At 43.0% G+C, this 72089-nt stretch overlaps 1 long non-coding RNA gene across 1 annotated transcript; it reads left to right on the plus strand.

Moving 5' to 3' along the window:
* The first annotated feature begins 12674 nt into the window (after positions 1-12674).
* LOC130291307 (uncharacterized) lies at positions 12675-37041 on the plus strand. Its single transcript, XR_008847878.1, has 4 exons — positions 12675-12813; positions 19613-19781; positions 27607-27729; positions 36033-37041. It is a non-coding gene; the product is annotated as an uncharacterized LOC130291307 (long non-coding RNA).
* The last annotated feature ends 35048 nt before the right edge of the window (positions 37042-72089 follow it).

A 72089-nucleotide genomic window follows, 5' to 3' on the forward strand; every position in this document is an offset into this window, starting at 1 on the left:
TTCCGCTGCCAGCCGGGATGCGATTCGCGATGCGGGTAGCGCCCGCTCGCGATGCGCACCCCGGCTTCCCTACCTGACTCGCTCTCCGTCTGTTCTGTCCCGGCGTGCGCGGCCCCGCTCCCTAGGGCGCGCGCGCGCCGGGTCTCTGCGATTTAAAGGGCCACTGCGCCGCTGATTGGCGCAGTGGTCCCAATTAGTGTGTTCACCTGTGCACTTCCCTATATCACCTCACTTCCCCTGCACTCCCTTGCCGGATCTTGTTGCCTTAGTGCCAGTGAAAGCGTTCCTTGTGTGTTCCTTGCCTGTGTTTCCAGACCTTCTGCCGTTGCCCCTGACTACGATCCTTGCTGCCTGCCCCGACCTTCTGCTACGTCCGACCTTGCTTTTGCCTACTCCCTTGTACCGCGCCTATCTTCAGCAGCCAGAGAGGTGAGCCGTTGCTAGTGGATACGACCTGGTCACTACCGCCGCAGCAAGACCATCCCGCTTTGCGGCGGGCTCTGGTGAAAACCAGTAGTGGCTTAGAACCGGTCCACTAGCACGGTCCACGCCAATCCCTCTCTGGCACAGAGGATCCACTACCTGCCAGCCGGCATCGTGACATATATACAATAGGGGTTACACTGTAAGGGGGCCCTGGGGACATGGAGGGACTCTGTCTGACAGGGCAGGAGAAATGTACAGGGACACACCATCCCGTACTGGGCTACCACAAAAGCGACTCACATAAATATTTACGTAAATGTTCAAACATCCTATTACTTCCTTTCACAAACAATTGGCTATAACAATGATCTGCAAATAAGTACTGAAATGGCCATACACATATCGATATCAATGATCAGGCTAGAGAAGATGACCATTAATGGTACTCATTATATGTATGGAAAATGTAAGACAGTAGGGAACCAGAAATGATAGTGATATAGTAATTATATGGGAAATGATATATAACAGATTGCCCTTCAACTTTTTCCTGCACACCACAAAGCAAAGCTCAAAGAGCACCTAGTCTGTTTTGTGAGAAATCTAAGCAGCGAATCCACCAAGTTAGTTATGATTGAGAACACAACAGCATGGGATCTGTAAAAGAATACGTAAAGAAGTATGTTGTGAAGTTGTGTGATAACCTCTATGGAAGCTGGCTAAGCTTGTCCTATTGTTGTCAGTAGGCTTCCCTGAAGACCAAAAGCCAGCCAAACTCTGTTTAAAGGGGTATTCCAGGTAAATATACAGTGTATATTGTGACGATCCGTCTTGGGGATTAGCTCTGGGATCGTCCTGGACTACGCCACAGGATGCGTTTCTTCTCAATAAACCAGCAAACAAACGCTTATAATGCAAATCTGGCACCTTGCCAGTTTTATTAGACAGGTTGCAGGGTAAGAAATAAACAAAAAGCAGGAACAAAACAAAATCCTAGACCGTCTGGTCACTGACTAAACAGATCAGCTTGTCCTGACTAACAACCGCTGAGCTTCCCTCAGCCGGTTAAACTTATGTCCCCTGCAACCTTCTACTCACAATTCATGGCAGTCTCTTTGAGCCCCTCATAGCTCGGGCTGTGTACTCCTCAGCAGCCTCTGTCTCTTCCCTACAGCCCACATGCTGTCTCCTAGGAAGAGCCCCCATTAGACTGAGTCTCCATCTCATATACACCTCCCTTCCCTCCTGCCTCATTACTTAAGAAGCAGGTGAGAGCTTCTGCAGGGTGAGCCAAGGAAATACACCCTTTCCTTGCCACACTGCCACAATATATATATATATATATATATATCCAAAGTCCCCACATAACCTGGATATGTTCCCAGTAAATGATCCTGCCTGATAAGCATGGCTCCTTTGGCCCCTGTTGCCTTGTCTTGCTGCCTGATATTATTTGACATCCTTCCCTCCCCCATCAGCATGATACTACATTTCCCGAAAGTCATTGCAGATCTGCCCTAACTGCCAGCCAGCTCCCTCTCTGAGAGCAGCCCTCATCCTCCTGCTCTGTGAGATACAGTGTCTGATTGGCTGAGGCAGCACACACCTCCAAGCTCTCAGCACTAAGGGAGCATGACTCATCAGTGCAGGGCAGAAGCCATGTGGTCTCTCAGGAGGGTGGAAGCTGATTTTAGAGAGGAACTTGGACAGAGACAAGGTGGATGGCTGAATTACATATTTTCCTCACTCCCTTCATGTAATTGAAAACTGAAGGAGGGGTAACTGCTCTATATAGCAAATAAATGATATTTAGACAAATAACTAGGTTGGTGAAAGGGAAAGGATGGGCAATGGGTTTAGTTTCCCAGAGTACACCTTAAACAACTTGAAAAAACAAGAAAACCTAGGCGGCCATGCTAACTCCGGTTCCTTTTATAAATGTTTAGATGTATATATATAAACAGTTTGTGTCAGGGCCTGGTTTTCACTGAAGAGACCCAGTGGAGATTTGTAAGGCAATGCTTCATTGGTAAACAGAAAGTCTTACTAGCAAAACCAGAGGGAAGAGTAATTTGTAATTTGACTAGTATCAGTTAGTTTCTTATACATAAATAATTAAATAAAAATGTTATCAGAAATGTAAAACATGTCTCCTTGTATCATTTTGCTAAGGAAAGGAGCAAACTAAGCCTCATCCTGCAGTCATTGAAGCATTTTTTTTTACCTATATTCCCTATTTTTTCATTGTATGTAAGTAATTATGTTATTTGATGATATTAGTAGGTTTAGGCCAAGAATGTGCTATCTTACTACCCCTTACAAGAGGAAACTTGGCAGCGTTACAGTAAATGAGACTTCACTATAATCAAGTCATCAGTGCAAGGTCTTCTCTCATATTACATAGGGGAGAGCAGGAGGAAAACACTTCTATATTGTTCCTGTTAATTGTTCAATCAAGGACGCCTGCTGATAAAGACTGGGGAACGGTGGGGGAGGGGCATATTACACAAGGAAAGAATGCTGCTAGCTTTCATTAATGTGGAGAACAAAGTAATACTTTGGAATTCAAGCAAATCACTAGCAACGCTTATGAGCCAATATATGTCTTCATTATCATGGAATAATGGACAGAAGCCTGAAATCTATATCTACAGATAGCGTCTTGTCCTTCAGACCTATTACCAAGATACTGATCAACTAATACAGAAGCATCTTGTTAAATGCCCATTGAAGAGGATGATCTTATGATCACCTTGTAACTAAGGAGGCTGCAGGGATCTTATTCCTTCATTACTCCGATGACAGATACTGTCACTCATCAGCCACCAGTACAATGTATACGTGCGCAGAGGTAGACAGCACAGGATATCATATTTGTCCAAGTGTGGCAAGATTACAACACTGTTTATAAGATGTCACCGAGGAACGTAACAGGCTTACATACACTCATACAAATACAGAAACCTAATATATTATTGAGCATTAAAGTGTTTTTCCAGAAAAACATAGCTGCTTTCTTCCAGAAACAGCGTCACCCTAGTCCTCAGTTAGAGTATAGTATTGCAGCCCAGTTCCACTGAAGTGAATGGAGCCGAGGTGTTGTACACAATCAACCCGAAGACAGGAGTGGTGCTGTTTTTGGATTAAAGCAGCCACATTTTCCTAATCTTAGAGAACACCTTTAAGTATAAGAAATGCGGGGAAAAAAATGTACATTTTACATGTGTTCCAGAAGATTTTTGTCCTTAAAGACATAATGCACGTTTTATGGTTTTAATGCTTTACAATCTGGATGTTCATACCACAGTACAAAAATTTAGTGGTATACAGAGACAAAAATGCCGCATGTTGCGTGTGTATAGGCATAACCTGGGCCTGTTTGCGGAGTTGCACCTTAACCCTCCCTGAAGCTCACATTGACTTCATGCTTCATGGCGTAACTGTGCAGAAAAGAAGTGACAAGCCCCTTCTACCATTAAAGCCAATGGGGCAAGGTATACAAAGCTGTGGGATTTGTGGAACAAAAACCAGCACAGTTTTCATGCCAAAAACCGTGCAGATTATTCCGATGTGAACATGTCCTTAGATGTTGTATAACGAACAAAAGTTTAACCTTGAAAGCATTATTTTCTGTACTTTCTAAGAACGCTTGGTCTGTGATACTGAGCCTGACACAGAACTCTGCTAATAATAATGCCATTCTGTAGAGTGTCTATAAGTTCTACTGTAAGTCTATACTACAGTTGTAGTAGTGTACGCTCCTATGCAGACCTATATTTCCCCCTGGTAACAGACAACAAACCAACCTTATGTAATACTGATCCAGCAGCCATATTTCCCTTTGTCTCCTACTGTCATCTACTTTTTGCTAACTTATATTTATAGGTTAACAAGAATCCGGGAACCGTTTAAAAAGTTTAATATTGGAGGATCAGGACTACACAGGGTTTGTATGTTGTCTGTTACTATAGTGACACATAACTCTGCATAGCAGCTGTGGGGAAATACAGAGGTATGTCCTAATGTTTTCAATCCATGGGCTTCTATTAGACAAAACACAGCTACAGTACGATGGATGGACATATGATGTGCACTATGACATTAGTGTCCACATTAGCATACAGCATGCAATAAGATGTACAGCAGAAGAACTCTTGAATTAATTATATTACTATTTATTTCCCTCACCTGGTGGCTTCTGCCTATGTTGATATACACTGCTCAAAAAAATAAAGGGAACACTTAAACAACACAATGTAACTCCAAGTCAATCACACTTCTGTGAAATCACACTGTCCACTCAGGAAGCAACACTGATTGACAATCAAGTTCACATGCTGTTGTGCAAATGGAACAGACAACAGGTGAAAATTATAGGCAATTAGCATGACACCCCCAATAATGGACTGCTTCTGCAGGTAGTGAGCATAGACCACTTCTCAGTTCCTATGCTTCCTGGCTGATGTTTTGGTCACTTTTGAATGTAGGAGACCGTAGGAGGGCAACAGCCCAGCAGCAGGACTGCTGCCTCTACCTTTATGCAAGGAGGAGCAGAAGGAGCACTGCCAGAGCCCTGCAAAATGACCTCCAGCAGGCCACAAATGTGCATGTGTCCACTCAAACGGTCAGAAACAGACTCCATGAGGGTGGTATGAGGGCCCGACGTCCACAGGTGGGGGTTGTGCTTACAGCCCAACACCGTGCAGGACGTTTGGTATTTGCCAGAGAACACCAAGATTGGCAAATTCACCACTGGCAACCTGTGCTCTTCCCAGATGAAAGCAGGTTCACACTGAGTGTATGTGACAGACATGACAGAGTCTGGAGACACCGTGGAAAACGTTCTGCTGCCTGCAACATCCTCCAGCATGACCGGTTTGGCGGTGGGTCAGTAACGGTGTGGAGTGGCATTTCTTTGGGGGGCCGCACAGCCCACCATGTGCTTGCCAGAGGTAGCCTGACTGGGATTAGGTAGAGAGATGAGATCCTCAGACCCCTGTGAGACCATATGCTGGTGCGGTTGGCCCTGGGTTCCTCCTAATGCAACACAATGCTAGACCTCATGTGGCTGGAGTGTGTCAGCAGTTCCTGCAAGAGGAAGTAATTGATGCTATGTACTGGCCCGTCTGTTCCCCAGACCTGAATCCGATTGAGCACATCTGGGACATCATGTCTCGCTCCATCCACCAACGCCACGTTGCACCACAGACTGTCCAGGAGTTGGCGGATGATTTAGTCCAGGTCTGGGAGGACATCCCTCAGGAGACCATCCACCACCTCATCAGGAGCATGCCCAGGTGTTGTAGGGAGGTCATACGGGCACATGGAGGCCACACACACTACTGAGCCTCATTTTGACTTGTTTTAAGGACATTACATCAAAGTTGGATCAGCATGTAGTGTGGTTTTCCACTTTGATTTTGAGTGTGACTCCATATCCAGACCTCCATGGGTTGATAAATTTGATTTCCATTGATAATTTTCGTGTGATTTTGTTGTCAGCATATTCAACTATGTAAAGATGAAAGATACGAAGTTGAAATTGAAAAAAAAAATAAGTTCATTCTTTCAGATCTAGGATGTGTTATATTAGTGTTCCCTTTATTTTTATGAGCAGTGTAGTAATTTGGAACAGATAGGATATACATATGCCTTTGCACCTTTGCACCTTGATGGAAGAAACATTTTTGGATAATTTTTCACTGCTTTTGGAATGCTGCAGTTTACTTTTTGTTGATAAATAGAACCAGATGCTTATACCTGCTTCTATCCTTTTACCTGACCTCCACATTGAAAGAGCTGCTGCTTCTTTGTGTATTTATGGTAAAAAATAGATTCTGTATCCCATAACATTATGCTCCCTACCCTATAGTCAGGAACTTCGGGGGGATATTGGTGTACACACCCAAATACACCAGAGTACTCCCTACAGGTACAATACTGCCTAGAGCTGTAACAATGACAGATCATCCTGTAAGGTAGTAACTCACTAATCCCAAAAACATAAGAACAAAGGCAAAGGGGGAAAAAATACTCCAAAAAAAACAGCAAGCATAGCAAGCCATACACAACTAAAGATACACAGAGAAATGGGAAATCTGCCATCTGGCCTAAAACAATAATGTTTGTAGACTTTCAACAGCTTCTTAATTGAAAAATTATCAGTAACCGGAGATTTACCCAGTAACTTCATAAAAAAGGAAACTCTTGCCAATATTTTTACAAACACTACTGGAAGCAAGGCCCTTCTTAAACAAAGAAAAAATTAAGGCAGACTGCTCAGTACTGGCATAACTTGAGAAGACATTACTGCAACCATCTTTCCAGATACTGACAATATGACTCATGAGTATCGTGACGTCACGCCCTGCCCCCTCGTGGTGTCACGTCCCACCCCATCAATGCAAGTCTATGGGGGGGGGGCGTGGCAGCAGTCACTCCCCCTCCCATAGGCTTGCATTGAGGGGGCGTGGTGGGACATAACGAGGGGGCAGAGCTGTGACATCACGATACTCAGGCCCCGTGATCGTGAGTCATCAGACATGGAGCGATCTTCGCTCCATGAGGCTGATGATAGGGGGTGCTGCATGAGAGATTGCGGGGGTCCCAAGTGGCGGGACGCCCGCGATCATACATCTCATCCCCTATCCTTTGGATAGGGGATAAGATGTCTGGGGACGGAGAGCCCCTTTAAGCTCACCCTTACTGTAAGTCTTAAAGGCATTCTCCAATTCCTCCTATTGATGGTCTATTGTCAAAATATATGATCATTGGGGTGGGTATCCTAGGTAACCTTGCAAATCAACTGCACGGCAGAGCCGCAATAGCCAGATGTACGCGGTAAATTGGGATGGAAGCAGACAGTTCAGTTTACTGCATAGGTCTCATTCACTTTTATGACTGCAGTAACCCAGTACAACCACTACACAACAAACAGAGTAATCTACTTCCAGCCCCATTCGGTTCTGCAAAACAGCTAATTGAACCCTTTTAAATTTTCCATGTCAAGTCATGAAGAGACATGTCAAAGGTGTCACAGAGGTGTCACAAGAGAGCACTGTGGTCAGACAGAAAAGGAATTTAAAAAGAAAAGAATTTCCCGGGGAGCATACAGTAGCCAATAAGTACTGGAAGGATTAAGATTTTTAAATAGAAGTAATTTACTAATCTGTTTAACATTCTGGCACCAGTTGATTTAAAAATTTTTTTTTTTTCACTGGAGTACCCCTTTAAGTACAGAGGTGCCATATTGCAGAGGTGTATTAGTCTGACAGAACAAAAACTTTGTATTCCTTCATGTGAAACCAGAGGAATGGACTTGAATGCAGTATTACAGCTAACTATAGCTCTGATCTTGTATAGTGCCGTTATATGGCTCTGTGCATGATGTCTAATAAAATGTACTATTTTCTTCTTACCAATTGCCTTGCTTATATTACTACAATGAAGCGGCAGGATTTCTTGTGCTGTCCTCTAACACCTCCTGATACTTATAAATCTGTGCACCGCAGAGGGGTAGTATATCATGTTTTTAGAGTAGTTCAAATGAGCTTAAAAGCTACCAAGGAGATACATGAATTTTTCTATGTTCTCCGTATTGAATGCCTTTATACCACAAGAGCTTAAAGCATTTTATTGTATTTAAAAATACTGGACACTTCTGTATATAATATAGTCTCTGCATGCTCCCTCCAGATATATGGTGTTAATATAGAAATTTGTTAAAAAATCTAATGTGTGTGAATATACCCTTAGAATAAGTAAGACAATCTACAAAACACAACAACATGGGCAGCTAGAAGAGAAATAAAGAATCTACGAAGATATATAATATTGATTATTTGTGTATATGCGGTTACTGGAATGGAGTAAGAACCCATGCATGGGTAATACATCTGTGTTGTATAGAATGAGATGTGTGCTATGCCCATTCTGACCCTCTGTGTGCAATACATTTTATACTTCTTTTCCTTCCAATGGAGAATAGAGCCCTTACTGTCAGTGGCTAATTCAAACCAATAGGGTCTACATGTGCCTCTGTACAGGGTCTGTCAAATATAAAAAAAACATTCACAATTGGTGTAGCTTGTGATAATCTCCTGCTTTGCAAAGGTGTGGATACTAAAGACATGGCTGTTCTTTCTATATACAGTGGTCCCTCAACATACGATGGTAATCCGTTCCAAACGGACCATCGTTTGTTGAAACCATCGTGTGTTGAGGGATCTGTGCAATGTAAAGTATAGGACAGTGGTCTACAACCTGCGGACCTCCAGATGTTGCAAAACTACAACACCCAACACCCGGGCATGCTGGCATAGGAAGTTGTACTCCGGACCGTCACCGCTCGTCACCGCTGACCTGGATGTCACCTTCCATCACTGTCGCTGCGTCCCCGGGGTGTCCCCGATGCTCCGGCAAGGCCTCTGCTTCCCCGGCATCCGCGTGCTCCGTCGCCGCCATCACATTGTTACGCACGCCGCTCCTATTGGATGACGGGACGGCGTGTGCAGCGACGTGATGACGATGATGGAGAGCGCTGACGATGGAGGGGATCCCTAAGAGGACAGGCCGGAGCCCCGAGGGCAGGTAAGTGATCGTCAGCGGACCACACGGGGCACCGTAAGCGGCTATCCGGTGGCAGCTGAAGCAGTCTTCACTGCCGGATAGCCGTTTATGCGATGGCCCCGACATACAAAAGCATCGTATGTAGATGCTGCCTTCACCATGTGATGGCCTCTGAGAGGCCATCGCATGTTGAAATTATCGTATGTCGGGCCATCGTAGGTCGGGGGGGTCACTGTACAGTGAAACCTCTCCAAAAGATCTTTGAGCAGACCCCCTACATGTTCAGACAACCATACATTTTGCATAGTGCTTGTTTTCTCTCAGAAGACCACTTTTTGATGCAATTTTGGGTGGACCTTTTAACGAGGTTTCACTGTGGTAGATACAATCTCACTGGGCTAATAAGAAGTCATGTTAGAGGTCGGCAACACATTGGCATCAATACCACCTGCAGCACCTGTAATAAAACACCACACATATCCTGGGCAAAATAACATCATAAACATTTAGAAAGTCAAAACATGCAAGAATATTCACTGAGAAATCCCCCGGAGCAAGATGGAGATTTAAAGAGACAGGCAACTATTTATTAACAATCCTGCAATAGAGAATAGTTATTTTATCCTCCTTACTCAATATTTTGGGTACTCCAAGAAGAGCATACTGAGATTAAAGAGTTGTTTTGAGGGTAGTTTTGTGCTGTGATGTGAGTGCTACTAAGCCTTTTATAAATCTTCTTCTCTTTGTTTCTTGTCCCAACAGGGGTGAAATTCAAGAGATTTGGTGATACAGGGCTGTAGGGAAATGTCCCAGGTGTGCTTCAATGGATGGGATGGCTGATGTGTGGGAGGGAGAAAAGTTGACCTCTCACTTACAAACACTGGATCCTTGCACTTGTAGTTGGAGGGAGGGAACTCCAACAGGAAATAACCATTTCACAAAAAAGCAGACTCACAACACAGCCATTTAGCCCCAAGACCTATGCATGTCCATAACTGTCTGGCAGGTAAGTACTAAAATCACCTTATGATGGATATCCCCTTTAAATCTATTAAGAAGTTATTTTACTGAGTCATTCCTAAGACCTATGACCGAAGGTATCTACTATGTGTGAGTTAGAAAAGTATTTCCTCCTCGAAATACAATATTTTGCGCATAATGATTTCTGTCACATAGCTGTATGACTGACAAGCCTTTTGCGAGTCTGAGTCCAGAAAAAAAAAAGAAAGTTTTGACTGATTCTAAAACTGATTCTTAGACGATGATTTAAACTTATGTGAATTGTAACTCAGAAATGTAACTCAACAAGGTTTGTACAACAACTATGTAAGGCAAGGACTGGAAATATTTCAGTCAGGGTGTGACTTCTTTTAATCTGTAAAGATTTTATTTATAGGGGGTAAGAGTTAGCAGTTGCACTCGGATCTTCATGCCATAGGTCCCTTTGTTGTCTAAAACTTAACAGTATATGATGGGGGGAGAGCTTTGTTATAGTTTTTGCACTGATGTCCAGCAGTTTCAAGATACAACTCGATGTTAATGAGAGTATCAAGGATTTTAAAATTGATGGTTAGTCTTTAGTATAGTGAATGGGAGGTGAGCTGCAGTAACCCCGTGCCACCGCTATACAATGAATGGTGTAAGAGTTCCATCTGCCCTCACTGTGTAGTGACGGGTGCTGTGACTCTACCAAACAGCTGATCTGAGGTCAGCGAGTAATGCTCTATCCTGAGGAAAACCCATTTAAAGGGGTACTCCGTTGCTAGACATCTTATCCCGGAGGTCTGGCCGCTCTACATATGGGCACATGGCATTCTAAACATTATGATCAGAATGCTGGGTACAGGTGGCTGTGGTCATGACATCATAGACATAGACATGAAAGGTGGGGCCATGGTGTGACTTCATGACCACAGCCACCTGAACCCAGCATTCTGAGCATGATGGTCAGCAGTGCCAGCGGCAAGACCCCCGCGATTAAACATCTTATCCCCTATCCTTTGGATAGGGTATACGATGTCTAGCAACGGTGTACCCCTTTAAGGCTTCTGAAGACCCAAGTGCAACTGCTAACTCTTAACCCCCTATAACAATGCTCCTGTCTTTACAATAGAAAGTCACACCCTGACTGAAATACAATATTTCCGGTCCTTGCCTTACACAGTTGTTATCATTACACTTACCTCTATGTTCCACAAACCTTGCTGGGTTACATTTCTAAGTTGGAAAATTCACGTAAGTTTGATTCATCACATGAGAATCAGTTTCGGTATCAGTCAAAGCTTCCTTATATTTCTAAACTCAGACCCAGAAAAGGCTTGTCAGTCATACGGATCTGTGACAGAAATCATTATGTGCAAAATATTGTTTTTCAAGGAGGAAACGCTTTTCTAAATTTAGAATATTTCACAGATAGTAGATACATTCAGTCATATGTCTTACTGTACGATCAATGACTCAGTAAAAAAAAATAGAAATAGACCTAATCCAGTATCACCTAATGTATGGAGTTACACCCCTGTAGGGGCAAGGAACAAAGAAAAAACCCTCCACACAACTCTCTACTGCATGCAGTAATTTTTCCGCCACGATGTCCCGTCACTGTATAACCCCCGTAATGAATTACGGGCATATACGGGTGCAAACGGGCAGTTACAAAACCCCATAGGCTGCAATGCAATTTAGTCACGGCCGTCATGGGTTTTGTAACGGCCGGGTTTTGCAGCTGTAGTGACGGAACTTCTGACGGAACTTCTAAACGGAGAAATTCATAGTGTGAAAGCAGCCTTACTTTGAACAGAATATGTGTGCTGTTTTGTTTTATACCAAGTTCTGCAGGTAGTGGACCAAGTACCCAGGTTTGAGTGGTTGGCCACAGGAATGAATGATGGCCTCCTGGAGGCCTGGTGGGGCCTGGAACTGACAGAAATAAATGCATGCTGAGGGGGAGAAGCCTGTTAAAGTGAGGCAGAGCTCTTAGCCAACAAAGGGGAGCGTGAGAACACAGCTTGAAAGCTGTAGTGAAAGTGTAGCTGGCCTGGAGAAATGGAGAAGTAGGCCTAGGCTTGTCCTTCTGCAGGAGAGGCTGATAATGCACTGGACATTGTATTAGACAGGAGGACAGAAGACATGGGCAATAACATGTGGAGAAAGGCTTATACAGAGTGGATGGTGAGTAGTGATGAGCAGCAGGGGCCATATTCAAATTCACGACATTTCACAAATATATTGATGATTATGTATCCTATGCTCATGAAATTCGCATATTCGGCGTTACGAATATATAGTACTATATTCTAAATATTTGCGAAATCGCAAAGTCCCGATGTTCACTAAAGAAATTTGCATTACGAATATTTGTGCTCAACACTAATGGTGAGCTAGGGAATTGACCACTTTTTTTTATTCTTGGGCTACTTTTGCGAGTACTGGCCACAAATATAACATCTTGATATTGCAACCAGCAAGACTACTTATCCCCCCCAAAAAATGGGGGGGGGGGGGGGGGGAGATTTATCAAAACCTGTACAGAGGAAAAGTTGCTGAGTTGCCCATAGCAACCAATCAGTATGCTTCTTTCATTTTCAGAGGCCTTTTTTAAAAATGAAAGCAGCGATCTGATTGGTTGCTATGGGCAACTCAGCAATTTTTCCTGTGGACAGGTTTTGATAAATCTCCCCCCAAGTGTAGTGTGATACTAAATAAGCATAGCCTTGGTCGTGGGACCCGGGTATGTAGTAGGTCTGATTATGACAGTTCTTAAAGCACTGGAATGGCCTGTTAAACATTGGAAGATCATGTGTTAAAGGGGTTAACCAGGTATATAAAAAATCACAGACTATAGTTTTAACTTGCTATAGCTTAACAGAGTGTGTATCTTTTTGTTGCCTCCGTGTCCCTACTGCTCCTAAATGGATGTTCGGGTGCTTCTGCCGTGAAGCATGGAGCGTGCTTTCTTAATACTACAAATCCAGGCAGTCAGTGCGACTCATGTATGACTGCCCAGGACCTTTCATTGACGGTCTTTCCCAGCCCATTTGTGATGAGATGTGTTTAGCAAAACACTGAAACGCTGCAGCAAGCCAGGCCCAAAGCAAGCAGGCGCATCACGTTGGCTCTGTTTTGGGAGCATGGGGACTTTAGAAGGAGCAGGCACATTTGGAGAGGGAGAGAACAGAAAAAAAGGATTTTAGCCACTTCCTGGAGGTAAAAGCCCTCTGAAAGTGACCAAAGGGCAGAACAACTAATACATGAAGTTTAAGTGGGAAAGAAGTAAAGATATTTTTTTCCCCTTTTAAGTTGGGTCCCTGAGAGTGGGGTCCAAACATGCAAGACCATACCCTAGCTGTTGTCAGAATTAATTTAATGTTGAGTCTTAGTGGTGACCTAATGGCACCAGTAGTGAGAGATAGCCTAATGGGCACTAATATAGCAGGAAGCTACACTTGGGTCAGTGAGGATCTGACAGAGGGAAGCAGTTACACAGCAGTGACCAAAGTCATCTCATAAAAGAGACCGTCTACTGCTGAAACAAATGTGTGAGGTTCAGTGCCCATAAAAAGAAAACAACACTCCAATGCCCTCTATGGTTGTACACTGCTCTCTACTCTATTAGCAGAAAGTTATACAGTGGTCCCTCAACATACGATGGTAATTCATTCCAAACGAGCCATCGTTTGTCGAATTCATCGTATGTTGAGGGATTCGTGCAATGTAAAGTATAGGAAGCTGTACTCACCTGTCCCCGCCGCTCGAGATAGTGTCCCCGCCGCTTCCGATGGTGACCCCGGCCTCCGCTGGTCTCTCCGCTGTCTTCTCCGGTCCTCTGCTGTCTTCTCCGGTCCTCTTCTGTCTTCCACAAGGCCTTACTGGGCCTGCGTAGCGACGTCATTACGCCGCTGCGTACGCCATTCCTATTGGATGACGTGCGCAGCAGCATATTGATGTCATCGGAGAGGGCCGAGAAGACACCGCAAGACCAGCGCTGGACCCGGAGGGCACCCCGGAGCATCGTGGAGGGGTAAGTAATACTTACCGCACCACACAGGGAACATTAAGCTGCTATCCGGCAGCAGCTTAAGCATTTGGCGCTGCCGGATAGCACTTAATGCAATGGCCCCGACATAAAAAAAGCATCGTATGTCGATGCTGACATCGACATGCGATGACCTCTGAGAGGCCATCGTATGTCGATTTCATCATATGTCGGGGCCATCGTATGGCGGGGGGTCACTGTATTATGAGCCAACAGCACCTTAAATGTAGCTATTTCTTTCTTGACCGCCACAAACAGGAGAAGTCCATTGGCTGCAAATGAAATATTATTTCATTATATATGATTAACTAGTGTTGCTAGCGAATATTCGCAATGCAAATTTTATTCGCGAATATCGCATATTCGCGAATTTGCGAATATTCGCGAATATAGCACTATATATTCGTAATTACGAATATTCTTTTTTTTTTTTTCACAGTACACATCACAGTGATCATCCCTCTCTGCTTCCAGCTTGTGTGGTGTAAAGAGGGCTCTAATACTACTGTGTGAGACTGGCGCGCGAATTTTCGCATATGCGGAAATTTGCATATGCTAATTTGCACATATGTGAATTTTCGCTTATGCTAATTATCTCATATGCTAATTTTCACATACGTGAATTTTCGCATATGTGCAAAGAAAACGTGAATATTACGAATATGCGAATTTAGCGAATATACAACGAATATTCGTCCATATATTTGTGAAATATCGTGAATTCGAATATGGCCTATGCCGCTCAACACTATGATTAATGTTGAGACAGGAATAAGGTATACCAGAAGTGCTATGAACCTTTCATTCTCCTTGTGTCAGGAGCCTCAGAAAAGGGGGCCACAAACCATCTATGTCAGTGAGGGTGACTAAGACATGAACTAGACAAGGAATAAGGTGAGTAAACATTTTATTTTGTTAAAAAACTTAAAATAACTTTAAGATGAGTTTAGTGAGTGACAAGTTCCAGAGACAAGGGACCTTCAAAGAGAAGCAATAGCACAAATAAACAACCCTGGAAATATCATGAGGCAATCACATCACTATTGTACCGAGAACAAGGAATTCAGCTCTAGAGACCCAAGGGGGGGATTTGGCAGCCAGCATCCAGTTGTTTGTTTGCCTGCTTAAAAGCCTATTTATGTTTTTCAATGGCCGAACCCAATGGATGGATGTTTTTTTTCTGAGTTCACCTGACTTTGCAACTACAATTATCCCCTGATTACCAGAAAGATCTACAGTGTTCGGAGCTTTTGTAAGCCCCATGCAGAGATATGACCTGCTTCCCCTGACATTGCTAAACTGTTGTCATGAAAGCCAGATGAATTACAGTGCTATTTGATTACAATAAACATAAGGAACAAAGGAAAGCCTTCCTCTGCTATTGTCAGGTGAGCTTTAGATGTTGATTTAGGAAAACACCTTTTATTGACAGGGGATTTGAATGGATCAGTATGATACATAATGTGGTACTCCCAGCACAACCCTCGTATTAGAAGATAACTGCATACACTTAATCAGTCCATTCTTTGGAGATGTTTTCTTTCAGATCATGTCAAGCATACAGGAAAGTAAACTTGAAATGGGAAGCCTATATTTTATTGCTAGGCAATAAGCTCTTTCATTTTTCCGGTGACCCTTCCCATGCACGTACAGAAATGTTGTTATAGCAACATTAGTCCATAGGGGGTTGCTAATCTGTATAAACAAGGAAACAATTAACTGTCTTAAATAGAATCACATATGCAATAGTGTTTGTGGAAGATAACGCCCTGCTTAACAGTGGTATATCATTTATTTACTTAAATAAGATTTCTTACCACAGCAGCCCAGGTGGGAGTATAGGATGGCCAAGAGCAGTGGTTATACAGCCTTGTCACAGTTCTTACCACACTGGCACAAGAGCTTTCACAAGGTAGTCTCAAGCTCTGTTGGCTGGTGTAGGGGGGCAGCACAGTAGGTGTAAGTGGCTATGGTTCCCCCCCAGGGCACACCCAGGGTAGTGTCTGACCTGATGGTAAGTGGAGTGCCCACGATGGTGAGGTGCAGGTACAAGACAAATAAACCAGAATAGCCAATATTCCAATATTCTCTTAAAAGCAGTGGCGTGAGGCAGAAGGATTACTCATGAGCTGTAGTGTTTGTATCAGGTACCTGTAACATGTAGTCCTCTAGTCCTAGCTGGTTTGTCTTTGAAAAGTTGCCAGAATACAGTGAGTGGCTATGAGGCTGGGACACTCATCCATCCATTCAACTCTCCCCAAACTGCAGAGTGCGGCTTTTATATTTATATATATATATATATATATATATATATATATATATATATATATATATATATTGTGACATGGAGGCCCCTCTGCACTATTCCTGGCCTTAAGACCATAAAAATTCATGTATACTTCTATGAGGCCTTTGTACAACTTATCCTGAAAGCCTAATTCCTTACTTTCTTCACTCCTTCCTTCCTTTCTTTCTTTTCTCCTGCTTTCAGACTTCTCTGCAGAGAGGGTTGCCAATAGCACCAATGTGCAGGAAACTTGCCAAAAAAAACCCACTCTTTGCTCTTAAGTTGGCAGGAGCCCAGGATTTGGCTCTGCACTGACCATAATATTATAGACTATCCCAGCAATTTGCCACATCATTAGAAAAAGGGAATACCCATTTATGCTGGACATATACACTAGAAAAATATGTCAGTAGGTTTTAGTGACCATTTACACAGACCAATTGTTTGCAGCATGCTTGCTGGCACACTGTTAGTTCTGTTACACAGCGGTAATGATCAGAAATTAATCCAGTGTTGTTGGAGATGTTGTTGGAGTCATATTTGAAAGGTTTACTAACTTTAGATCACCATATCTTCTGCTGGCAGTGTGTGGAGATGACTGGAGGGAACTAGATGGTAGAGGCCCCTGGGACACTGCTCCTGTTATCCAATATTCATGATCCTTGTGCTCCCACACCCCCCCCCCCCCCCCCCCCCGCTCTCCTCTTCAATAAGTTGGGGCCAATGATGTATATTTCTGTACACACGGATGGCCATCAATCATTGGTGGGGGTGGAAATAGCTAAAGGAAGTACCAGCTTATGAATACACTCAAGTCATAACTATAGTGTTATGGAGCCATGTCAGAAGATACTCAAATGTGATTTTGTTCCTTATGTGATAGTAAAAATAGAATGTGAGTTGTGGAAAATATAAGTTTCGTGTTATTTATAGACCTATTTTTAGTAAAGCCAAGTGTGCTATTATTAAAGTCACCATTGTTATAATGTGGGTATCAGGTCACTCTAAATCGCTCAGTCAGGTTTTTCCGGAAGATTGCGGTAAAAACCAGCACGAAAATGTTGTCCAATATTCATGATCCTTGTGCTCCCACACCTCCTCCTGCCCTCCTCTTCAATAAGTTGGGGCCAATGATGTATATTTCTGTACACACGGATGGCCGTCAATCATTGATGGGGGTGGAAATAGCTAAAGCAAGTACCAGCTTATGAATACACTCAAGTCATAACTATAGTGTTATGGAGCCATGTCAGAAGATACTCAAAGGTGATTTTGTTCCTTATGTGATAGTAAAAATAGAATGTGAGTTGTGGAAAATGTAAGTTTCATGTTATTTATAGACCTATTTTTAGTAAATCCAAGTGTGCTATTATTAAAGTCACCATTGTTATAATGTGGGTATCAGGTCACTCTAAATCGCTCAGTAAGGTTTTTCAGGAAGATTGCGGTAAAAAACAGCACGAAAATGTTGACACTCTTCTTTGTAATTGCTATGTTTAGTAGACCACTTTACAGAGAACTTTCTGCTGTATCTCTTTTCTTTCTCTTTGTAAGCAATGTTATTATGACATTTGGCATCCATAGCCCTCAATTACATGGATACGCCAACCACTTCATAAAATAAAAATACATAAATAGATAGAAATAGAAAATTAATTCAGCAACTTATAATCAAGCTCATGGGCCAAACAGTAGCTTTTCCTAAATCTGGCATTTCCAGCTCCTTACCAAAATGATATGAGGCTTCAGCCTGTTAACTATGTGGTTTGAAAAGATCCGGAATTTACATTTTTGATTTGTGCAAATTCTAAAAACTCCTAAATATCAAACAAACCGTGAACAATGTTTACTTATCTTCTGTACAGAGCAAAATATGTAAAAACAGTTGCATTTGATAACATGTTCACCTTCTAGAACTACTTTACAGCCTTTAAAGGGGTACTCCGGTGGAAATTATTATTATTTTTTTTAAATCAACTGGTGCCAGAAAGTTAAACAGATTTCTAAATTACTTCTATTAAAAATCTTAATCCTTTCAGTTCTTAACAGCTGCTGTATGCGCCATAGGAAGTTCTTTTCTGTCTGACTACAGTGCTCTCTTCTGACACTTCTGTCCATGTCAAGAACTGTCCAGAGTAGCATAGGTTTGCTATGGGGATTTACTCCAGTTCCTGAAATGGACAGAGGTGTCAGCAGAGAGCACTGTGGTCAGACAGAAAAGAAATTCAAAAAGAAAAGAACTTCCCTTTAAAGATATGTAGTATATAAGTTTAGTAGATTTGTAAATGCATTTTTTTATATTTTAAAAATACAGCCTTTATTATTGGCCAATGTTGGATTAACTGTTCTGTTAGTTGTCAATGGAAACAGTCAACATGGTTGACAGACCCTTACATAAGCTTGTTCAAAAGGATAGCTAGCCTTATAAAATGAATGTCCTTTCCTCAGGATAGGCCAACAAAATTAGGTTCATGGGGGTCCCAATCCTTCCACCTCTGACTGTCAACCTTTCAAGGGGCCACAGTGCTCCTTCTATGTCTGTTTACTGTACAGTGCCCGATTTAAGGACTACACTTCCACCTCTGGGACCTTCACTCCGGAACAGGGAACCACCGTTTGTAGATTCCAGCTGGGAGTTACAGAAGGAGCTGAACACTGCTTATATTCCATAACATTTTCGGTAAAAACACCACTCTAAGTGTGAGTTCAGACATGGCAGAAATATCTGCAGCATGTCCTACTTGGGTTTCTAAAGACCCTATCGGCATATATGGAGCTGTAAATTGTCACAGATTTTCAGTGCAGACACTGTACCGAAATTATTGCAAAATCCATAGCAATGAAAAGAGACCTTACTCTAGAGAGATTTGGAATTTGCTGCAGTGTATTTTAAATGGTAGTTAACAAAATGGTCTTCAGTCGGAAACAATGTATTCACTTTCCTGCTTCTGTAACTCCAGAACGTCATACAAACTACTCTTTACCATGGAAAGCTGGTGACGAAGAATAAGTGATTGTTCAGGGTCAGTCTCCTAAATGCTACAGAGGCAGGGGGATACTAGGATGAAGACCAAGGGTATATAAACATTTATCATAAAGGTCTCTCCCCATACCTAAACACCGAGAGGTTTATCAATCAAGGCTAAAAGGTTTGGTTAAAGCGACCAGGGACCGCCCCATTGACTCGTGGTTCCGGCAAAGTGACAGTGATGACAAGTTACCTATAGCAAAAAGCAGGGGGCAGATAGCAGGGATTATAAGTAATAAGACTACTCAAGGTTTGTTTGTTACCACAGATTGACATTGATCTGCATAGAAGCTGCAAACACAAAATAGGCGAGGAGCAAAAACCGTCCATCGCCGCCAGCTTGAATACCCCCGCACATGTACCATCCCGCTCCCCTGTTTGTAATCCTGCCATGACGATGCCAATGAAACAAAAAAAGTCCCTGCTCCATGTACTGGGTGAGTGCTCCGCATCTTTTCTTGGTCATGAAATGTAATAATCTAGCATGCTGGATTGTTATAAACCATAGTGTTTTATAGTTAAATTATTTTTTAAAAGATCCATAGACATAACAGTCTTTAATATATGTGCTCAATTCTGGAAAATATCTGGGATCCTACAAAACTGACAATAAATATGAACGAAGCAAAACAGATCTGAAATATAAGAAGTGGCTCTACGGAGAGATAGCAATCATAATGATTTGACATATGGAGCACATTATCTATAGACTAAGGGGGAAAAAGTGCAATGGTTTCTTAACTGCTCTTAGGTTACCTTTAGAATGTGAAAGGTATAAATATTCCAGAAAAGGTAAAAAAAAAAAAAAATAAGATTTCATCTTGCCAGATAAAGGAAACAAAACACAAGGGCCCCACAGTTGTAAACCTGGAAAAATAATGCAGTTAATTCACCTATAAAAAAAACTTCTTTAAAATCTACAGGGAATACGGGGATGTTTTATTTATAGAGGAGCAGCTATACACTCACAAAGCACTTTGTACTGAAGGGGAGGAAGATCAAGGAAGCTTTCCAAGTGTCAGTCTCTCTGAAGCCAAGCGGGTGAGCTCAGGATTACACAGCTTCATTTAAATAGGCTACTTCAGGTTATTATGACTGGCTTTGCATAGCGTTGGAAAGCTGATCAACCGTCAGACATCTGTTCTGTGGTTGTCACTGGGCTCCTCTAATTGATCTTTTCTTGGTTACAACAGCTTGGCCTGTTAAGACAATTCATTTACAAATACCGTATTTTTCGCCCTATAGGATGCACCGGCATATAAGACGCACCCTATTTTAAAGCTCCAAAATCTAGAAAAAAAAGATTCTGAACCCAACAGTGATCTTCAACCTGCGGACCTCCAGATGTTGCAAAACTACAACTCCCAGCAAGCTGGGAGTTGTAGTTTTGCAACATCTGGAGGTCTGCAGGTTGAAGACTACTGGTATAGGAGGTAATACTCACGTGTCCCCGCTGCTCCGGACCCGTCACCGCTGCCCTGGATGTCGCTCCATCGCTGTCACCGCGTCCCCGTGGTGTCCCCGACGCTCTGGACGTCTTCTTCCCCGGGATCCACGTCATCACGACGCTACGCACGCCACTCCTATTGGATGATGGGACGGCATGCGCAAAGACGTGATGACGTCGAAGGAGAGCGCCGGCCATGCAGGGGATCCCGGCACGGAGCAGACACCGAGGAGGCAGGTAAGGTCCCTCCCGGTGTCCTGTACGCGGTTCGGGACGCCGCGATTTCACCGTGGCAGTCCCGAACAGCCCAACTGAGCAGCCGGGTTAGTGTTATTTTTGCTTCAGACGCTGCGGTCAGCTTTGATCGCCGCGTCTAAAGGGTTAATACAGGGCATCACTGCGATTGGTGATGTCCTGTACTAGTCGCGGGTCCCGGCCGTTGATGGCCGCAGGTATTCACCGTATAAGACGCACCAACTTTCCCCCCCCCCCCCCCCCAGTTTTGGGCAAGAAAAAGTGCATCTTATATGGCGAAAAATACGGTAGTCTGCGAAGAAAATAAAAGGAGAGGGACACAAACCTATCAAAGTCCAGTGATGTGTCAATCCTTTGGTAACTTTGCGCAATGTTTTTTCATTTTACTCAGTTTGCTTTATTTGTTAAATTTTCTAGCAGATTTTAAGGGGTTCTCCACTTTTGGCAATATCTTTTTTAGAAGGTACTCCCAGCGTTTAGCTGTACACTAAAGGGGTTTACACAGAAGGTACTATCCAGCTCACCACTCTCCACTGACGTCCACACAACATTGATGCACAGATTCTGTGTACCGGATCCTGGACATGAGTTAAAGGGGTACTCTGCTCCCAGACATCTTATCCCCTATTCAAAGGGGACCCCTGCGATCTCGGCGGCAGCACCCCAGACATCCGGTGCATGGAGCGAACTTTGCTCCGTGCCGTATGACTGACGATGCGGGGTGGAGGCTCGTGATGTCACGGCCACACCCTGTTCCTGACATCACGGCCATATCCCCCTCAATGCAAGTCTATGGGATGTGTGCGATGGCCATCACGCCCCCTCCCATAAACTGGCATTGAGGGGGCATGGCCGTAACGTCACGAGCGGGGTGCGGCTGTGACATCTCAAGAATCTGGCACTGCACCCGACACCTTAAGCGAACGTTGGGTGCAGCAGGGAGATCGTGGGGTCCCCAGCGGCAGGACCCCGGCGATCAGACATCTTATCCCATATCCTTTGGATAGGGGATAAGATGTCTAGGGGCAGAGTACCCCTTTAACACCAAAACATAGAAAAAGCCAATCCAGCAGATGTGGTAGTCTAAAACATTACTATGTTAATGACTTGAAATAAATTATGAAACTGTAAAGGTACCAAGTGTTTAATTCCCGTAGCTTTCATGGATCATAATTGTTTCTCCAGCACATTCCACATTCCACATTCCACAGGACTGAGATTTAAAGGGAACCTATCATTTCATCAAACTTCTGACCATTTACCAAACACCATTTGCTAGTATGAAGGGGCAGAATAGCACGACTGCTTGCGCTGTGCCAGTTCATCTCCATTCTGCACACTTCAGCTAGCTATAGCAAATGGCATAGAGAATTACAGTATAAGTCTATGGAACTTTCATATACTGCAGCCGCACGTTTGTGCTTCTTAATTTTAGAGGTCATGAGGGGCCTCAGCACCCAGAATCCCAAAGATACTAACTTTAAACATGACTATGACATGTCAGAAGTTTGTTGAAATGATATGTACACTTTAAAGGGGTACTCTGTCCCTAGTCATCTTTTGGATAGTGGATAAGATGTCTGATTGTGGAGGTATGGCTGCTGGGGACCCTGGCGATCTCGGCTGCAGCACCCCAGACATCAGGAACTTCGCTTCGTGCCGGATGACTGGTGATGTGGGGCGGAGGCTCGTGACGTCACGGCCATGCTCCCTTTATGCAGGTCCATGGGAGGGGGCATGATAGCTTTAACGCCCCTTCCCATAGACTTGAATAGAGGAGGCGTGGCTGTAACGTCACAAGCGGGGGCGTGGCCATGACATCATGAGCCTCCGGACCTGCATCCAACGATCTAAATGAACACCAGGTGCAGGAGGGAGATCGTGGGGGTCCCCAGTGGCAGGACCCCTGTGATCAGACATCTTATCCTCTATCCTTTGGATAGGGGATAAAATGTCTAGGGGCGGAGTACCCCTTTAATGAATTTGGAAGTCAATGTCTTGAAAATATTGTCATGTTCCTTAAACCATTCTTGAGTCACTGACTTACTTGTTTTTTTTCCAGCCCATTGGTGGTTTTCAATGTTATTACCAACCAGAGCAGCACAGTTTACAATTTTAAGTCTCTCTTCTGTACTTTTGGTTCAGTCTAATGAAGATTATACTTCAAGAACATTTAGTCGGACCGAGTAAGAAACCTTGAGCATCCAAAAAGTTTTGCTAATTATTAGTATTAAAAAAAAAAAAAAAGGAGTAAGAAAAACATGGGATGGGAAGAACATGAAAACCCTAAAGAAATACAGTCGTTATCAGAGTATATACAAATATTTCAAGCTTTTATCATAAAGCTAAAATTATATATATATATATATATATATATTTTTTTTTTATATATATATATATGTATATATTTATTTATATATATATATATATATATATATATATAAAGTCCAAATATGAACAGCATATGAGGATAAGTAAGTAATTTTGAACGGGGTGCAAGCATACTTGGAGCCTCGGTCGCCGGTTCCTTAATCCATAAAGTACAAATAGATGCAGCACACCACAGCTTGAAAATCACGGTGCAAGGTTTATTCCATAGTGTATTCCAATAGACAACATTTCACCAGCCTCACACTGGCTTTTTCAAGTGAAAAAGCCAGCGTGAGGCTGGTGAAACGTTGTCTATTGGAATACACTATGGAATAAACCTTGCACCGTGATTTTCAAGCTGTGGTGTGCTGCATCTATTTGTTTTTTATAGATAGATAGTTAGATAAATAGATAGATAGATAGATAAGTCCAGCATCTCAGGGAAAATAAAATCCAGAGCATTATTGGTCCAAGTAAAAACACATCATATACATGAGACATAGAACTGAGGGTTTTCTAATACATTACTAAGGGTGTTGTCATCCAGCTTCCACTTTTCAACACACCATTGCAGTAATTTTGTTCCCTTTAATTTTCAAGTCATTTTCCCAACTGAAGTAGCGCTATCATGTAAATACAGAAGCCGCCCTTTGATATATGTCCCATTGATGTCATGACTTTGTGATCAGAAAGACAAAGCGCAGTGAGCAGCACCTGAGCGGAGAGTCTTGCTCGCCTCCTTTGAAGACGCTGAGCTCACAGTTTTGACTTCGGTATTTAGTTCACAGGGGACTGTGAGCTTTATCACTTGGTTTAATTCCATAATAATCGGTTTCTTGGTTTATACAAAGATCCCTCAGACACAATAGCTGCACATCAAGAACACATCTGAGGGAGATTTGCTATCCTTCTGACAGGTGTCTCGGTTTGTACATAATCCAGAACACCAGCCCACGACACAGCCAGTCATCAGGTCTGGATTACATGACTGAGGCCCTCATTTATTAAAGTCTGCAAAGTGTTCGACTGGTATTAGGTCACCTAACCCAGCTATACGAACACGAGCACGCTGGGTGCGCTCTGCAATATGATAGCAGCATGGTCGCAGATGTGCGCGCTACTATCTCCTTGTGTCCTTAATCATTTGCACATGCTTATTCAATTTCCTCTCCCTTTATCTCCAGTCAAGATTTTATTTTCTCTGCCAAATTCATCACATTTTCCCCGAGCTCCAACTTCTAAGCAGCCAATCTTCTGATTAAGGCAATTTCTTGACTTTTAGACCTTGACATCTGGAAAAGAAATCTATTCCACAAAGTGGGATAGAGAAATGTCCTGATGTCAGTCTACCTACTTTGACTTAAATGGAGCTTGTTACATTTCATGTAACTGAAAATGGATGCATGCTAACCGCACGTTCGCGGAGACACATTAGGCCAGGCTATGGACATGGAACAGATCTTATGTAGTGCAAAATGTTTCCGCCACAAGTCCTCAGTCTGGCGCTGTCATCCGAAGGTCATCAGTAATAGGACAAACCCAAGGGGGGTTTTTATATATTTTTTCTTCTAGACAACCTGACCTCCATTCGCTCTCATTGTTAAACTAAGCATAACAGGCACAAACCATACTTTTCAATACAACTAATAAAAGGTATGCTAACATATACCACCCAATGTAAATCAAAAGGATGTTCTTTTACAGTATGATGATTATAGATAAGAAAGCTATATGTGATCAGTTTATCTCATAATTGTCATTGTTATTTTATCAAATTTAGATTTAATTTAAAGGAAGAGAGAAGAGAGCAGCCTTTACCTTACATCTGTTCCTGTGGACCTTTAGGGCTCGTTCACACTACGCTTGCAGCAGCCTTCCATTGATCTTAATGGAATCTTAGATCTAAAGTCTTGTGTGCGGGAGGCTGTACAGAGGCACATATAGTAGTTTGTTCCTACTTAGTATGGATCATATGCGCTACATGTGACCCTACCCTTAACCCCTTAAGGACCGGAGGTTTTTCCGTTTTTGCATTTTCGTTTTTTGCTCCTTGCCTTTAAAAAATCATAACTCTTTCAAATTTACACCTAAAAATCCATATGATGGCTTATTTTTTGCGCCACCAATTCTACTTTGTAATGACGTCAGTCATTTTGCCCAAAAATCTATGGTGAAGCGGGAAAAAAAATCATTGTGCGACAAAATTGAAAAAAAAAACGCTGTTTTGTAACTTTTGGGGGCTTCCGTTTCTACGTAGTACATTTTTCGGTAAAAATGACACCTGATATGTATTCTGTAGGTCCATACGATTAAAATGATACCCTACTTATATAGGTTTGATTTTGTCGGACTTCTGGAAAAAATCATAACTACATGCAGGAAAATTAATACGTTTAAAATTGTCATCTTCTGACCCCTATAACTTTTTTATTTTTCCGTGTATGGGGCGGTATGAGGGCTCATTTTTTGCGCCGTGATCTGAAGTTTTTAACGGTACCATTTTTGCATTGATAGGACTTATTGATCACTTTTTATTCATTTTTAAATGATATAAAAAGTGACCAAAAATGCACTATTTTGGACTTTGGAATTTTTTTGCGCGCACGCCATTGACCGAGCGATTTAATTAATGATATATTTTTATAATTCGGACATTTCCGCACGCGGTGATACCACATATGTTTATTTTTATTTTTATTTACACTGTGTTTTTTTTTTTATTGGAAAAGGGGGGTGATTCAAACTTTTAATAGGGGAGGAGTTAAATGATCTTTATTCACTTTTTTTTTTCACTTTTTTTTTGCAGTGTTATAGGTCCCATAGGGACCTATAACACTGCACACACTGATCTTCTATGTTGATCACTGGTTTCTCATAAGAAACCAGTGATCAACGATTCTGCCGGATGACTGCTCATGCCTGGATCTCAGGCACTGAGCAGTCATTCGGCGATCGGACAGCGAGGAGGCAGGTAGGGGCCCTCCCGCTGTCCTGTCAGCTGTTCGGGATGCCGCGATTTCACCGCGGCTATCCCGAACAGCCCACTGAGCTAGCCGGGATGCTTTCGGTTTCACTTTAGACGCGGCGTTCAACTTTGAACGCCGCGTCTAAAGGGTTAATAGCGCGCGGCACAGCGATCAATGCCGCGCGCTATTAGCCACGGGTCCCGGCCGTTGTTAGAGGCCGGGCCCGACCCGCTATGACGCGGGGCCACGCCGTGGCCCCGCGTTATAGATCGGGAGTGGACACATGACGTTCCAGTACGTCATGTGTCCTTAAGGGGTTAAGGCAGTGGTCTCGAACTGTGGCTCTCCAGATGTTACAAAACTTCAACTCCCAGCATGCCCGGACACTGCCTTAAGCGGTTATTCAGCTTAAAAAAAAAACATGTCCCCTATCCACAGAAGGAATGAGTGTCTGATCACATGGGTCCAACTGCTGAGAACCCCGAGCAATCTCTAGAACAGCCTGGATGGACTCTGACCCCCACCTTTCAAGATGAACTGATCTTGGAAGTGACACCCCACCCCAATCACTGGCTGAGGTGGGACACCGCTGCGGTCAGTGATTGGCCCATCACTGCCGAAATCGATAATTATCACAATATTTATGCTTGATATGTACAGTATACTGTATATATATATATATATATATATATATATATATATATATATATTCCAAACATTTTCAAAGGCAGCATGACGCGGTGGCCGACACGCCCCCTTATATAGCCCTATGGGAGAGTCGGGGATGCCACGCTCATGCATCCCCATCTCTCCCATAGAGCTGTATGGGGGGGTGTCATCGACCTCTGTGAGGTCGACGACAGGAGAATTAGCCGCACACAGCCGGGGCAAAGCCTGGACCCCGTACAAGGGATCGGCATTCAGACCTCCAGCGATCAGACACTTATCCCTTAGGGGACAAGTGTTATACACTGCAGATCTTCTTTAAAGTATAAGTAAAAATTAGCTATAAAAGTAAAAAAAAAAAATAAAAAAGCTAAATTCTGCACAATAAAATATTACACACAAAGTTTCTTTATGTTTTGAGCATTAAGTATATGTAACAAATAAGACAACACACTATGCCTTCCTCCCAGTGGTGTCCTCTGGGCTATGTTGGTTTTAGGGTAAATAGGCTTGTGGGGATAATAATTTGAAGTATTTGTTCTTTTTACTTCCTTTCAGTATTTTTCAGGGCAGATTAATCATGTAGCAGTCACAGCGGTGGTCCTATGCCCGCAGGCAGAAGAGGTTGAGCAGCAGTTCTTCCCAGCACAACTAATTCATTATCAGTTATGGGTATATCTAGTAAGTATATTTTAGGCTGAGATATCCTGCACCAGGTAAAAGGACTTTATTTTAGCCTTCAAACACCGTAACACCAGTATGTTATGTGACACGATACCAGAGTACTGTGTGTCCTCAAAAATACAATTCACAGTCCTAAATGGGTACTCCCCTGGAAAACATTATTATTATTATTATTATTTTTTAAATCAACTGGTGCCAGAAAGTTAAACAAATTTGTAAATTACTTCTATTTAAAAATCTTAAAAGAGAACTCCATAATATAAAAATTGTCCCCCATACTGCCGGCAGTAAAAAAAATAAAGCTGTACATACCTTCCTCCGCTCCCCCGGGGCCTCCAGTAACCGACTCTGGTCTCCGCCGCGATCCTCTTCCTGGTTGCCGGTGGTATACTGTCATAGTCATACTGTGCTCAGCCAATCACCAGCCGCAGCGAAGTCCCGACTCGGCCGGCGATAGACTTAGCGGCAGTGTGACGTTTTCAGCCCCGGCAGCAGGTGCAGGTGTAGAGAAGAATTGTGTGTCTTGAAGCTTTCTCACACTGCCGCTCAGCACCAGTTGGTTTAAAAAAATATTTCCACATATTTCCATTTTAAAGTACCCCTTTAAAGGAGCTTTACATTTTTTGGAAAACAAAGTACAGGCTGCTGTTAGTGCAAAATAACAAAATACAGCATTCTCACCCGTCCAAGTCCAGCAACAGAGCTCAGCTTTACCTATATTGACTTACCCGAACATGCTTTCCCCGCTCTGGTGATGAATTTCTACACACACTATAACCTCATTGATTGGGTTTGGAATGTTATCAGGAGAGCAGTGAGAGCACATTATCAGGGCAAATAATCTAAGCACCATGTGCTGGGTGAGGTATGCTGTATTTTGTTATTTTAGAGGTCCCCAGGTCGTTACCAATCAGGATTTCCTGGTCCCATCTCAACACAAGGAAATGCCCACTCACACAATCAATGGATCCACTGGTGACCTACCTCAGCCTTTATTTATTCACCTCTTTGATTGTACACTGCTCCTCCATTATATCTGATTGTACACTGCTCCTTCATTATGTCTGATTGTACACTGCTCCTCCATTATATCTGATTGTATACTGCTCCTCCATTATATCTGATTGTACACTGCTCCTTCATTATGTCTGATTGTATACTGCTCCTCCATTATATCTGATTGTATACTGCTCCTCCATTATATCTGATTGTACACTGCTCCTTCATTATGTCTGATTGTATACTGCTCCTCCATTATATCTGATTGTACACTGCTCCTCCATTATATCTGATTGTACACTGCTCCTCCATTATATATGATTGTACACTGCTCCTCCATTATATCTGATTGTATACTACTCCTCCATTATATCTGATTGTATACTACTCCTCCATTATATCTGATTGTATACTACTCCTCCATTATATCTGATTGTATACTACTCCTCCATTATATCTGATTGTACACTGCTCCTCCATTATATCTGATTGTACACTGCTATTCCATTATATCTGATTGTATACTGCTCCTCCATTATATCTGATTGTACACTGCTCCTCCATTATATCTGATTGTACACTGTTCCTCCATTATATCTGATTGTACACTGCTCCTCCATTATATCTGATTGTATACTGCTCCTCCATGATATCTGATTGTATACTACTCCTTCATTATATCTGATTGTACACTGCTCCTTCATTATATCTGATTGTACACTGCTCCTCCATTACTCCTGATTGTACACTGCTCCTCCATTATATCTGATTGTACACTGCTCCTCCATTATATCTGATTGTATACTGCTCCTCCATGATATCTGATTGTATACTACTCCTCCACTATATATGATTGTACACTGCTCCTCCATTATATCTGATTGTACATTGCTCCTCCATTACTCCTGATTGTACACTGCTCCTCCATTATATCTGATTGTACACTGCTCCTCCATTATATCTGATTGTACACTGCTCCTTCATTATATCTGATTGTACACTGCTCCTCCATTACTCCTGATTGTACACTGCTCCTCCATTATATCTGATTGTACACTGCTCCTTCATTATATCTGATTGTACACTGCTCCTGCATTATATCTGATTATACACTGCTCCTCCATTATATCTGATTGTACACTGCTCCTCCATTATATCTGATTGTACACTGCTCCTCCATTATACCTGATTGTACACTGCTCCTCCATTATATCTGATTGTACACTGCTCCTCCATTATATCTGATTATACACTGCTCCTCCATTATATCTGATTGTACACTGCTCTTCCATTATATCTGATTGCACACTGCTCTTCCATTATATCTGATTGTACACTGCTCCTCCATTATATCTGATTGTATACTGCTCCTCCATTATATCTGATTGCACACTGCTCTTCCATTATATCTGATTGTACACGGCTCCTCCATTATATCTGATTGTATACTGCTCCTCCATTATATCTGATTGTACACTGCTCCTCCATTATATCTGATTGTACACTGCTCCTCCATTATACCTGATTGTATACTGCTCCTCCATTACTCCTGATTGTACACTGCTCATTCATTATATCTGATTGTACACTGCTCCTCCATTATATCTGATTGTACACTGCTCCTCCATTATATCTGATTGTATACTGCTCCTCCATTATAACTGATTGTATACTGCTCCTCCATTATATCTGATTGTATACTGCTCCTCCATTATAACTGATTGTACACTGCTCCTCCATTATATCTGATTGTACACTGCTCCTCCATTATATCTGATTGTACACTGCTCCTCCATTATATCTGATTGTACACTGTTCCTCCATCATATCTGATTGTACACTGCTCCTCCATTATATCTGATTGTACACTGCTCCTCCATTATATCTGATTGTACACTGTTCCTCCATCATATCTGATTGTACACTGCTCCTCCATTATATCTGATTGTACACTGCTCCTCCATTACTCCTGATTGTACACTGCTCCTCCATTATATCTGATTGTACACTGCTCCTCCATTATATCTGATTGTACACTGCTCTTCCATTATATCTGATTGTACACTGCTCCTCCATTATATCTGATTGTACACTGCTCCTCCATTATATCTGATTGTATACTGCTCCTCCATTATATCTGATTGTACACTGCTCCTACATTATATCTGATTGTACACTGCTCCTCCATTATATCTGATTGTATACTGCTCCTCCATTATATCTGATTGTACACTGCTCCTCCATTATATCTGATTGTACACTGCTTCTCCATTATATCTGATTGTACACTGCTCCTCCATTATATCTGATTGTACACTGCTCCTCCATTATATCTGATTGTATACTGCTCCTCCATTATATCTGATTGTACACTGCTCCTCCATTATATCTGATTGTACACTGCTCCTCCATTATATCTGATTGTACACTGATCCTCCATTACTCCTGATTGTACACTGCTCCTCCATTATATCTGATTGTATACTGCTCCTCCATTATATCTGATTGTACACTGCTCCTCCATTACTCCTGATTGTACACTGCTTCTCCATTATATCTGATTGTACACTGCTCCTCCATTATATCTGATTGTACACTGCTCCTCCATTACTCCTGATTGTACACTGCTCCTCCATTATATCTGATTGTACACTGCTCCTCCATTATATTTGATTGTACACTGCTCCTCCATAACTCCTGATTGTACACTGCTCCTCCATTATATCTGATTGTACACTGCTCCTCCATTATATCTGATTGTACACTGATCCTCCATTATATCTGATTGTACACTGCTCCTCCATTATATCTGATTGTACACTGCTCCTCCATTACTCCTGATTGTACACTGCTCCTCCATTACTCCTGATTGTACACTGCTCCTTCATTATATCTGATTGTACACTGCTCCTCCATTATATCTGATTGTACACTGTTCCTCCATCATATCTGATTGTACACTGCTCCTCCATTATATCTGATTGTACACTGCTCCTCCATGATATCTGATTGTACACTGCTCCTCCATTATATCTGATTGTACACTGCTCCTCCATTACTCCTGATTGTACACTGCTCCTCCATTATATCTGATTGTACACTGCTCCTCCATTATATCTGATTGTACACTGCTCCTCCATTATATCTGATTGTACACTGCTCCTTCATTATATCTGATTGTATACTGCTCCTCCATTATATCTGATTGTACACTGCTCCTCCATTATATCTGATTGTACACTGCTCCTCCATTATATCTCATTGTATACTGCTCCTCCATTATATCTGATTGTACACTGCTCCTCCATTATATCTGATTGTACACTGCTCCTCCATTATATCTGATTGTACACTGCTCCTCCATTATATCTGATTGTACACTGCTCCTCCATTATATCTGATTGTATACTGCTCCTCCATTACATCTGATTGTACACTGCTCCTCCATTATATCTGATTGTACACTGCTCCTCCATTATATCTCATTGTATACTGCTCCTCCATTATATCTGATTGTACACTGCTCCTCCATTACTCCTGATTGTACACTGCTCCTCCATTATATCTGATTGTACACTGCTCCTCCATTATATCTGATTGTATACTGCTCCTCCATTACTCCTGATTGTACACTGCTCCTCCATTATATCTGATTGTATACTGCTCCTCCATTACTCCTGATTGTACACTGCTCCTCCATTAGATCTGATTGTACATTGCTCCTCCATTACTCCTGATTGTACACTGCTCCTCCATTATATCTGATTGTATACTGCTCCTCCATTATATCTGATTGTACACTGCTCCTCCATTACTCCTGATTGTACACTGCTCCTCCATTATATCTGATTGTACACTGCTCCTCCATTATATCTGATTGTACACTGCTCCTCCATTTTATCTGATTGTACACTGCTCCTCCATTACTCCTGATTGTACACTGCTCCTCCATTATATCTGATTGTACACTGCTCCTCCATTATATCTGATTGTACACTGCTCCTCCATTATATCTGATTGTACACTGCTCCTCCATTATATCTGATTGTACACTGCTCCTCCATTATATCTGATTGTACACTGCTCCTCCATTATATCTGATTGTATACCGCTCCTCCATTATATCTGATTGTACACTGCTCCTCCATTATATCTGATTGTATACTGCTCCTCCATTACTCCTGATTGTACACTGCTCCTCCATTATATCTGATTGTATACTGCTCCTCCATTACTCCTGATTGTACACTGCTCCTCCATTAGATCTGATTGTACATTGCTCCTCCATTACTCCTGATTGTACACTGCTCCTCCATTATATCTGATTGTATACTGCTCCTCCATTATATCTGATTGTACACTGCTCCTCCATTACTCCTGATTGTACACTGCTCCTCCATTATATCTGATTGTACACTGCTCCTCCATTATATCTGATTGTACACTGCTCCTCCATTTTATCTGATTGTACACTGCTCCTCCATTACTCCTGATTGTACACTGCTCCTCCATTATATCTGATTGTACACTGCTCCTCCATTATATCTGATTGTACACTGCTCCTCCATTATATCTGATTGTACACTGCTCCTCCATTATATCTGATTGTACACTGCTCCTCCATTATATCTGATTGTACACTCCTCCTCCATTATATCTGATTGTATACCGCTCCTCCATTATATCTGATTGTACACTGCTCCTCCATTATATCTGATTGTACACTGCTCCTCCATTATATCTGATTGTATACTGCTCCTCCATTATATCTGATTGTACACTGCTCCTCCATTATATCTGATTGTACATTGCTCCTCCATTATATCTGATTGTACACTGCTCCTCCATTATATCTGATTGTACACTGCTCCTCCATTATATCTGATTGTATACTGCTCCTCCATTATATCTGATTGTATACTGCTCCTCCATTATATCTGATTGTACACTGCTCCTCCATTATATCTGATTGTACACTGCTCCTCCATTACTCCTGATTGTACACTGCTCCTCCATTATATCTAATTGTACACTGCTCCTCCATTATATCTGATTGTATACTGCTCCTCCATTACTCCTGATTGTACACTGCTCCTCCATTATATCTGATTGTATACTGCTCCTCCATTACTCCTGATTGTACACTGCTCCTCCATTATATCTGATTGTACACTGCTCCTCCATTACTCCTGATTGTACACTGCTCCTCCATTATATCTGATTGTACACTGCTCCTCCATTACTCCTGATTGTACACTGCTCCTCCATTATATCTGATTGTACACTGCTCCTTCATTATATCTGATTGTACACTGCTCCTCCATTACTCCTGATTGTACACTGCTCCTCCATTATATCTGATTGTACACTGCTCCTCCATTATTTCTGATTGTACACTGCTCCTCCATTACTCCTAATTGTACACTGCTCCTCCATTATATCTGATTGTACACTGCTCCTCCATTATATCTGATTGTACACTGCTCCTCCATTATATCTGATTGTACACTGCTCCTCCATTATATCTGATTGTATACTGCTCCTCCATTATATCTGATTGTACACTGCTCCTCCATTATATCTGATTGTACACTGCTCCTCCATTATATCTGATTGTATACTGCTCCTCCATTATATCTGATTGTACACTGCTCCTCCATTATATCTGATTGTATACTGCTCCTCCATTATATCTGATTGTATACTGCTCCTCCATTATATCTGATTGTACACTGCTCCTCCATTATATCTGATTGTACACTGCTCCTCCATTACTCCTGATTGTACACTGCTCCTCCATTACTCCTGATTGTACACTGCTCCTCCATTACTCCTGATTGTACACTGCACCTCCATTACTCCTGATTGTACACTGCTCCTCCATTATATCTGATTGTATACTGCTCCTCCATTATATCTGATTGTACACTGCTCCTCCATTATATCTGATTGTACACTGCTCCTCCATTATATCTGATTGTACACTGCTCCTCCATTATATCTGATTGTACACTGATCCTCCATTATATCTGATTGTACACTGCTTCTCCATTATATCTGATTGTATACTGCTCCTCCATTATATCTGATTGTATACTGCTCCTCCATTATATCTGATTGTACACTGCTCCTCCATTATATCTGATTGTACACTGCTCCTCCATTATATCTGATTGTACACTGCTCCTCCATTATAACTGATTGTACACTGCTCCTCCATTATATCTGATTGTACACTGCTCCTCCATTATATCTGATTGTACACTGCTACTCCATTACTCCTGATTGTGTATGTCACAGGGACACCACTGTGGACAACATGTTACTGTGGGAAGCCATCATTATTGTCAATAGGCACCTGAACAGCGTAAGGCCAGCATTGAACATAAGTGATATAAATATATGAGAAAGATTATTTTTATCATCATTGTTATAATTTTTGTATTTTGGGCTGTTAAATACAATTTAAAGGAAGTGATAATGGGAGTGATAGTGATGGCCTCATTGATTGTTACAGGTATAAGTAAAAATAATGGCAGAACATAATTTTTTAAGGAAATAGTTTTGTTTTTGTTGCTTGATATGTTTATATTTTCCATCTTACGAAAGATCCATGACGTTTTTTGGGCAGTGCTCCACTGTACCAACTGTACCGGTGGTTTAGGAATATCTCCCTAAAATAATATCTGAAGCTCTAAATGCCAAATGTATCAGCGACAGAGCGCAGGTTATTTTCATACTACCATGATTCAAGCATATGTTCTGTAGAAAGCAGAAATGAAACATTGCAGAAGGTAGAGTGGGAGAAAGACAAACACAAAAACACAGTTGTTATGTACATATTCCCGCCCGCTTGTATCATGGTTTGTCACAGATGTAGTGTATACGGGACAAAAACAGGATGACTGAATGACTGTTCCTTGTGTAGTGCCAGAGCCCTGTCAGAAAGTCTGGAAATCTCAATGTAGGATATTTATCAAAACCTGTGCAGAGGAAGAGTGGTGCAGTTGCTCATAGCAACCTATCCGATTTTTCCTTTCATATTTCAGAGGTCTTTAAAAAAATAAATAAAATAGAAGCAATCTGATTGGTTGCTCACCACTCTTCCTCTACACGGGTTTTAAAAGCCAACATGAGCCTTAAAATGCTACTGTTATTATCATAGTTGTCTGATATTATCAATTCCTTTAAATTGTTGGGAAAGGGTTCAGACATTTTATCAATTATTAACCTATTGTTTGGTTGAAATATGTAAATCTTATGAGAACAATAATTTACTTTTGTGTTTGTAATGTTCTTAGTATTTGTAGAACACTGAATCGATGACCAGTTCTATACTGTATATGAGGGGGAGGATTTAGTAATTGGAAAATTCTTCTACAATCTAATGGACTAGTTGGTTGCTAAATTTTTGGAATTTAATAAACAGTAGTATACTGTTACTGGAGAAGAAGGAAACAGGAGATTACAAGAGATATTAGCAATACTACCGTTGTTACTGCTGGTACCAATCCACAACTTACAGGACTTCCCACTTGGTACAATTTTTGATACATTTTTTTATCAAAAGCTATATTTTTCCCCATCTCAGAGATTTATGGCATATCAACTGAGCCTCAGGCTGTTCTACTCTGTTTCTATAAATCTTATAGAAGTAAATGTAAGTTCTTGAAAGGGCGTAGAAATGTGAGTTACAGTTCATACATATGGGGGACTTGGATTTTACATGCTGATTATAAGTAAAATCCTACTGGCTTCTGATTAAATTTATTAAAGAGGACCTGTAACAACCCAAAAAAATAATTTTACTATTAATAAATAGCGTAGCGTGGCCTAGCGATTAAGTCTTCACTGCACTGTAGTTTAGGATTACAAATCGACAATGAAATTGAATACTCTGGTGGTATTATACTACAGCCTCATTGTGCTGTTGTGACTGTGGATATAAAGGCATCCCTACACGTGCTGGGGTGCTGCCAACTTCTCATGCACTACTGGTCTTGGGTATTTACATTGTTACCTTATCAGATGCATATGGTAACTCATGGTCATTCTTATTGTATACACCTTTTTAATAAGCCTTGAGCAACTCCAGAAATTGCCATTTTTGCATATACTACTGAACAAAAGATAAGGGCACTGTAGTGGTCAATGACCAGTGAGCAAAAAGCACGGTCACTAAGTGTGAACTGCTGTCATTAGCGGTCTGTCGCTGGGGGAGAGTGGAGTCCTAGTGCCTGTGAGTCCGGAGGTGCTGGGGACCAAACATGCCCAAAGTCACACATCAAATTCTAGCAAAGAACAAACATGGTACCCGCACTCAGGGCTGCTGTGGCTCGACTCCTCTGGCAACGACAGATGACCCGGTGTCAGACACGTAGCAGGGCGCTCAGAAGCGAGGGATTGCTGCCATAGTTTCACACTAGTTGTGCTTCTTCTGGCCTCGTAACCATCATAGCGCTAAGCAGGAAATAAAAAGGATGAGATTCAAGTCATGTGACCTGAGGCAATACGGCAACCCTAAGTGAACAAAAAGGCAGCAAACAAAAAAGAAAAACAACCCACAGAACATGGGGATGAGGCACGCAACCACCACTGATAGAGTAAGTAAAAATATCTACTATTAAAGTTTAAATTAATTTATAAGGACCCCTGTGATAGGGCAATCACATAAACCCACCGACATAAACAGTTGCGGAGGGCTAATATGCTTAAAGAAGCGCTGTCATCTCAATCATATCATTAAGACATAAGGGACCAAGCGCATCAGTGCGCATGATCCAATAGGTCTCCACACATAATAGTGAGGAATTCCTGTCACTACCTGATCTGGCATGTTTAATCACTTGCAGCCCACCAAACTTGAGACCTTTAATATCACTTCCATGCATTTCTCTGATGTGATCAATAAATGTTGTGGCTCCAGAACTGGTTTGAATTGAATGTAGATGTTCCCGTATTCTAATACGGAGTGGACGTATAGTTTTGCCAATGTAAAGTCTTTAGCAATCACATATGATGAAGTATACTACATATATGGTCCGACATGTGATTAGTTCTCTAACCGAAAAGTAATAGCCTCCTAGTCTTCCACTGCATAGACCACAATTGTATTTGCATTGAGGGCAATTCCCGCATTTCTTATTCCCTTCCGGGAGACCCAAGGTCCACCATCCGGACCTAAGATCTGAAGATTCACCTGGGGATCTTCTCTTCTTGGACACTGCTTTCCTATTGATGTAATCTCTGATAGTTTGGTTCCTCCTATATGTCACAATAGGTCCTCTGGTTATAATCTCTCTTAAACTAGGTATCTGTTCCAACAGATACCAATTTTGCAGGATATCTGTTCTTATCCTGGCATTCATATCGCTGTTTTTAAATGCAAACACGATCTCTTACCAGTATCTTCCACCTCTTTCTTCACTAAAAGGTCCTCTCTCTTACTATCATTAACCCTCCTTTGGGCTTGTTCCAACATTTTTTGCGGATTCCCTCCCCTTTTAAATCTGGAGGCCATCTCTCTGGCTTGGACCTGGAAGGTATCTTCTTCGCTATTATTTCTCTTAAACCGCAGAAATTGGCTGAAGGGTATACCGTTCTTCATCTGTGTGGGATGTGAACTTTCATAATGGACGATGGTATTCTTAGCAATGCTCTTCCTATGTCCTTTAGTCTGCAGATTGCCAACCTTCACAAACAAAAGTAAGTCCAAAAATTCAAGTGAGAGTCTCCCGTAAACACTAGTGAAAATTATATTCATGCAGTTGACCGTATTGAGATGCTCAACAAATTTATTGAATCATATTTCTCCTCCTTCCCATACAATGAGTAGATCGTCTACATATCTCATGTATGCTTTGATATGTTTGATGTAAGGATTAGATTCACTATAGATGTACTTGGATTCAAACATTGCCAAGAACAGGTTTGCATATGAGCAGGCGGTGGGACTGCCCATAGCAGTCCCAGTCAATTGATTGTACCATTGGGCTTCAAAACGAAACATGTTGTGTGTCAATATGAGCATCAAGACTTCACAGATGAAGTTCACAAACCCAGCTGATTTGCAAGTGGATTCAAGGATAGACCATACAGCCTGTACACCCGCATTGTGAGGGATGCGGGTGTACAGGCTCTCGACATCCACGGACACTAGGGCATAAGTATCCTGCCACTGGAAATCTTGACGAAACTTAAGGACATCACCAGTGTCCTTCAAAAAGGAAGGCATTTCTGCCTCAATGCAAATACAATTGTGGTCTATGCAGTGGAAGACTAGGAGGCTATTACTTTTCGGTTAGAGAACTAATCACATGTCGGACCATATATGTAGTATACTTCATCATATGTGATTGCTAAAGACTTTACATTGGCAAAACTATATGTCCACTCCGTATTAGAATACGGGAACATCTACATTTAATTCAAACCGTTTCTGGAGCCACAACATTTATTGATCACATCAGAGAAATGCATGGAAGTGATAGGTCTAAGGTTTGGTGGGCTGCAAGTGATTAAACATGCCAGACCAGGTAATGACAGGAATACCTCACTATTATGTTAAGACACCTATTGGATCATGTGCACTGATGTGCTTGGCCCCTTACGTCTTAATGAAAGCATTGAGATGACAGCGCTTCTTTAAGCATATTAATTAGCCCTCCGCAACTGTGTATGTCGGTGGATTTATTTGAATGTCCTATCACAGGGGGCCTTATACATTCATTTCATCTTTAATAATATATATTTTTACTTATTGTATCAGTGGTGGTTGCGTGCCTCATCCCCATGTTCTGTGGGTTGTTTTTCTTTAGCATTTGCTGCCTTTTTGTTCACTTAGGGTTGCCGTATTGCCTCAATGTCACATGACTTGAATCTCATCCTTTTTTCCTTTTTGTTTCCTGCTTAGTGCTATGATGGTTACGAGGCCGGAAGAAGAGCAACTAGCGTGAAACTTCGCCGGCAGTCGCCTCGCTTCTGAGCGCCCTGCTACGTGTCTGACACCGGTTCATCCGTTGTTGCCAGAGGAGTCGAGCCACAGCAGCCCTGCGGTGAGTGCAGGTACCCTGTTTGTTCTTTGCTAGCATTTGCCGTTTTTGGATATATTGATGCACTATAGAAGATGTTCTGATAGACCGTTTTTGTTTTGTTGTTTTATTTTTATTTTTTATTGTTAGAATGTTCCCATTACCTTTCAGTGACTCTTCCAGTTTATGTTATTCCTAGATGCTTCTATTATTTGTGCATGTATCCTCATTTTGTGTCTCCCTTTATGTTCCATATAGGTATATACTCTTTTTATTTTTTGCATAATGTATCTCTTGGGCCATGCCCCAAGTTTTGTCTTGCTGTTGTTTTTATTGTTTACTAATAAAACTAATAAAAATCATAAAAATAGCTTAAGGTGCCCTGATCACACAGTATTTTACAGTTTCTTGATACGTTTATTTATTTTTTGTCTGACAATTCAGGGAATCAGAACAGCCTGATCTTTATTTTAATAATGGGAATTAAAATTTGCTTCATAAATTCCCCAGCATGGTATGTTGGTCAGTATGTTTACCAAAACCAGGACTGGCTCCAATACACAAAATACAATGTTTGAATTCAGCCTTGCACCCTCTCCTGGTTATGACTAAAAAGAAATGAAAGTGGCATTAAAGGGGTTATCCAGAAATAGAAAAACACAGCTAATTTCTTTCCAAAACAGCCCCACATCTGTCTCCAGGTTGGGTGGGGTTTTACAACTTGGCTCCATTCACTTCAATGGAACTGAGATGCAGAACCACACCCAACCTGGAGACAGACGAGAAGAGGTTTTTGAAAGAAAGCAGCTCTGTTTTTTTATTCATGGATAAACCCTTTAAACTTATGATATGTGACCCTACATTTTGTTTTATTGATTTCTTTTTCAAAACATTATATTGGACTCATAGGAAACTGGGAAAGAGTAAATAGCAAATTGTTTACAGGTGCAAATGTTATAAAGTATTGCTATCAGTTACACAATCTGTATAGATATAACTTCAAAAATGAAAAATGATTATGTACTTCTTCCCAGAAAAGAACATATAATGATAGCAATTCATCATTTTCCTCATGAAGCTTTTGTCTTCATATTTCATATGGTTTTATGAGTATACTGTGATCCCAATCCAGTTCAGCAACAAGTTAAATTCAAAAAGGTTTTTAGTTCTAAGACCACCATGAAATCCAAATATCAGCCCAATGGAATCACATCAGGATAAACAATAGGAGCTGATGTAGGCAGCTGTGGTTAAAGGGATTGACTGGTTAAGAAAACCCATTTTCATATTTCCTATTAGAGAAGTTAAGTGGGAAGGCTGTTAAGGACCCTCATCTATGAGCCAGAACGAAGAACAACTACAATAAGTAAGATGTATATTATGCAGGAGTATGTGGCACATCCATGCATTACCAGGACAGCTCATTGGTTTGAAAGTTTACAATGCATTAAGGCTGGGTTCACACTGCAGAATTTCTGGGCAGAATTTCTGCCGGAGATCGAGCCGGCGGCACTAGGACTGAGCAGACTGCATTGCTGCCCCCATAGACTGCAATGCATTTCTGGGTGGATCTTTTGGGAGAGCTGCTCAGAAATGCATTGCCATCTATGGCAACGGCAATGTAGTCTGAGCGGTCCTAGTGCTGCCGGCTCGAACTCCGGCAAATTTCTGCCCAGAAATTCCACAGTGTCAATCTAGCCTAAGGCTAGGTTCACACTGTGGAATTTCTGGGCAGAATTTCTGCCGGAAATTGAGCCGGCGGCACTAGGACAGCGCGGACTACATTGCCGTCCCCATAGATGGCAATGGATTTCTGAGCAGATCACCCAAAAGATCCACCCATAAATTCATTGCAGTCTATGGGGGCAGCAATGCAGTCTGCTCGGTCCTAGTGCCACTGGCTCGATCTCCGGCAGAAATTCTGCAGTGTGAACCCAGCCTAAGGGTCTTTTCACATGGCAGAATTTCCGCTTGAGGAATTCCGCCTTAAATTAAAGCCCATAGACTTCTATGGGATTCTGCACTCCTATTCACATTTCTGAATTTTCGCTTGCAAGATTCCGCTAGCAGAATTCCGCAAGCGGAAATTCAGAAGCATGCATGGGAGTTCAGAATCTCATAGAAGTCTATGGCTAGGTTCACACTGTTGAATTTCTGGGCAGAGTTTGAGCCAGCGGCACTAGGACCGCTCGGACTACATTGCCGTCCCCATAGATGGCAATGCATTTCTGAGCAGATCTCCCAAAAGATCCACCCAGAAATGCATTGCAGTCTATGGGGGCAGCAATGTAATCTGCTCGGTCCTAGCGCTGCTGGCTCGATCTCCAGCAGAAATTCTGCCCAGAAATTCTGCAGTGTGAACCCAGCCTTAGAATGCCTTCAGACCTTTCACTTTTTTCACATTTTGTTAGGTTGCGGCTTAGTGCTAAAAAAATTAGTTTTCTCCCATCACTTAACCTCATAATGACAAAGTAAAAACAAAAATATTGTAATGACATAAGTATTTAGACCATTTACTCAGTACTTAGTTAAAGTACTTTGGAAGTAATTACAGCCTCCTTATATCTGTACTTTGCTCCATTCAGCTTTCCCTCAACCCTGACCAGTCTCTCTTTCCCAGTCAGTGAAAAACCGGCCCCACAGCATGATGCTGTCACGATGCCGGCTGGCAGGTAGTGGATCCTCTGTGCCAGAGAGGGATTGGCGTGGACCGTGCTAGTGGACCGGTTCTAAGCCACTACTGGTTTTCACCAGAGCCCGCCGCAAAGCGGGATGGTCTTGCTGCGGCGGTAGTGACCAGGTCGTATCCACTAGCAACGGCTCACCTCTCTGGCTGCTGAAGATAGGCGCGGTACAAGGGAGTAGGCAAAAGCAAGGTCGGACGTAGCAGAAGGTCGGGGCAGGCAGCAAGGATCGTAGTCAGGGGCAACGGCAGAAGGTCTGGAAACACAGGCAAGGAACACACAAGGAACGCTTTCACTGGCACTAAGGCAACAAGATCCGGCGAGGGAGTGAAGGGGAAGTGAGGTGATATAGGGAAGTGCACAGGTGAAAACACTAATTGGAACCACTGCGCCAATCAGCGGCGCAGTGGCCCTTTAAATCGCAGAGACCCGGCGCGCGCGCGCCCTAGGGAGCGGGGCCGCGCGCGCCGGGACAGAACAGACGGAGAGCGAGTCAGGTAGGGGAGCCGGGGTGCGCATCGCGAGCGGGCGCTACCCGCATCGCGAATCGCATCCCGGCTGGCAGCGGAATCGCAGCGCCCCGGGTCAGAGGACGTGACCGGAGCGCTGCCGCGGGGAGAGTGAAGCGAGCGCTCCGGGGAGGAGCGGGGACCCGGAGCGCTCGGCGTAACAGTACCCCCCCCCTTGGGTCTCCCCCTCTTCTTAGAGCCTGAGAACCTGAGGAGCAGACTTTTGTCTAGGATGTTGTCCTCAGGTTCCCAGGATCTCTCTTCAGGACCACAACCCTCCCAGTCCACTAAAAAAAATTTTTTCCCTCTGACCTTTTTGGCAGCTAAAATTTCTTTGACCGAGAAGATGTCCGAGGAGCCGGAAACAGGAGTGGGAGGAACAGATTTGGGAGAAAAACGGTTGAGGATGAGTGGTTTGAGAAGAGAGACGTGAAAGGCATTAGGGATACGAAGAGAGGGAGGAAGAAGAAGTTTATAAGAGACAGGATTAATTTGACACAAAATTTTGAAAGGACCAAGATAGCGTGGTCCCAACTTGTAGCTAGGGACACGGAAGCGGACATATTTAGCGGAGAGCCATACCTTGTCTCCAGGGGAAAAAACGGGGGGGGCTCTTCTTTTCTTATCCGCGAACTTCTTCATGCGTGATGAAGCCTGTAAGAGAGATTTTTGGGTCTCTCTCCATATGATGGAAAGGTCACGAGAAATTTCATCCACAGCGGGCAGACCAGAGGGCAAGGGAGTAGGGAGGGGGGGAAGAGGGTGACGGCCGTACACCACGAAAAATGGGGATTTGGAGGAAGACTCAGAGACCCTGAAGTTATACGAGAATTCGGCCCATGGGAGGAGATCTGCCCAGTCATCCTGGCGGGAGGAAACAAAATGTCGCAAATAATCACCCAAGATCTGGTTAATCCTTTCTACTTGTCCATTGGACTGGGGATGATATGCAGAAGAAAAATTTAATTTAATCTTGAGTTGTTTACAGAGAGCCCTCCAGAATTTAGACACGAATTGGACGCCTCTATCCGAGACAATCTGCGTAGGCAACCCGTGAAGACGAAAAATGTGTACAAAAAATTGTTTAGCCAACTGAGGCGCAGAAGGAAGACCAGGAAGAGGGATGAAATGTGCCATTTTGGAGAATCGATCAACGACCACCCAAATAACAGTGTTGCCACGGGAAGGGGGTAAATCAGTAATAAAATCCATACCAATCAGAGACCAAGGCTGTTCGGGGACAGGCAGAGGATGAAGAAAACCAGCGGGCTTCTGGTGAGGAGTCTTATCCCGGGCACAGATAGTGCAGGCTCGCACAAAGTCCACAACATCCGTCTCCAGAGTCGGCCACCAATAGAAGCGGGAGATGAGTTGCACAGATTTCTTGATACCCGCATGACCTGCGAGGTGGGAGGAGTGACCCCATTTGAGGATTCCGAGGCGTTGGCGAGGAGAAACAAAGGTCTTTCCTGGAGGAGTCTGCCTGATGGAGGCAGGAGAAGTGGAGATCAGGCAGTCAGGTGGAATGATGTGTTGCGGAGAGAGTTCAACTTCAGAGGCATCCGAGGAACGAGAGAGAGCATCGGCCCTAATGTTCTTATCGGCAGGACGAAAGTGAATCTCAAAATTAAATCGGGCAAAGAACAGAGACCACCGGGCCTGGCGAGGATTCAGCCGTTGGGCAGACTGGAGGTAGGAGAGGTTCTTGTGGTCGGTGTAGATAATAACAGGAGAACTTGATCCCTCCAGCAGATGCCTCCATTCCTCAAGTGCTAATTTAATGGCTAGAAGCTCTCGATCCCCGATGGAGTAGTTCCTCTCCGCTGGAGAGAAGGTCCTAGAGAAAAAACCACAAGTGACAGCATGCCCGGAAGAATTTTTTTGTAGAAGAACAGCTCCAGCTCCCACTGAGGAGGCATCAACCTCCAATAGGAAGGGTTTGGAAGGGTCAGGTCTGGAGAGGACGGGAGCCGAAGAAAAGGCAGACTTGAGTCGTTTAAAGGCGTCTTCTGCTTGAGGAGGCCAGGACTTGGGATCAGCATTTTTTTTGGTTAAAGCCACGATAGGAGCCACAATGGTAGAAAAATGTGGAATAAATTGCCTGTAATAATTGGCGAACCCCAAAAAGCGTTGGATAGCACGGAGTCCGGAGGGGCGTGGCCAATCTAAGACGGCAGAGAGTTTGTCTGGATCCATCTGTAGTCCCTGGCCAGAGACCAAATATCCTAGAAAAGGAAGAGATTGGCATTCAAACAGACATTTCTCAATTTTGGCATAGAGTTGGTTGTCACGAAGTCTCTGAAGAACCATACGGACATGCTGGCGGTGTTCTTCTAGATTGGCAGAAAAAATTAGGATATCGTCCAGATATACAACAACACAGGAGTATAACAGATCACGAAAAATTTCATTGACAAAGTCTTGGAAGACGGCAGGGGCGTTGCACAGTCCAAAGGGCATGACCAGATACTCAAAGTGTCCATCTCTGGTGTTAAATGCCGTTTTCCACTCGTCCCCCTCTCTGATGCGGATGAGGTTATAGGCGCCTCTTAAGTCCAATTTAGTGAAGATGTGGGCACCTTGGAGGCGATCAAAGAGTTCAGAGATGAGGGGTAAGGGGTAGCGGTTCTTAACCGTGATTTTATTAAGACCGCGGTAGTCAATGCAAGGACGTAGGGAGCCATCTTTTTTGGACACAAAGAAAAATCCGGCTCCGGCAGGAGAGGAGGATTTACGGATAAAGCCCTTTTTTAGATTCTCCTGGACGTATTCGGACATGGCAAGAGTCTCTGGGGCAGAGAGAGGATAAATTCTGCCCCGGGGTGGAGTAGTGCCCGGGAGGAGGTCGATAGGGCAATCATAAGGCCTGTGAGGAGGTAGAGTCTCAGCTTGTTTTTTGCAGAAAACATCCGCGAAGTCCATATAGGCCTTAGGGAGACCGGTTACTGGAGGAACCACAGAGTTACGGCAAGGGTTACTGGGAACCGGTTTTAGACAGTTCTTGGAACAAGAGGACCCCCAACTCTTGATCTCCCCAGTGGACCAATCCAGGGTAGGGGAATGAAGTTGAAGCCAGGGAAGTCCAAGGAGAATTTCCGAGGTGCAATTGGGGAGGACCAAAAGTTCAATCCTCTCATGATGAGATCCGATGCTCATAAGAAGGGGCTCCGTGCGGAAACGTATGGTACAGTCCAATCTTTCATTATTTACACAATTGATGTAGAGGGGTCTGGCGAGACTGGTCACCGGGATGTTGAACCTGTTGACGAGAGAGGCCAAAATAAAATTTCCTGCAGATCCAGAGTCCAAGAAGGCCACTGTAGAGAAGGAGAAGGCAGAGGCAGACATCCGCACAGGCACAGTAAGACGTGGAGAAGCAGAGTAGACATCAAGGACTGTCTCACCTTTGTGCGGAGTCAGCGTACGTCTTTCCAGGCGGGGAGGACGGATAGGACAATCTCTCAGGAAGTGTTCGGTACTAGCACAGTACAGGCAGAGGTTCTCCATACGGCGTCGTGTCCTCTCTTGAGGTGTCAGGCGAGACCGGTCGACCTGCATAGTCTCCACGGCGGGAGGCACAGGAACAGATTGCAGGGGACCAGAGGAGAGAGGAGCCGAGGAGAAGAAACGCCTCGTGCGAACAGAGTCCATATCTTGGCGGAGTTCCTGACGCCTTTCGGAAAAACGCATGTCAATGCGAGTGGCTAGGTGAATAAGTTCATGTAGATTAGCAGGAATTTCTCGTGCGGCCAGAACATCTTTAATGTTGCTGGATAGGCCTTTTTTGAAGGTCGCGCAGAGGGCCTCATTATTCCAGGACAATTCAGAAGCAAGAGTACGGAATTGTACGGCATACTCGCCAACGGAAGAATTACCCTGGACCAGGTTCAACAGGGCAGTCTCAGCAGAAGAGGCTCGGGCAGGTTCCTCAAAGACACTTCGGATTTCCGAGAAGAAGGAGTGTACAGAGGCAGTGACGGGGTCATTGCGGTCCCAGAGCGGTGTGGCCCATGACAGGGCTTTTCCGGACAGAAGGCTGACTACAAAAGCCACCTTAGACCTTTCAGTGGGAAACAGGTCCGACATCATCTCCAGATGCAGGGAACATTGGGAAAGAAAGCCACGGCAAAACTTAGAGTCCCCATCAAATTTATCCGGCAAGGATAAGCGTATCCCAGGAGCGGCCACTCGCTGCGGAGGAGGTGCAGGAGCTGGCGGAGGAGATGACTGCTGAAGCTGTGGTAGTAACTGTTGTAGCATAATGGTCAGTTGAGACAGCTGTTGGCCTTGTTGCGCTATCTGTTGTGACTGCTGGGCGACCACCGTGGTGAGGTCAGCGACAACTGGCAGAGGAACTTCAGCGGGATCCATGGCCGGATCTACTGTCACGATGCCGGCTGGCAGGTAGTGGATCCTCTGTGCCAGAGAGGGATTGGCGTGGACCGTGCTAGTGGACCGGTTCTAAGCCACTACTGGTTTTCACCAGAGCCCGCCGCAAAGCGGGATGGTCTTGCTGCGGCGGTAGTGACCAGGTCGTATCCACTAGCAACGGCTCACCTCTCTGGCTGCTGAAGATAGGCGCGGTACAAGGGAGTAGGCAAAAGCAAGGTCGGACGTAGCAGAAGGTCGGGGCAGGCAGCAAGGATCGTAGTCAGGGGCAACGGCAGAAGGTCTGGAAACACAGGCAAGGAACACACAAGGAACGCTTTCACTGGCACTAAGGCAACAAGATCCGGCGAGGGAGTGAAGGGGAAGTGAGGTGATATAGGGAAGTGCACAGGTGAAAACACTAATTGGAACCACTGCGCCAATCAGCGGCGCAGTGGCCCTTTAAATCGCAGAGACCCGGCGCGCGCGCGCCCTAGGGAGCGGGGCCGCGCGCGCCGGGACAGAACAGACAGAGAGCGAGTCAGGTAGGGGAGCCGGGGTGCGCATCGCGAGCGGGCGCTACCCGCATCGCGAATCGCATCCCGGCTGGCAGCGGAATCGCAGCGCCCCGGGTCAGAGGACGTGACCGGAGCGCTGCCGCGGGGAGAGTGAAGCGAGCGCTCCGGGGAGGAGCGGGGACCCGGAGCGCTCGGCGTAACAGATGCTGCCACCACCATGCTTCACTGTATGGATAGCAATGGGCAGGTAATGATGGCTGGTTTCCTCCTCACTTGACACTTAGAATTGAGGCCATGAAAAGTTCTAAAACTTGGTTTCATCAGACCAGAGAATCTCTTACATTCTGAGATTCCTACATGTTTGTTTTGTTTTTTGTTTTTCAAACGCCAGGTGGGCTTTCATGTGTCTTTTACTGAGTAGAGGCTTCTTTTTGGCCACTCTGCGATAAAGCCCATATTAGTGGCGATCTGCAGAGATAGTTGACCTTCTGGAAGTTTCGTTGATCTGCACACAGGATCTCAGGAGCTCAGCTAGAGTGACCATTGGGTTCTAGGTCACTCTCTTACCGAGGCCCTTCTTCCCCGATTACTTAGTTTGTTGGGTTCTAGGAAGAGATTGTTCCAAACTTCTTCCATTTTGAAATTATAGAGGCCACTGTTTTCTTGGGAATAAGAGTGCAGCAGTATTTTTTGCACCCTTCCCTAGATCTGTGCCTTCAGACAATCCTGTGTCTTAGCTCTACAGACAGTTCTGCTTACAGACAGAGCCTCATCAAAGGGGTGACATGTAACTTCTTTTTCAGGTGGAAAAAAAATTGGATGAAAAATACATGTGTTTTTACGAGGCTCCCATTAAAATCAATGGGAGGTGATATTCAAGCGGAAACAGTGTGGTACTTGAGGTGAAAAACGCATGGATATTGTCTGTGTGAACATGCCCTAAAGAATGTTATGACTGACAAGAGGTTAGGATTAAAATGCGTGGCTGATAGCTAAGACCCAGAGGAGCATTCATATTCCAGAGACATGGAGGTCTTGGGAATGGTATACTAAAATCGCAGATAACATTTAGAGATGGACATTCCACTATCACGCAGTGTCACTATCTGCAGAATTCTCTTTACATTTACTCAGCCCTAAGAACACAGGATGATTCAGATTGATTTCCAGTCTAATCACCAAGTGAGAGCCCATGTCCTGCATGTTTCCCCTCAGATGACTCCATCTTATCTATGTCAAACAGACTAATGTCTGCTAGAACATACCATTGCTGTGTACGTAACCCTTCAGGGACTACTCCCCTGGACCATCACAGTGGGGAAAAATAACTAGAGCAGACTTTGATGTAAATTCCTATTCATACAGGACACATTGATTGTATGCCTTTATTACATTGTGAGGGTGGGGAAAGCCTTTAGTCACTTTTTGGCACCAGTAAGGCTTTTTGGAATTTCTTATTGAAGGTTATAAATAACAGAAAACAAATTCAACTTACAGATTTATTTAAGCACAATAATAAAAGAAATTACCAAGAGATGTCAACTAAAGGTTTACATTTGTTAAAGGGGTATTCCGGCCTTAGACATCTTATCCCCTAGCCAAAGAATAGGGTATAAGATGTCTGATTGCAGGGGTCCCCCCCCCCTCCCATAGACATGAATGAAGGGGGCGTGGTGTGACATCATGAGGGGGCATGGCCGTGACATCACATCTCGGTTTCAGGAGCAACGTCCGGCACAGAATACTGGGGGCTGCAAGGAGATCGCAGGATAGGGGATAAGATGTCTAAGGCTGGAATACCCCTTTAATGTCACTTCAACTAGCCATACGTGTTACATTAAAGTTGGCTGAACCCACCAATTAATTTGGATATAGCTGAACATTCAATGTGAATAGGGGCCTCCTGAATAATCCCCAAGAATGGAGAATGAATTTCAACCTGCTTGATCCTATGGTTCTCAGGAAGAAAAGTCACCAATAGCTAAGGAAGAGAAGTTCTACACTAGACTAACAGTGTGCATACACTATACACACATAAGACAGAGATGTGGTAGCTGAAGGGGCGGCGTTATTGATTGAGTGGGCAGGAGTAAGCATTGATTTGATTCTGAAGCTTAAAGTGTCATTCTACTGCAAACATTATTTTACGGCTTATCTGAAGGTAACAGATACAAAACAAAATTGATATAAATTGAGTAACTTAATCCATTATATCACTTCTCTTCTACTAATCCTGAGTTATAGTCTGTTATAGTACAGACATGAATACTCAGTTTTTCAATGTTCAGAGTTAAAATCTCCTAGCATACTTTGTGGTCTCAGTTTAACCATAAATTTAGCTTCAGTGATTCCCCATCTAAAAACTCTTATCTGTGCACCGGGTGCTGTATCGCAATCTGCCCTGCTAAATTATAGGAGACTACTGCGAGCCTGCTACAATACCTGGTAAATCCACCAGCGCCTGCTACTTTAAGAGCTGAGAGACAGAGCAGATGAGCTGGGCACAAATACATCTGCTAGAAGACACCCCCTGAGGTCAACGGAGGATCAGCCATGTGGGGGAAGGGGGTGAATGACCTGGGCAACCCTCAACATTGAAATTGCCACACAAATAAGTAAAAGCTGAAAGGTTATGCAAAATTAATAAGAAGTTGCAGATGTCCCTTAGAATTGCAAATGATCAAATTTTCCAAGCTCCAATCTGTGGCATGTGGAAAGGGCATTAATGGTATAAAAGGCACACATAAAGCAATTTTCTTAGCCACAAAACCTCAGAAATCGGATCAACTAAGAACAATATGATCATGTGTTGCCAGTTATTACCATTTGTTGCACACAATAACTGAGAAACCTGCTCAGTGTTATGTTTTCTAGTAGTTGGGAGAGCAATGATAAACTGGAATGAGGAAAAGCCCTGAAGCGCCAAAATTATCTTCTTTAACCACACCTCATTTGAGATGTCCCAACACAGTGGAACTCAATATTGCATATGTTGGACAGGCAAGCAGTTTTTGGAGCCAGTGTGACTTTCAGCTGAGGCACTGGTAGCTAATTAGAGACACCTTTACTGTGCCTAAGCCTTTTGATGAGGCAGGATTTATCAGCAAGGACAAGCATGGAATTAATGATGTTAAGGTAAGGTAAGGATTGAGCAAGAAAGGATGGAGAAAGGTTCACGTCTGGCTGGCAGCAGTGTTGATGTTTTTCTTGAGTAGTTGGATGGGGAGGATGAGGAAGTGGGACCTGAGGAAGAGGATTTGGAGATGGAATCTGTTAAAGGAATAGGGAACAAGGAACCTGCACAAGGCGACAGTGATGATGATGACAACGAGGATCATGACCAACCTTGGCAGTATGGGACAAAGGCGGAATAAGCCGGACCCTCTTAAAATCTAGCAAAGATGGTGAGCTGTATGCTTTCTTGCCTGCACACTGGCAGACATATAGCGCACTTAAAGAAATGAGTACAGAATAGCCACAGTCTTAAACCCTCAGTATGAAGCCAGAAAGGAGGATAAATTGGATTTTTATAGGGAAAAACAATTTGGTAATCCTTTCCTACTACAACTCCCACCAGTCCACCACTGCCAGCTATAAACTGGCAACTAAGACTCCAACCAGTTCACCTCAGCCTGTTGTCTGTTGGCTACAACTACTACCAGTCCACCATTACCTTTGTTGCCGCTACTACCAGCTAAAACAATTTTAGAGAAATCAAAGTTTAAAAAAGCTGCCAGAACCTGGGTAAGTAGCAATGGGAGGAGGTCCACATAGTTTCTCTTCCTTGAGATGGATACTACTTGTCAATGTCTTGGCAGCTTTTTAAACTATAATTCAGCTGAAAGTAAATCACAGTGTTCCGAGATATTACAATCCTCCTGTTTAATGTTGCTGATGGTTTAGGCAGTTTTAAACAGGTGACGGGTTCCCTGTAAAGACTTGCTGCCAGGTTTCCCTGAAAATCACAGCTGATCCCTGCAGATTTCAACCATGGGACATCCTGCGATCAGTTATGGAGGGCTCATCAACAAAGAGGGATTATGTATATTTATGTCCCACTCACTAGATATAAAAGACTAAAGATGAGATGAGCATTCTTAAAGGTAATGGTAATGATAATAGGTTGCCTAACAGATATAAAGCGAGTTTAAAGGTAAAGGAATCCCCTACACTTATATAAACACACTATTATCACGACAGGCAGCATGAAAGGATTTGCTGGCATCAGCATGTGGTTTTATGTGTAAGGCTGTGTCATGCCGTACTCCTTTCATTCAGTATTAGTTTTAACATGTCCATTCCATGACTCTGGCCTTGATCCCCAGTCAGAGGTTCTGTTTCCTCTCAACTCCCTTTAACCATCTAAACTTGACTCCTCAAAGAGCCTTTGTAGTATCATTAGATGAGTTTATCAGGCCGAGGATCCAGGGTGTTTACTTTGAACATGCCAAGTCACATTCAATTGCTCTCTCTCTCTAAACATTTTACATGACCACAATGACGGCACACTTACCAACATATTTACAGGGAGGGAACTTAACAGTCTTGATGCTCCTTCTACAAGTACCTGACCTATTTAATCAAACCTGTTGAAGGCTTTTATTTCAAGAGTCTACATACATCTGAACCAAGAAGTGTGTTGTATAACCGTACAATGAGATTGCACATTGTATGTATAAAGTAAAACTGTAGCCTGGATGACTTTTCACTGGAATGTTTGCACTGTAAAAGGCAATGGGGCAAATTCACACAAACTTAAAATCTAGGTTTTTGACCCCATGTAAGAGCCCTATTACATCTGCTGAACAGGCCGATTTGATGATGAATGAGCAAACGCTTGTTCGTCAGCTGACCGCATTGTTGTACTAAGTCAAAAAAATATTGCCCTGTGTAACAGAGAATCGGCCACAGAGGAATGATGAAAGTAAAACAATCAAGCGATCATTCGTGCAGCCCTGTTCGTACTGTAGTTGAGCCTCGTGATAGGTTCACTAACTGAATGCCGAGCTAAGAGATTGGTGCTTATTTAGAGTGCACATCAAACCTCGGACAAGGTAAAAATCCCCTTCAAACAGGATATTCCATAAAACACACAAAATTTTTTTTAGCTTCTTAAAAATCCATAAAGGGGGAAAATCAATAAAAACGAACAGACAACCAACAACGTTTCAGGGTTACCTTTTTTCGAGGTCCTTGAAAAAGGGTAACCCCACATTGTCATTGGTTGTCTGTTTGTTTTTTATTGATTCCCCCCATTTATGGATTTTTAAGAAGCTGAAATAAAATTGTGTGTTTTATGCAATATCCTGCTTGAAGTGCTGGGGATTTTTACCTTGTCCAGCGTTTTCTGTGCACTAATGAAATTATTTGAGATTTATTTTGTTTTACAATTTATTTGAAGGACAAAGATCGCGGGGGGTCCCAGCGGACAGACCCCGCGATCAGACACTTATCCCCTATGCTGTGGAAAGGGGCTAGTTGTCTTTTGCTGCAGAGTTCCTTTAACATTTTCTAAGCTTTTAATGAAATGCCTAAAAGTCTTCAGAGTTTACCAAACTTTTTACAATATAATGTCAGATCATGTAATAGTTCAGTCAGTTTTCTAGTGTATATTTTTTGGGGCTTTGAAATTGTATACGCCAACATCCCAGCTTGCTGACCTATAGGTGACAAGTATCAGCAAATAATAATGTGAACCCTGCCTAACCACCAGCATTCAGCTAAGGAGGGAGTAAAGCTACACCAGACTACACCCTACACGAAATAGCCATTCATGTCCATTCTATTCTACAACTATGTAATGTACTAAACCTTTACTCAACATACCTGCAATATGATCAATAAGGTGATCAACATTGAGCCTCATTTACTAAGAGAGGAGTGTAGGAGTTTTTGTTTCCGACAGGTATTTTTCCATGGTATTTACTATTATATCTTGTATTTGGTGATTTTTCCTACATTTTGCTTTTTTTTATACCTGCTCTGAGTTGTCGGGTTTCCCAGAGCTCAAATCCACCACATATTATGTGGAAACATTAGTTAATTTGTAGATTTCTTTCGTAAATGTAGGGTTTATTTTTTATTTATTTTTTAGACATGCCCCCTTTTCCTTGATGGACACACCCCTTTTTAGGGTTTTCTGTGTAAGGTGGAGAGGTAGTAGGGTTTTTAGTATTTTTTTTTTTTTTTTATTCTTTATTGAAAATTCTGACACTATTCGGAAAAGCCTTAGTAAATGAGGCCTATTATTTGTTGAACGACCAGAAAAAGTGATAGACCCTTGTAGGAATAGGGTTTGCTGTACAGAACCTCATGGCCCCTGCTGTGGCTGACCTATGTATCTATGTCCAAACCTAAAAACTTAGGGGTAAAACTCAGGGTACTAGGACCCTGTAGAAAGTTAAAGGGGTACTACGGTGGAATTTTTTTTTAACCCTTTAAGGACCCGGGTTTTTCCATTTTTGCACTTTCGTTTTTCCTCCTTACCTTTAACCCCTTAATGACCACGGACATAAATATACGTCCTGGTGTGGCGGTACTTAGCGCACCAGGACGTACATTTATGTCCTGTGTATGACCAACATCTGTGACACCCGCGATCGTGGCAATGCGCGTGTTAAAATAGATGATCGGATCACCCGCAACGCTGCCACAGGGATCTGATCATCTGTAAATGGCGGACGGAGGTCCCCTCACCTGCCTCCGTACATCTCCCGGCGTCTCCTGCTCTAGTCTGAGATCGAGCAGACCAGAGCAGGAGATAGCCGATAATACTGATCAGTGCTATGCCCTATGAATAGCGCTGAACAGTATTAGCAATCAAAGGATTGCTATAGATAGCAATCATATAAAAAGTGTAAAAAAAAGTAGAAAAATGTAAAAAAAAAGGGAAAAATCCCTTCCCCAAATAAAAATAAAAATTGTCAGTTTTTCCCATTTTACCCCCAAAAAGCATAAAAAATTTTTTATAAACATATTAGGTATCGCCGTGTGCATAAATGTCCGAACTATCAAAATATAATGTTAATGATCCCGTACAGTGAACGGCGTAAACAAAAAATAAAAAAGTCCAAAAATCATTCTTTTTTGTCACATTTTATTCCCAAAAAAAGTATAAAAAATTATCCAAAAGTTTTATATATCCAAATGTGGTATCGATATGACGGTGCCAAAAAATTAGCCCTCATAGGCCATATATACAGAAAAATGAAAAAGTTATAGGTGGTCAAAATATGGCGATTTTTAGATTACTGATTTTGTACAAAAAGTTTTAGATTTTTTTTAAGCAGTACAAAAATATAAAAGTATCTAGCCATGGGTATCATTTTAATCATATTGACACACAGAATAAAGAACACATATAATTTTTATCGTAAAGTGTATAGTGTGAAAACAAAACCCTCCAAAATGTGCAAAATTGTTGTTTTCATTAAAATTTCCTCCCTAAAAAAAATTTTTTGGGTTCGCCGTACATTTTATGGTAAAATTAGTGGTTTCATAACAAAGTACAATTGGTCACGCAAAAAACAGCCCTTTTTTCCTCTGTAGATGGAAATATAATAGAGTTATGGATTTTAGAACGCGAGGAGGAAAAAAAAAAAACACAAAAATAAAATTGGCCTGGTCCTTAAGGTTAAAATGGTCTTGGGGTTAAAAAATCATGATTCTTTAAATTTTGCACCTAAAAATCCATATGATGGCTTATTTTTTGTGCCACCAATTCATCTTTGTAATGACATCAGTCATTTTACCCAAAAGTCTACGGCGAAACAGAAAAAAAAAATCATTGTGCGACAAAATTGAAGAAAAAACACAATTTTGGGGGCTTCTGTTTCTACGCAGTAAATTTTCGGTAAAAATGACACCTTATCTTTATTCTGTAGGTCCATACGGTTAAAATGATACCCTACTTATATAGGTTTGATTTTGTCGTACTTCTGTAAAAAATCATAACTCAAACAAGAAGAAGAGATGATCCAGCGTGGGTCAGTAGAAATCCAGACTTTATTAGGACTCACAGTAAAAGCAGTAAAAGCAACCAGCAGATCAGACGCGTTTCAGGCGCATGCGCCCTTCGTCAGTGACGAAGGGCGCATGCGCCTGAAACGCGTCTGATCTGCTGGTTGCTTTTACTGCTTTTACGGTGAGTTCTAATAAAGTCTGGATTTCTACTGACCCACGCTGGATCATCTCTTCTTCTTGTTTGAGTCTGTGTGCACCGGGCTGGGTGCGGATCCGTGTCGGGGGCGCATTGGTGGAGCGAACTGGATTTTCGCGAACTACACTTGAAAAAATCATAACTACATGTAGGAAAATGTATACGTTTAAAATTGTCATCTTCTGACCTCTATAACTTTTTTATTTTTCCGCGTATGGGGCGGTATTAGGGCTCATTTTTTGCGCCGTGATCTGAAGTTTTTAGCAGGAGTTTTTTTTATTGATCAAACTTATTGAAGTGACCAATAATATACTGTTTTGGACTTTGGAATTTTTTTGTGTGTACACCATGGACAGTGAAGTTTAATAAATGATATATTTTTATAATTCGGACATTTCCGCACACGGCGATACCACATACGTTTATTTTTATTTACACAGTTTTTTTTTTTATGGGAAAAGGGGGGTGATTTTAAACTTTTATTAGGGAAGGGGTTAAATGATCTTTATTAACTTATTTTTAACTTTTTTTTTTTTTGCAATGTTATAGCTCTCATAGGGGGCTATAACACTGCACACACTGATCTTTTACATTGATCAGTGATTTCTCATAGGAAACCACTGATCTATGATTCTGCTGCTTGACTGCTCATGCCTGGATCTCAGACACTGAGCATTCATTCGGCGATTGGACCCCAGGAGACAGGTAAGGGGACCCTCCTCGTGTCCTAGAGCTGTTCGGGACACCGCGATTTCACGGCGGCAGTCCCGATCAGCCCCCTGAGCTAACCGGCATTAGTTTAGTTTAACTTTAGACTCGGTGCTCAACTTTGAACGCCGCGTCCAAAGGATTAATAGTGCATGGCACCGCGATCAGTGCCGCGCTATTAGCTACGGGTCCCGGCCGTTGTTAGAGGCCAGGCCTGCCATGGGTCCTTAATTGGTTAACAACTGGTGCCAGAAACGTAAACAAATTTGTAGATTACTTCTATTTAAAAATCTTAACCCTTCCAGTACTTATTATCTGCTTTATGCTCCAAAGGAAGTTGTTTTCTTTTTGTATTTCTTTTCTGTCTGACCACATTGCTCTCTGCTGACACCTCTGTTTATGTCAGGAACTGTCCAGAGTAGGATCAAATCCCCATAGCAAACCTATCCTGCTCTGGACAGTTCCTGACATGGACAGAGGTGTCAGCAGAGCGCACTGTGGTCAGACAGAAAAGAAATTCAAAAAGAAAATAACTTTCTCTGTAGTATACAGCAGCTGATAAGTACTGGAAGGATTAAGATTTTTTTTAAATAGATGTAATTTACAAATCTGTTTGACTTTCTAGCACCAGTTGATTTAAAAAAAAAAAAATGCTTTCCAGCAGAGTACCCCTTTAAGTCAGAATAGAATCAGAAATTAAAAGTTTCTCTGAAAGCAAACACTATTGACGTTTTTCCGAAAATTATTTTCAGCAATGGAAAAATTTTACTCTTTTCCGGATCACCAACATTGTAACATATTGTTATTGTAGAAATATGTCATAATGAGTTTTTGCGTAAAGAAAGAAAACGTAGGAAAATGTCTCAGCCATCCCCTAATGGCATTTTTGCTATTCCCACAGAAGAGCGTGAAGGGAAATCCCTGCATTAACAAGTGATCTAATGGTAACATGGGAAAGGATTACCAAACAGGTCGCTGAATGCCTCCCTCCCACCCTCATGTGCCCTCATCTCTGCGCAGGTAGAGATTACAGTTGCCATGGTGACTGGATAACAAAAAGGAATCTTCAGAGAGAGCCCCTTGGGCCCAGCCTGCCGCAGAGTCCTGGCTGTATTACCGGTTTTTACATTCTTCTTTCATCTAGCAAAGTGTTTCCCAACCAAGGTGCCTCCAGCTGTTGCAAAACTACAACTCCCAGCATGCCTGGACAGCCAAAGGCTGTCCGGGCATGTTGGGAGTTGTAGTTTTGCAACAGCTGGAGGCACCCTGGTTGGGAAACACTCTTCTAGCACATCGGAAAAAAGAAATGTGGTATTAATTCAACGTCTATAAAGCATCGCGGCAGGAAAATATCCATTCATTTATTTTCATTACATTTCACAGGTGAAGTCATTTGTTTTAATAAGATATAAAGCCGCTCATTTATCACTGTCAATAACATTACCTATGTAGAAAAGGTTTTGCGGCATAGTATAGTAATGTTATGATAAAATCATTAAAATCATTGCAGCGCCAGCTATTATTACAGTAAATCTGTTATACCCTACACCAAAATAAAACATCTAGGGATTTATTTGTTCAGCACCCTGTCATTTATACTCATATTCCAATAAACGCTTCATTTATTATAGCATGTAGAATCCATAAATGGAACATACACATTTACCCAATTTTCACCAATGGTTTTCCATATACTATGTATATAGTAAATGGATAAATTCAGCACACCAGACAGATGAAATCAAAAATGGTGCTTTATTCCACAATGTAAAGACAACGTTTCAGTAGCCTCCTGCTACCTTTTTCAAGTAGTGGTGGAAGGCAACTGAAACGATGTCTTTACATCATGGAATAAACCACCATTTTTTATTTCCTCCGCTTGGTGTGCTGCATTTATCCATTGAATATTGTGTTGGACCTTGTAACTGCTGTTTTATGCATGTGTGGTATCCCGGTACCGTACCTTGTGTGCTAAGTCCCCAAAGTCAGAGTTCCTGTGTACCGGTAGGATCCTCCTAGAGGGATAATCCCTTGTCATCTCTTCCTTCTTTAATGTTATGTTGTTTGATGTATATAAATTGTATACATTTTATTATGTGTATAGTAATTCCAGGACCTTAGGTCACTTGACAAATAAGTCTAATGTTAGGTTAAGCTTAAGGACCTTCCAGGTCACGTGATGTGGTAACATGATGTACCATAATGCTTTGTGAAAGGACTCACAGCTAGTGGGAACCAATAAACTCTAAGCCTGCCCCTCTCCATATAAGGGGGCTGTTAACCAATCCTCGCTCTCTTGGGTTCCGGACTAGCAGAGAGAGAGGCCTGAAGCCTACCAATTCAGCAGCTTACTAAACGTGAGTCTACCAACTCTAAATCACGCTAATCTTGCGTGACTGCTGGACCTAAATAATTCCCCTAAAGCGTATATTCCAGACTCAGAACTTATATACTACAATATCCCAACCAACTGTGAGGAACTTACAGACTACTCTTCTGTATAGACTGTTTGCCATTATCAACCTGCATAAAAGCTGCAGTAAAGTTATCTACAGTTTACTAAACCTCCAGTTGTGGACAATCCTTTATTCCTCCCTATTGTTCCTGGCACGGGTGGTGGTAGGATATATATATACTGAGGAAGAACCCGCACCCTGGTGTCACAACAGTTAAGGGTTAATCCAACATCCTTTCATCACTGCACAGCTACACCACCTACATCCTACACCCCCAAGCTACCACACATGTGTACGCTGTTGTCATGCTGGAAGACCCAGCCACAACCCATCTTCAATACACTTACTAAGGGAAGGAAGTTGTTGGCCAAGATCTCGCGATACATGGCCCCATCCATCCTCCCCTCTATACGATGCAGTCGTCCTGTCCCCTTTGCAGAAAAGCAGCCCCAAAGAATGATGTTTCCTCCTCCATGCTTCACAGTTAGGATGGTGTTCTTTGGATTGTACTCATCCTTCTTCCTCCAAATATGGCAAGTGGAGTTTAGACAAAAAAGCTTTTTTTTTTTACTCATCAGACCACATGACCTTCTCCCATTCCTCCTCTGGATCTTCCATATATATGGTCATTGGCAAATTTCAGACGGGCCTGGACATGAGCTGGCTTGAGCAGGGGGACCTTGCGTGCGCTGAAGGATTTTAATCCATGATGGCCTAGTGTGTACCTAACGGTTTTCTTGGAGACTGTGGTCCCAGCTTTCTTCAGGTCATTGACAAGGTCCTGCAGTGTAGCTCTGGGCTGATCCCTCACATTTTAATGATTATTGATTCCCCATGAGGTGAGATCTTGCATGGAGCCCCAGACTGAGGGAGATTGACCGTCATCTTGAACTTCTTACATGGGATAGGGACCCCTCACACCGCCCTCACCCAACCGAACACCTTCCCTAAATAACGACAACAACCATTTGGGAAAAAAGGCCACGGCCGTTTATTGAATGGAATAAATATTAAATAAATAAATAATTTATTAAATAATTGATTAAATAAAATTCCATTAAACCATAAATGTATATAAACTAATAAACTCCATAGACTGTAATGAACTCACCAATTTTAAATAACCACCAGCTGTCCACCCAGAACATTCTGGGTGACCCCCTTTTGATAACCAACCAATACAGCTGCCCACCGGAACCGGTGGCATCCATCAACAACGGCCGTGACAAGGGGAGGGGGGGGTGGGGGAGCTCGAATCTTCTTTCTTCGCAGGTTCGCCGGACTGACCCGAGCAACAGCGATGCCTGGTCATATATACCTTCCAAGATTCCCGCTTCTAGACTCGCAGCCAATCCGCAGCCAGCTAACATCTGCCCAGCAACAGCCCTGCAAAAGAAGCTCAGCACCAACGTAAATGGGTAAATAATCATTAACCCTTATTATACTGACCGGTTAATCTGTAAAACCTTTATGTGCTCTAGATAACCTTATGGAAAAGAGGGGGTGGGGGCAGGGGAGAGGGGCCCACCCCATGTGGCCCCTACGTTACCCTCCTGGGCCTTTTACATGGGATAGGGACCCCTCACACCGCCCCCACCCAACCGAACACCTTCCCTAAATAACGACAACAACCATTTGGGAAAAAAGGCCACGGCCGTTTATTGAATGGAATAAATATTAAATAAATAAATAATTTATTAAATAATTGATTAAATAAAATTCCATTAAACCATAAATGTATATAAACTAATAAACTCCATAGACTGTAATGAACTCACCAATTTTAAATAACCACCAGCTGTCCACCCAGAACATTCTGGGTGACCCCCACAGGCAAGCCTGATCACAGGCGTGCATCACCCACAGCCGTGGCCAAGTCTATCATGTTCTGCAAACCGACATTAAAAATGTCCACCCCGATCTCAGAGAGATGAACTCCATCATCCCTAAAAAGGCCCACTACAAACCCTTCCAGTTCCCTGTGCCCGTCTTTAAAAACTTTTCCATACCTCTGTTCAGGCGTTTCCGTATGCGGTCTAAAAACTTTGCCCTCCTGGTAGACCAGGATAGCCGGGGAATTATTTCTGAAAATACTAACACTGCGGCTGGGAACAAATCGTGGATTGCAAAGCTAACCTGTTTAAGTTTTTGGAACAACAAGGAGGTGTTACATTTGCCAATGTCATTGCCACCGGCATGAATTATAATTACATCAGGGGGCGGCCAAAAGCCAGCTTTATTGGTGCAGCAGTCAAATAGGTCGTCCAATCTTAAACCTCTAACACCATCCCAGAATACACAAACCTTATCACTAGGGAAACCCAGATTCAGGCTGTAGGGTCTAACTGCTGCACGTTTTTCCGCCCAATAAATGAAGGAGTGCCCCATTATCCAAATTATTCTGACAGGCTCCACTGCAATGAAAAGATTAGTTAATTAACAGCTCTGGCCGGATGTAAATCTTGTACCTATCAGATTTCCACCTACCGATGGACTTAATATTGTCAACCGAAAGGCCGGCCATGGAAGCCTCGGTTGCAGCGCCAATCCTAAATGAATGCGCGCATATCTTAAACCTGTGGAGCCCTAAGCGTGTTAAGCATTTTTTTAAAATAAACCTGAACTGAAAACAAGTCATGGCAGAGCCGTCTCTATGTATCAGAAAAGGTGTATAACCTTGGGGGCGGGCCAATAAAAACCTTTCCGTCATACCCACTGGACACATACGATTATTGGGCAAACGTGTGATTTGTAACTGTTTACCCCGACCTAATATATCCGTTTTGGACCTCTTAATGTGTATAATCAGACTGACTGCAGTAACACTAATGTCTGAAATGTCCAGCGGTGATGCTGACCATTTGTTCTTAGCTGTAATTTCATTTAATCTCAATGCACCAAAGAAGGCCAAAACAAAAGCGGTCTGAAACAATAATGTTTCATACTCATCCATGCAGACCAAACTACAAGCATTGACCAACTGCTCCAGTAAGACGAAATTAATAGGCCTCCGCTGATCCTTGCTATTAAACGCCAAACGGTACCCTTTCAGTACCTGTTTAACCTGATAGAAGGAATTGATAGGGCGGATCCCCAGCCATTTCTGAAAGAAAGCTATGCCTGCTAAAATGCCACATAGATGACTATAAGAAAACTTCTTTGATAACAACCCAGATAGGAATAACAATGACCCATTAACATCAGACTGAGATACGGATAAACCCTTGGCAACACAGAAAGAACACCATTTGTCCCATGACTTACTATAATCAGCATGGGTTTTTGCAGAAATAGATTTTAGTGCAAAATGCTGGATCAGTCCCATACCAGGTTCCAAAGGTGTGGTGGACAAGGTACTCCCTCCATATCCGCATCTGGGCAAATCTGGTGGAACCTGAAAAACTGACCCCGTGACAGCGCATCAGCTATAATGTTTGATTCGCCCCTTATATAAGTAGCTTTAACCCACACATTTAATTTAAGACACAGTAACACTAAATGCCTGAGAACCTTAATGACCGGGTCTGACCTTGATGAAAGACAATTGATTGCAAATGCTACACCTTTATTATCCGTATTTATGATGATACGTCTATTTCTAAACATCGTACCCCAAATCACTAATGCAACTACCACTGGAAACAGTTCCAACAAGACAATATTAGTGTTTAGCCCTGCCGCCACCCATTGAGCTGGCCAGGGCTCAGCACACCAATGTCCCTGAAAATAGGCCCCAAACCCAAAGGCTCCAGCTGCATCCGTATAAACCCCTAGCTGTTCTAGGTCCTTAAAATCAGCCTGCCACACCGATGACCCGTTAAAATCAGCCAGAAACTCAGCCCATAGGGACAAATCATCCTTCAGAGATCTATCCAGCCTAATGTAATGTTTAGGGGATTTGATACCTCTAGTCGCTATATATAGTCTTTTGGAGAAAACCCTACCCATCGGAATTACTCTGGATGCAAACACAAACATACCTAAAACTTTTTGGAGCTCTCTCAGCATAACTTTTTTCCTAACCATTAACTTACTAATACTTAATAACATTGCTTGAACCTTATCCTGTGGTAAACTAAAATTCATTAGTAGACTATTTATCTTAATACCTAGGAAAACCAATTCCTTAACTGGTAAAACTGTTTTCTCGTGAGCTAAAGGGATGCCAAACTTGCCACACATATCAATAAATGTATCAAACAACCTAAATACATCAGAACTAAACTGAGAACCCAAAAATAAAAAATCATCCAAGTAGTGTACCATGTGACCTACTGGGCATTCTTCCCTAACTACCCATTCCAGGAATGAAGCAAAAGCTTCAAAATAGAAGCAAGAAAGAGAAAACCCCATGGGCAGAGACTTATCAAAATAAAACTGATTTTTAAACTGAAAACCCAATGAGTTGTAACCTGACTCCCTCACCGGTAACAGTCTAAAAGCAGATTTGATATCTGCCTTAGCCAACCAAGCTCCATTGCCCGCTTCCTTCAACTTGGCCAAAGCAGAATCAAAAGATGCGTATTCTACTGTAAAGTCCTTACCATTAACCTCATCATTCAATGAACCCTTGTCTGGGTATGATAAATGGTGAATCAATCTAAAAGACCCTGGCTCTTTTTTGGGGACCAAGCCTAGTGGAGATAACCTGAAGTCTCTGAAGGGGGGGGGAATCAAAAGGACCCTCCACTCTGCCCTCAGCGACTTCTTTGTATATTTTCTCTCTCACTACCTCTGAAAATTGTGCAACGGATTTTAGGTTCTCCACCCATACACAACCTTGACCGGAAAACCCCGGGACAAAGAACCCCTTGGAAAAACCTTCAATAAGTAAGTTAGCCATCTGAGTGTTTGGGTACTTGTTTAGATATGGAAGCATGCTTATTAGCTTCACTGGAGTCGATGCTACGGGAAAGCGTCTCCCTGCTGGACGGCATGTGTTGGGTGGATGAATTAATTTTTTTGAAACATTTGCTGACCGGGTGATTACCGGTGCAGTGCGAGCATTCATGCTTATATCTGCAGCTGGCCTGCCACTTGCACTGTCCCTCATTGAATGCGTAACACACTCCCTTACGAAAATTACCTTGCACCGTGGCAGGCAAGCTGCGATTCCTCTGGGGAAGCATTAGATTGAGCCATAAGCCTACGTCTTTTTGTCCCCACTTTACCTGAGGGTGTACTGACAACTTCTGCCTAAACATTTCGTCATAGGAAATCCAAGCAGACCCGCCAAAATTTCTATAAGCCTCCAAAACTATATCCAGATGTTGAAACAAGGCGGTACACTGATGAGATTGCTTTTCCCCCATCACTGCAGCAAAAATGCAGAATGCTTGGACCCAGTTATGAAATGTTTTAAAAGGTACCGGGCGTTTTTTATCCTCCTCATTTTTCTTATCAGTGGAATGAAAAACTTGCTCTTTTGCAGATGGCAGGAGGGAGAACATATCTATGTACTCCCCCCGCCATATCTTTTCTTTCACCGCTGGCTGAAGGTGAAAGCCAAGAGGTGTAACCTCACATGTGAGGGCTTCTTTCATACAAATCCCAGGGACCACATTAGAGGAAACTGCATTAGCACTGTTATCGCTTGATGATTGTTCCTTGTCGGCGGCGCTGTCCGGGCGGGGAGCGCGAGCTGCAGACAACCGATTATCCTGCACTCCAGGCGGCGCCGCCGCCTCCCGGACAGCACCGCAGACCGACCTATTGCTCGTAGATTGTCTGACCCAGGCTGGAACAGCCTGAGACAGAGGACCATCCTCTCTCTGGGGTATAGCGGCGAACATGTTAAAAATCGCAGCCAACCCCGCGAAAATATCCTGCCCAGGAGTGGAGCCCTCCCCCCCGGCAACCCTCTGGGGTTCAATATGGGGTATAGCAGTATTATACTCACCGCCCGACGCCCCCGGAACTGTGGCCGAAGCGGACCTGTCCATCCTCTCGGGTGACGCTGCTCCTGGTGCTTGGGCGGGTGGGGCGGGAGCTCTCTTCGGCGCTGCCCGGCTGGAGCTGGCTTCCGATGGCGACGGTCTTCTTCTTTTGGAGCGACTTGAGTTCCTGGAGGATCTTCTGGGTAACGGAACTTCCGGCCCCGATGACGTCTGCGGCGCGGCGAAGTGACGTGTCTCCTCCTCTTCCTCCATATCCGGTCGACGAATCCTCCGGTCTTGGTTCTCGGATGCGAAGGCGTCTCGGGTAGGACGGGGATCTTCTTCCACCGAAGGTCCGGGCGCATCTTCAAGACATCGGGTAAGCCATTCTTCTCCTCCGGCCCCCGCCGCACGCTCCAGCAACCGCAAATAGAGCTCTTTTACAGCGGAGCTGACAGCGCCGGCAGGGGCTGGCTCCTCGGGCTGGGACATGACTTGGCCACGGCAGGAAACGGAGCTCGAATCTTCTTTCTTCGCAGGTTCGCCGGACTGACCCGAGCAACAGCGATGCCTGGTCATATATACCTTCCAAGATTCCCGCTTCTAGACTCGCAGCCAATCCGCAGCCAGCTAACATCTGCCCAGCAACAGCCCTGCAAAAGAAGCTCAGCACCAACGTAAATGGGTAAATAATCATTAACCCTTAGTATACTGACCGGTTAATCTGTAAAACCTTTATGTGCTCTAGATAACCTTATGGAAAAGAGGGGGTGGGGGCAGGGGAGAGGGGCCCACCCCATGTGGCCCCTACGTTACCCTCCTGGGCCTTTTACATTTTCTAATAATTGCGCCAAAAGTTGTTGCTTTTCACCAAGTTGCTTGCATGTTGTCCTGTAGCCCATCCCAGCCTTGTGCTGGTCCACAATTTTATCCCAAATGTCCATACACAGCTCTCTGGTCTTGGCCATTGTGGAGAGGTTGGATATTTTTTCTAAGGTACTTGTTATTTTCTGTTAGTTATACAATATTATATAGGGATTGTCATCACTCACATATGTCTCTGTGCCAAATGGTGCTGAAAATGTTCTAATCTCTTACATACTTACCATACTTTGTTTTTTGCCATTCTCTACACACTCTTATACTGTCCCTGTGGTGATCATCTGACTGTCCCTATTTTTGCCTGCACAACACAGATCCAGTCCTAGCAATAAGCCATAACCTATTAAGCGTTGATCATACACGTTAGATAAGTCTCCTTTATTGTGTATGGTGTCAGATGTTGGAGGAAATAAGGGGCTGAAATCCCACTGCCTGATCCCTTTGTTCTCGGGAGATAAACCATCACCAGGGGTTAAGCACATTGCTGTGTTTTTTTCTGCATGATGTTTTTACTATGGTGTACCCCTGGCTTTTAATAATAATGGAATAATAATAATGAACTTTTTAACCATATGAGTGCTGGAAAAGCTTTATTTTTTGTTCGAACTGGTACTTGCTGTATACGCTATTGGGGACTGTCCTCTGGTAAATTTCCAGGGCTGTAGTCAGGGTTGTAAAGTTCCCTTTAATTACTAAATAGGCCATACAGGTTTCACAAGTCAGACAAGATACTACCAATACATGAGTTACCCTAGTTGTATACTTGTCATGTCACTGGGTGGTGGTGGTATGGATTGCAGAGTTTATATTTACATGTAGTCTTTTGTTTCTTGCGGGGGACATTTTGACTTTATTTTTCATATTTTTCATTGCTTCTCTCATATAGCAGTACAGACATTTGACCATCACAGAATAAACATATTACAGTATCTGAGCTTTTCTTGTAGGTTCTTCTTAACATCAGGATCAGGGCTTGGGTTGTGGTTTAAGCCATAGATTGTGGTTCACCTCTAGGATTGAGGATTCAGGCAATGTATCCCTAAAAAGCTGACCATGCCCAATGGTTAAATCATAATCCAATATCGACTTTTTGGAATATACAACATTTTGACAAGATTCCCTGCACCTGTACAGTAAGCAGTGATGCAGTAGGCATCACTGCTTACTGTTCTTAAAAGAAATGATGGCTCATTGCATGTCAAACCATGTGTATACAATCTGCTTAAAAAACTTTATATACATATAAGCATTTTGAATGCAGTTTTGGTGCAGTATTTTATTGTACACCAGTGTGTAGTCTTAAAAACAGGGATATTTTAATGGTTTTTGGTGGGTTCCATGTATGGGTGGTGGTTTTTAAGCAATAACAGCTTGGGTTTTCACATGACAAACATGTGGAGTTTGCCTCAAAAACCACACTTATTTTGTCTGTGTAAGCAAGCACAGTAAATGTTTTATAGCTCCCTAATGTAGAGTGCAAAAGAAACTACATAGGATCTACACAGAGCAGGAATACACAAAGACTAGATCTGCTATGCACAGAGAATAGTGATGCCATGCATTGCCACTTAATTTCTTACACTCCATAGAGAGTGTAGGGCCAAATCCCAAATGGCATTGAATTCAGATTCAATGGCCCTATTGGAACAAAAACTCCTAAAATGAGTCTCAGGAGGTTGACCTATTTTTCTCACAACTAAACAGAAACATAGTTAAGCTTAACATATTTAACCTCTTCAGGACGTGGGGCGTATGCATACGCCCTTTAACCCGAGTCCTTAAGGACGTAGGGTGTATGCATATGCCCGTGGGAATTCCGGTCCCCGCCGCTAGCTGGTTGGGAACAAGACCGGGATGCCTGCTGGAATCATTCAGCAGGCATCCCGGCACATCGCCGAGGGGGGTCCTGAGACCCCCCCATGTTGGCGATCGCAGAAAATCGCATGTCAATTCAGACATGCGATTTTCTGCTATTCCAGGCTGGTCGGGTCTCTGGTGACCCGAACACCCGGAAAATAGGTATGATCTGAGCTGTCAGTGACAGCTCCGATCATCCTGAGGAATAGGAGTGAGGTTGCAGTGCTGCAATCTCCTCCTGTCCCCTGCCATTAGTCAGAAATGAATTCTGACCAATAGCAGAGCAGGACAGTGGGTTGCCATGGAAACCTCCTGTTCTGCCCACCCCTAAATGTCGGGCAGAATGGGGGGAGAAGATGGAGGCCGGGTACCTGCAAAGAAGATGGCGTGGGGACCTCTGATCACCGGAGACATCAGCGGAGATCATGGCGCAGGTAGGGAAGCGACGGTGGGGGGGAGGAAATTTGCAGTAAAGCGATCTTTACTGTGGCAACCACTAGGAAGACCGAACTGTAACTCCCAGCATGCCCAGACAGCCAAAGGTGTCTGGGCATGCTGGGAGTTGTAGTTTTGCAACATCTGGAGGGTCACAGTTTGGAGTTCACTGTTACAGTGGTGCCCAAACAGTAGCCCTCCAGATGTTGCCAAACTACAACTCTCAGCATGCCTCGACTGCCCAGGCATGCTGGGAGTTGTAGTTCAGTAACATCTGTCCCTTCAGATTTTGCAATTTTCATGACATTTTTGAAAATTGCTGCTCTACTTTGAAGCCTTCTAATTTTTTCAAAAAGTTAAAATATGTCCACTTTATGATGCCAACATAAAGTGGACATATTGTATTTGTGAATAAAAATAAAATTAGTTAGAAAAAAAAAGGTTAGAAAAATTCAAAATTTTCTAAATTTTCATGAAATTTTGGGATTTTTCACCAAAAAAGGATGCAAGTAATGATGAAAATTTACCACCAAAATAAAGTAGAATATGTCACGAAAAAACCTTCTCAAAATCAGAATATTCGGTAAAAGCGTTTTAGAGTTATTAATGCGTAAAGTGACGGAGGTCAGAATTGCGAAAAAGGGCTTTAAGGGGTTAAGCTTTAAATGTGCACAGCCACAATGAGCCGCAGCAGCCTAAGCAATCTTGTAGCCCAAAACTTACTCCATGACTGACACAATCAGGAGTCGGATTGCTGGACATCCCATTGACATGTATAGGACTTCTAGCATTCCAACTTCTGATGGCATCAGTCTCGGAGCAAGACTCTGGCTATGAGATTGCCAGCAATGTTTAAACGTATCCTGCCATGGCAGGATACCAAGGATAGTGGATATCCCCTCTCCAAGGATAGTGGATAAGATGTCTGATCACGGAGGTCCCGCTGCTGGGGACCCCCGCAATCTCTCGTGCAGCCCCCCGAGTCATGAGCTGTACAGAGCTAAGTTGGTTCCGTGGCTGATGACTCACAATACAGGGATCGGCGCCCCTTAATGCAAGTCTATGGTAAGGGCGTGGCCACCACATCACGCCCTGCCCCCTTAATGCAAGTCTATGGGAGGGGGCGTGATGCCATTACGGGGCGGGGCCATGACGTCACAAACCGCCTGCCCCTGTATCATGAGTCATCAGCCACAGAGAAAACTTAGCTCTGTACAGCTAATGACTCGGGGGGGCTGCAGGAGAGATCGCAGGGGTCCCACTGCTGGGGACCTTTGGATAAGGGATAAGATGTCTAGGGGCAGAGTACCCCTTTAAGAAATTATTTTCTATGCAGCACTAGGTTAAACTTTCTAACCTTGAGGGGAAACTAGTAATTAGTAAAAAAAAAAAAATAATAATCAACATGGCAAATAATTTATTTTGTCTACTAATGTAAAATGACCAAAAGCATGGCTGGAGTGATCCCTTAGGAAAGTCAGTAAGAAGGTGAATGCGGTTGAAACCTTACCTCCGCCATGCTGCGCAGTCATACTAGATAAGCTGCCGATCAGGGGAAGCACATTTACTGGTTAATAATATACACATAACATTGTAAAAATAAATAGCACACAAATATATTCAGTTCAGACAAATTTAACTACGTCCTGAAATATAGAGCCATAAGGAAACGATTACATAGTACTGATAATCATACCTAAACCATAGACTGCCTGTCTCCCATCCCAATTGGATTGGTAGAAAATCATCTCTGACTAGATTCAGTGTTTATGATCATATGTTACCCTGATGTTATCTAGAGATATAACTAGAACATTTCTAAATACCTGTGATGCACTAGTTACAGGAAAGGCCATTTCTTTCTATGGTAGATAATAATCTGATGAATTCACCTATGTTTTGTTTTTACAATTCACACTTGACTCCTTCCCTTTAGACTTTTATAAAGCTAAATGCTATTCTAATTGATTATGATTAAGGGTCCAAGAGACTTGAAATGCATCACCCTTCTGCTTTATGGGTACTGCGCCTGTACCCTTTATGGGTACTGTACTGACCATGTCCATGGTTTGAGATATTAGTTGTTTCAATAAAGGTAGAGTATTACTTCACTCCAGTGTGCTGGGTTCAACTTGCTGCAGTCTCGCTGTGATGACTTGTACAGATGGAGGCTCCTCGATGGGATCATTATGCGGTGCTGCTCATTTCCTGATGATTCATGTACAAACTGGATTCCATGAGATACCCCGGAAGTGGAATCACTGCTCTCCAGGAGTAACATCAACGCTTGACTCATGCTGCCTACAATTGTTCCAACTAAAGATGGTGCCACCAGTTCCTAGGTTTAAAGTGCCCCTGTCACTTCAAAAAACTTTTAACAGAGACATTTACTGGTATATATGGCACTATCTTGTATTGGTAGTGCTCAAGTAGGATCCCAATTCCACGTAATGTTTAATAAACAACTTGGCACTCGACTTTATGATTCAAGAAGAATTATTTTCCACAATCCTTACATACAGTGTTGACGCTTCGTTCCTGATGGACCTTCCCAGAAATCAGAATTGCTGCAGAGTTGTAAAGAAGTTCAGTAGCACAGAAAGGTGCCAGGAAGCAGGCAGTATAGTATTATTTCCTGAGGCTTTGTGTACAGATTACAGTTTATTTGAAGTAGTGGTTCGTGAGAAAATATTGCCCAACTCACAGTCACCCCCTTCTAACCAGAGATAAGCAGGAGATTAGAGCAACAGTCGCTGATCTGTTTTCCAGCAACCCATCACGTCCTTTCCATCATGTGGCGAAGGTTGAGGGTATTGCTAGCAGGATCCAACAAGACACCATTGCGGCAGAAATGCTTTATTTTCGATGCCTAGAAGAACTCCGGCCTGGTGAATAACCCCTTGGGTGTAGGAGGGCAACTGACCTCAAATTTGACTGGGTCAGGAGATGTAGGGGCCAGATCTTTGTAAATAGAAGGGCAGAGAGACTATTTAATGACAAAACTACACAACTTGTGTGTGTGGGGAAATTATTGAGTCCACCCATGTGAGAAGCGAAAGAAGGGAGTGGGCTGAAGCAGTCACCAGGCCCATTAACCCTAAACAAAAACCCTTCTGCCCATCTAAATCTGAGGATCAGAGGAACAAATGGTGGGACCTGCCATCCCAACAAGGTGCAAAAGGGGACACAGCACGCTCACCTAAAGCTACTACCCCATCTCCTTCCTTATCTGCTACAACCAGGTCTGCTCTTCAGGTGTGCATTGCCAACAGACCTACAAGGAAAACTACCATCATTCGTAGTCTTGGTGCCAACTACAGTACACACGACAACTCGCCCTACTGCACCCCTGAGAGGGATCACTAGAAGACAACCCAGCTTCCGCACCACCAAAAGAGGGATGAGCAGAGCTGTGTTGGATGGAAGATCCCCTAACTTCTTTTAAAATTGTGACACAAAGATGTTGTATGGTGAGAAGCCTGTTATAAGTTCATGTGTGTCCATGTTGCCATGACTTTGTTTCAAGTTTGGTTTCACAGCAACCATTCAAGACTCATTACCTTGTACAGCCAATAACTTTTAAGCCTTAATTCCTCTGTTACAGAGACTACTTTTTAATATCTCTGTTGCTAAATGCTGCTCTTGAAATTTGAAAATTCATGAGTTAAAAATGTCTTAAAAATTAGAAAATGTTATGTGTTCTGTTGTGCACTACGTAAGGGGCCTCAGAGTTAACTATTCTACTGCTAAATATACAAAGGAAAAATTGTAGTGCCTTAAGTGTTTTAAAGTGTACACTGTCTCTATTTTCTAAAATGTTAAAAACTTCTGTCTTACAAAATGTGCTCCATTTTGTGCACTAGGCGCTATCAAATGG

Source organism: Hyla sarda, chromosome 1, assembly GCF_029499605.1.
Source record: "Hyla sarda isolate aHylSar1 chromosome 1, aHylSar1.hap1, whole genome shotgun sequence".
Taxonomy (NCBI): domain Eukaryota; kingdom Metazoa; phylum Chordata; class Amphibia; order Anura; family Hylidae; genus Hyla; species Hyla sarda.